This window comes from Phragmites australis, chromosome 15, assembly GCF_958298935.1.
Source record: "Phragmites australis chromosome 15, lpPhrAust1.1, whole genome shotgun sequence".
In the NCBI taxonomy this organism is placed as follows: domain Eukaryota; kingdom Viridiplantae; phylum Streptophyta; class Magnoliopsida; order Poales; family Poaceae; genus Phragmites; species Phragmites australis.
Genome location: NC_084935.1, coordinates 12,895,651 through 12,960,691, shown reverse-complemented (window position 1 = coordinate 12,960,691; position 65,041 = coordinate 12,895,651). Strand labels below are relative to the sequence as shown.

Genomic DNA, 65,041 nt, shown 5'->3' with positions numbered 1-65,041 from the left:
TAGAGTTCCTGGAGTGTCTAAACCAGCTGCCCGTACTGAGCCCCCACCTATTCCGACCAACCTCCGAGCTCTCGTCGAGCCCTCAATCAATCCTCCCAACGATCCCGCCGATCGGCGTATTTTGGAGGCGGTGGCCAAATGTGAGCTAGGGCTTGTGGTCGAGCGAGCGAGTAGGCCAAGTGACCGTCAAGGTGTGTTATTCCGACCACTTGAGCCACGTGCTGGTCCCAGGTTACCCATGCAAGGCTTGACCGGCGGACTCCTATGTGGCTTATGACTTGTTTCTTGACCAGCCTGCCAGGAGGAGCTACTCGCGGTGTGGAGGGATCTAGAGAGGGTGACCCGGGAATGTGTCCTGCAGAGAGAGGAATTTTGCGACCGCCTTCACCGTTGTCAGAAGGATCTGTCGGCAGCGTAGAAAGACCTAGAGCAGCTGAGCAAGGAGAGCGACAAGCAGCGAGTGAGATTCTACGACCATCTTAGCCGGACCTTTACCCCCTTCGATTCCTTGCTTCAGTCTACCGGTGTTCAGGTTCGTCCCACACATGGGAACACCGTAACCAGTCATATTGAGTGGTTTCTAGCAGCCTCCGAGGAGGCAGGTGGCCTCGAGCAAAGGATTCATGAGGCCACCAGCGACCACCTGTTTGAGGTCAGGTTCTCTGACGCCTGCCTTGCCCTCGCCTGTGTCCGCGCCAGCTTCCCCGACCTGGACCTCTTGCCGATAGTCGGTGCTGGTTTTGAAGGCACTTGGATGATCACAAAGGAGCTCGGTGCCTATGCCAACTCATTTTTGTATGCTGTTCGTTCCTGTATTTGGACCGTCCAGTTTGACCCACTTAGGGGTATTTTTGGGTCCTAGGAGCATTGTCTAGAGGTTGTCTAGAGCCAGTCACTGGGTCTCATTCTAGTGGTCACTTTGTAATGAAGGATGCTTGTCTTTATGTTGATTTTTTCTGTGCTTGGGCGGCGAGTAGCCTCGGAGTGCTCGTAATGCCTAGGGAGGATCGTGTTGACCCGCTCGCTGGCTAGGTCCCAACACTAAGGATGACCATTAGCCCGGTAAGCCTTTCGGTGGTGATCAGTGGCCGACCCGAGTTAGGGCTTATGGCATTGTGGTTGTTAAGCCTCAAGCACCATCCCCCTAGCAGCGTGCGAGCGGTCAATTTTGAATCTCATCCAATCAACATGAGCGAGTGGGCTAAACAGACCTGGCTGCAAGAAAACAAAACACATATCCTAATTGTTCTAGCCCCTGACTGTCTAGTCGGCGGAAGAAACTGCTGACCAGGCGGTCAAGTTCTTGAAACGTAAATGCTTACAATTTGGTGGGAGGTCATGTTTGTCCGTGAAGTCCTGCACACAAAAAGCTTCGTTTCTTGGATTTGAAAACACTTACAAGTAATGTCCATGCTTATCCGGAAGGACCTGCAAAATAAAAAAATAGGCTCATCGTCAAGCAGCCTTATACACAGGATTGGCGTTTTGCAGGTTGTGTAATTTGCGACCGACCACCCTGGCTAACCTGACCCTGTCAGGCTGGGAAACTGTAAGTCACTTTGGAGCACCCCTCCCTGCCTGGGAGGAGCCTATTACGACCTGTCCAGCTTTGGACTGAACCCAGGTCAAGGTCGCCCATGACCAGTGCTCTTCCGGCGCCTAGTGGTCGCGGCGGCGCTTGACGTCTTGCTGGGACCGGGCTACTCCAGCCTTTGCGGAACCCTTAGCCCGAGTTTTTATCTTTGTCCTCACCCAGCCACTTGGTCAGGCCCGGATGGCTAGCCATCGAGGCGACCAGTGTGCGATTCCCAACTGGCGAATCGAGTTTTGTTGTCCGATTTTATGAGACTTGGACTGCCAAGTTGCACTACCAGTGCTCGCATGGACCTTAATCGCTGCTATGGTAGTGATCTCCCTAATGGGCTCGGGTTCTGTCCACTTTGTGGACTTGTTGACTGCCACACGTAGGAATTTAAAATTGCCTTGGGCTTTAGGGAATGGTCCCACGATGTCAAACCCCCAGACAACAAATGGCCGAGAGAGTGGTATGGTTTGCAGTGCCTGGGCTGGTAGGTTAGTATTTCGGCCGTGGTACTGGCACGACGCGCACCGTTTCACCTGCTCGCAAGCATCCTAGAGGGCGGTATGAGGTTCGGCCTCCACGTATGCCTCCGAGGATGTTAGGGAACGTTGTGCTCCCCCCATCCTTAGCGATGTATTTCAGTAAAGAGTCGTTGCTCCTTTGGTGGTAGAGGCGTCCCTCTACCAAGAAGGATTCTCACGGTCTGCCTGCGTGACCCTTTCTGCTGACACATCATCGTCAGGATCTGCTTGATTCTGAAGGTAGTCCAAGATCTGATCCATCCAGGTCGTACCCGAACTGAGCAAGGCGACCACATGATGGCCTCCCGAGGTCTACAGCACCGAGGGAAGCGTTTCCTCCAAAGGTTTTGCCTCCAGTGTTTCGTTTCCTAGCGGTGCATCCCTTCCACGTTAGCCTGAGACCACGGTGGGTGGTTGTGTGAATCTTTTTCCCAAAGACTCCGACCGGGGCGGGTTTGCAAGAAGAGGCTAGACGGACCAGCCCATCGGCCAAGGAAGAAGTCCTTGCGAGGGACGTGCATGACTTCCTGGTCGATGGTGCGTCGCTCTAGATTTGTTACTTCGGAGTGGTATGTCGCCATCATTTGGTCCGAGTATTGGAAAACCCTTTGGCCTTAGGATCACACCCAGTAGCGAGTCCCTCATCGCTAGTAGGTGTTACTCCCTCCGTGCGGGTGTTGCTCGCGTTCCAGGTAAGAGGCCCTCATACTCCGTAATACTATTACTAATTGGAAAAATATAATTGAACCATGTAGATGATGATGCAGGGTCCTGTGCTCGTTCGTGGTTGGTGGAAGCGTGTCTCGCTTAGGGACCAGTACTGCACCTATGGTGCCTTAAAATCCTACAAGGTAGGACAAAGATTCCCTCTTCCTAACAATCGGTGGTCAGTACCGGGGGAGGAGAGGGTTACCTTTATGAGGTTTTGGTCCCCAGCGGGTAGTGGTTGTTACCCATGTCAGAAGTGCAAAGTGTGGACCCCTCTGTCCGTCCTCGGGTTGAACCTTCTAGAAGAAAACAACACCCCCGTTTGGTTTCTGGGTACTCTTTTACCTGCATACCTGGCCGATGGTTTCGGTTTGCGCCACAGGGCTAGGTGTTGACCGTCCCGACGCGGTGAGCGCTCCTCCAGGTGGGGCTGCCGTTGATGAGACTGGTTCCCCCGGGACTTGCGGTCCGTGAGCCCCCGTCGGCGCCGGGAACATGGATGCCTTTGCTGCTCAACCCCGAGGCCTTCGGATCCTGGTCCAATGTGCTAACTCTTGAACATATCGGTATGATAAGTATCTCATTTTCAGTATCACTTACTTGAGGAATATCATGTCTATTTGACTCATCTATTGTAAAATTATTATGATCTAGTTTGCCAAATAGACCCTTATAGTATTTTGTGATATACCTCTGGAGGTTGGCTTCACCGATTATAGTGCTATCATCTTGTTCCAATTTATATAATTTATGTTTTCTACGTTTTCCATTGGCTACTAAATGGAAATATTTAGTATTATTATATCCCTCCTCTCAATGACACGCTCATGATTATTTGCTACAGATTCTTCAAGATTCGGATCTTCTTGCATGGCGTCTCCATCATGTGTATTATCAGATGGATATGTCTTATTATCACCAGGGTTCTTTGGCTTTTTAGCACCCTTATCTTCCATGTCCAAATCCTCCGCCTATGGATGGTCTTCATCATCGATATTATTGTCATAGTGGTCTTCTTATTTTCCATCTTGCAGTATCTTATCCACCTTAAAGAAAATCTCATAACCTCCGTGGAATCCAAAATACCTTTAGCATGCAAACAAGATGAGAACCACTCCGGTTAAAAATGACAAGAGAAGAAACAGAGCAAGGAAAAAAAAGGTTGCAGGGGGGGGGGGGGGGGGCAGTACGGTGCAAACGAGATTGAAGTTGGTTCTGCTTTCGTGTTCATTTTTGCTTTTTAGGACGCGGGAGAAGGAGGCGAACTCAAATTTCAAAATCCGCTGTCACAATAGAAATAAACAGAAATTACGTTTATCTTTCTCCAAAAATTACCCCGTGGTTTCTCGGTGCCGCTTATATAAGCAAAGTCAGTGGCGGTGGTGAATTAGTCGCTTCTTCCCCTCTTCTCTTGGCTTCTTCTCTGCTATTGTGGCGGCGTAACAAAGCACGTGCGTGCGTGCGTGTTTGCTCAGGGGCGTGAGCAGCTGCGGCCATGGCGAGCCATCACCGTGGCGGAGGGCGCCGCAGCGGCCGCCAGGCCAACCCGCGGGTCGATCAGGCGCGCAACGGCGGCGGCCGCGGGCGGGGCCAGGAGACGAACCCGAGCGTCGCTCGGGTGGGGAACCCCGGCGGGCACCACTACGACGGCCGCGGCGGCGGCGAGGTCTACTTCGTCGACGGCCAGAGCCATCCTGCCGATCTGCGCCAAGCTGGGACGCCCCTCGCGGATCGCTACGCGGTAGAGGCCGCCGCGCTGCGGGAGGAGTTCTAGGCGATTGGCGTCCACGTCCGCCGCGCCGAGCGCCCCAGGCCATGTTCCCTAAGCTCCCCGTGTACGGCGCCGCGGGGACGCCGTGCGTCGTCAGGGCCAACCACTTCTTCGTTCGCCTCGTCGATGAGGGCATGCACCACTACGACGTAAGTGTTAAGTCCATCTCTATCGTCCACTCCCCATTGTTGGTGTTAATCTGATCTGACCGTGCGCCATTGCCGTATTGCCGTGCTCATGTGGTGGTTGTTTTCAGGTGACCATCTGGCCCTGAAGGGCGCGTACAGGGAGGTTGTAATACTGAATTTTTTGAGAGAGAAAAAAAGAGAGTTTTGACCAAAAGTTGACTTTTTTTATCCGTTGCTCGTATGGATGATCGGAGACCGTGGTTGCGTTCATCCCGTCGAGACGAACCCATTTTGCTATTCATATGTCCGTTCCGGGCACTTTGTGACCCGTAGCAAGTCCAATAAATTTAGACCTTTGTTTTTTTTAAAATAAAAAAAAGAATAAGTACCGGATGGATCGGCCCTCAACCCGATCCATTCAGACTCTTCTTGTGTACGCCTCGCGTTTTCTCTCTCTCTCTCTCCGTCGTGCACCGTGCTGCGCCGCCGGCCGTCGTCGTCGGCCGAACCACCTTCCCGCCGCCTCTGCGCCGCGCCTACGCTACCGGCTCGCCTTCGCCACCGCCTACGCGCCGCTGCCACTCGCTGTCGTGCGCCGCTCCGCTGCTGCGTGAGCTGAGCCGCCACCGTCGCGCCGTCGTGCGCGCCATCGCGCCTGCTATGCGTCAGCCGCCGTGAGGAGCAAGAAGCCGGCTGAAGAAGGAAGCCAGGAAGAAGAAAAACAAGAGAAGAGGAAAGAAAAGGAGAAGAAAAAAGAAAGAGAAAGGAAAAAAAAAAGGAAAGAGAAGAAAGAGAAAAAAAAAGAAGAAAAAGGGAAAAGTTGGAAATTTCGTAATTTTGTCGGATTCGTCGTCAATCCTTCGAAGGTGATTCTTCAGTAATTCTTAGACGTTTATGGTTAGATCAAATCAATCAATTCCTGTCGTATCATTTCATGTGATCAATAGTCCGATTCGTTTCGATAATCATTATTGATTCGAAGATACAACGAGTCAAAACATTCATTTATTTCATCGGAGCAAAGTCTAATTAGTGAAAACTTTGATTCGACTCTGAGTTGGAATAGTGTATCATTTCATGTGATACAATTTTCTGTTCGGTTTTCCGAAATATAGGCGTATATGCGACGTTTTCAGACGTAGGATTGACGTTTCATATTTTATGTGTTTTAAATATGTTTAAGTGCTAATAATATACCTGTACAAGTGGTACTACTTCCGGACGTTCTTGATCGAAATTTCTTCGTCGCTTTTGGTAAAAGGCAAGTAACGTGGGGGTGTGATTCAGTGCTATGTTTATATTCATGTCTTACTTCTTTTGTAAATAAAATTGAAGTATATGGTTTTTTCTAATTCATTCAAATCATGGATGATGTTGTATTTGATTATTTAAATCTATGTTTTTCTTATTGATTTGGATTGTACCTCGGTCATCATGAATCAGTTTGGTGTTGTTTTTATCACGAGTCATCAAGAAGAAATTAAGAATTGACGTCAATTCACATGCATACATATGCATTTATGCACTTCATATGGTGATAAGGCCAATCATTGCCATCGTGCGTGATTCGTACCGGTAAATGGAGTTGCATGAGATGTTGGCATCGTCCAGCTCTCAAATGGAGTTGCATCATGGCATTCATATATATTTTTATGATATCTGGAGAATACAGAATTCTGGGAGTTAAATGCCATATTTTGTGGGAGATCAGGTTGGAGTCTGTTGTTACTTTCTCGACAAATACTTCTGAAAAGATATTCTCTTTAAAACCATGTGTTTTTTTTTATGTTGTGAGAAGAATGTTTTATTCCCTAATACTTTTGAACTGAGTGAGATGTGTTTATATTCATAGCTGTTACTTGCTGAGTTCGTCTCACCCCTGTTAAATCTTTTACAGGTATATTTAGAATATTGACGTGCATTTTGGGAATAGATCTTGGTAGTTGCATGCACTACCTCATCACGATATCGATAACTCAACCGATGTTTAGAAATTGTGTTTTGGTGGTCTGTCATTTGTTTTATATATATTGTGGTAAGACGCTGGTAGCGTCGTGAAAATTGCTATATATGTTGGTTATATCATATATTATCTGTATGTGATCTTTTTTTGTCAGTTATACCGTTTTTATAGAGAAAATGCTGTTAAAACTTCTTATTTTTAAATAATTATGTTTAGTTGTAAAGTAGGTGTTACAGAGGTCATGTCGAAGCTGGTGTCCGAGCACTAGCACACCGACCTCGAAGGCCGCCTCCCCGCGGACGACGGCTGGAACTCGCTGTTCACCGCGGGCGAGCTGCCGTTCGACACCAAGGAATTAGAGGTCACCCTCTCAGGCGACGAAAGGGAAAGGTAAACTCGACTTCTCTTGTTCCGTGGCCGCGTGGCGATCGCTGTAGAGATGAGATGCTCAACGAATTGCGCAGGAAGGAGAGGATGTACAAGGTGGTGATCAAGCACGTCATGGCGATCAGCCTGCTGCAGCTGAGGATGCTCTTGGCAGGCTACCCCACGGACATCTCGGCGTAGGCGCTGCTGGTCCTAGAACTCATGCATCGCGGCGTCGTTTTCAACAAACGCAATGATATGGAGTAATTGACGGCAATTTCACTGTGTCCGATTATCTCATTGTGTTCATGATTTTGGATGAGAAATTTTTTTTCATCTGGACTATACCCAGATACCTCGCGGTTGGTCGATCGTTCGTCCCCCAGAAATTAGGGTGCACAAAGGATCGTAAGCTCAGTATTGAGGGATGGAAGGGGCTCTATCAGAGCATCAGTCTGATGCAGAACGGTTTTTCTATGGTTGTAGGTCAGATATAACTTCACTTCTGAATTTGTATTATTTGATTCAGTTATCTTCAGTACGGTCAGGGATGCAGATAGGATGCGTGCAAGGCAGAAATGACCAGGATGGGAAATGTGGATACGATGTAGTACTTGGGTAATTTTATTTCATATGGTTGGTGGAAATCATATGTAATTTGAATCCAGTGGAAGCTGTGATTTCCAGTGATTGCTTGAAAGAAAAACTTGCGATTACACTTTGACGTGGTTAGTAATATTCCAGTTCAGATCTTGTGTCTTTGCCAGATGTTTGATATGCTGCACGTTTTCCTTGAACCCCTGCTACTGACTGATTTCGTTCGGAAGATTCTGAACATAGATATCTTGGATAGGAACTTGACTAAACCTGAGTATGTCAAGGTATACTTTTTTTCTCCTGCCTGGATACAAATTTTTTTTTTTCGAGAACACGCCTGGGCGTGTTATTTCATTAAGAGGAGAAACGGCAGAGTTACAGGAAAACAGCACGCGCTGCTCACTGTCCGGCACGGCAAGAGCCGAGAAACGGAACAACTAGCAAGGAAAATGCTTAAACAGCCGGTACATACAAAGCCTAGAAAACGAACACAAACACAAGTTAGCAGAAGACAACATTAGAGTAGCAAGGCGACCAGAGATGGCTGCTGGGTGAAGCACAGCAACCCTTCGTTGCCGGCTGACACCCAGTTTCTTCCTTCATCACATATCAGGGAGCTCAACTGGCCTGGCAGCATCGAAGACTGATTGAAAACACGCTGATTTCTCTCCTTCCATAAGCTCCACGAGGCCAAGATGAACATAGAGTCGAATACCTGACGCATGTTCTTGTTTATCCGTTTGCGCGAGATCAGCCACCAATCGACCAAGGCGGAGTCAACTGATGGAACAAGATGTTGAAGATGAACCATTCTCAGCAATTTGAACCAAACTTCCTGACTGAAAACGCAACCCAACAGCAGGTGATGAATTGTTTCAGAAACCTGACTGCAGAGGGAGCACGGTCCTCCGTTCCTAAGGCTATGACGTTGGAGGCGATCATTTGTCCAACACCGATCGAAGAAAGCTAGCCACAGAAAAAACTTGCACTTAGTAGGAGCCTTGGACTTCCATAGTTGCTTTGCCCCCGGCAATTCTGTCTGACCAAGAAAAAACGCCCTGTAAGCAGAGGACGACGAGTACTGGTGATTAGGAGACCAGCACCAGATGAAACTGTCAGGGTCTTCAGTTAACTGAACCGATTCCAACAAATCCCAGACTGTTAGGAACTCAATCAGAACTGTGACTGAGAGGGCCCCAACAATGTCACGAACCCATCGATGATTACACAGAGCATCAGCTACCGTTCGCGACCTCACATTGCGCTTCGAGACCGCATTGAACAGATTTGGCGCCAAATGCTTAATTGCCCTTCCTTCGATCCATTTGTCGGACCAAAACAGCGCCTTGCGGCCATTTCCAATGACAACAGAGACTGAAGCTTCAAACGTAGCAGTAACGATGTAGTCACCTTTCATCGGTAGAGAAACCCAAGTACGCGAATCATCGACACGGCGAAGCCACTCCCACCGCAGCCGAAGCGTGTAGCCAAGCAGTGTAAGATCATGAAGTCCCAAACCCCCCATGGAAAGAGGCTGGCACACTCTTGGCCAAGCAACAAGGCATCGTCCACCGGAGACTGAATCGGAACCATTCCAGAGGAAGGCACAGCGGAGCTTATCAGTGGCTTGAATTGCCCAGGGCGGCAAGCAAATTGCGATCGATATGTAAACAGGGATAGCCGTTAAAGTGACTTTGGTGAGAACAGTCTGGCCAGCCCTGGACATCAAGCCGGCTTTCCAAGTTGGGAGGCGTGCGTCAACCAACGGTTGTATGTGGCATTTACGAAGCTTCCTCAAAGCCAATGGCACCCCCAGGTATTTCACCGGGAAGTCAGCGACGCGACAGGGGAAGAAGGACTGCACCAAATCTAGATCCATTTTAGAGCATCGTATTGGAGACACCTGGCATTTGTTAAGGTTTGAATGGAGGCCGGATGCAGCAGCAAACAAGTCCAATATAGCTCTGATCAAGACAAGATCTTGCTCAACTGGTGAGAGAAAAACGACCAAGTCCGCCTGGATACAAATTACAAAATGCACTGTGCAAAGTGGAACTTGAGATGTATGCTGTTGTTTTCTGAATTTGCAGCTAAAAAGGCCCTCACGGGTGTGAGGATTCAAGCCACATACCGAGGGGGTGCACGCCGAAAGTACAGAATTGCCGGGTTGTCACTGAAGCCTACTAATGCTTTGAAGTAGGATTGCTCTCCTTTTTCTTGATGTTCAACAACATATCCTAGCGATCATATTCTCTCATCAGCCCTTTTTCTAATAAAACTTTACTTGGATCCTTAAATATCTGTTTCAAATCATCCTCCGGAGGTACAAAGACTGTCATGGATCACTTCAGAGAAAGATACAGCGTGGAACTAAAGTACAAGTTCCTCCCATGCCTCGAAGTTGGCAGTGAGCAGAAGCCAACCTACCTTCCTATAGAGGTTGGTGATTATGAACTTCAACTTCGACATGATGTCTTATGCTTCTATACTCTTTACCTTTCCATATATTCTGCTCATATTTCTGAATTTACATTTGGATTTCAGGTTTGCAAGATAGTTCCCAGACAGCGTTACCATAAGAAGCTGGAAGGCAGTCAGGTTTCTCCTCTAATAAAGTCAACCTACTATAGGTCCCATCTGAAGGCGAGCAATCCAATCATCAGGTTCATGATCTTATTGCATTTGGTGCAATCTTGTGTCAGATGTAATCTGTGATCAAACACATTTGAAGTTTTCTCTAACCCAACTTCCACTACTCTTAGGTTGTTGAGCGCAACCAGTACAACAGCACCAAACACGCAAATGAATTTGACATAGAAGATAACTACAATCTTGCCACAGTTGAGGCTAGAGTTCTGCCACCTCCAACTGTAATCCTACTTCCATGAGATCTTCTGTAGCATTTTTCCTAAAGCGTTTTGTGAATGTCTTGTGTGCTATCTTTTTTGTTGCTGTAGCTTAAGCACCGTGATTCTGGATCTCAGAAAACGTGGTTTCCAACGAATGGGTACTGGAACATGAAAGGCAAGGTATGTCATGAGCTGCTGAACCACAGCTACAGTGAAGGACCGGTTTAAGAGTCTTCTGCAATAGCGCTATTTACTTTATGTTATGTTCTATATTGAAGTAATACTTCAAGAAAAGATTGGTTTTAACTTTCCAAAGTTTACATCATTATTTGGGGACCTTTATTGATATTGATATATTTATCATCTCCACAGGCTGGAGGAAGGAACTCAGTATTTGATGATATAGGAGCAAGTTTACCAATTGTTTCGAACAAGCCAACTATTATATTTGGAGCTGATGTTACTCGTTCGGCTGATCGAGATGATACTGCCCCTTCCATTGCTTCTGTAAGATTTTACTTTTTGTTTGGAAAATGGACAATATGTTCTCTAGTTTCATCTCATTACACTAACAGATGCTGCCTGACGTTCCATTTAGGTTGTTGCGTCCCTAGACTGGCATGAGGTGGCCAAGTATAATGGTGTTGTTCGTGCACAAGGTCACCGTGAAGAGCTCATCAGTGGCCTTGAAGACATTGTCAAGTAAGATCTTCACTCTATGCATCTATTTGAAATATGCCTGCCGCCCCAGTAGGATGCCTTTTGATTTATGAAACTTTTGCAGGGAGCTCCTCTGCGCATTCGTAAGAGAGTCTAGCAAGGAGCCTCAGCAGCTGATATTCTACAGGTTCATATCTTTCAGTTGTTCTCAGATGTGCTCTTCTGATCATCATGTCACGACAATTGACAGTTGACAGTTTTCTCTCTAATTGTTTTCCTCCTATTTCGTTGTTAGGGATGGCGTAAGTGAGGGCCAGTTCAAACAAGTTTTGGAAAAAGAAATCCCAGAGATAGAAAGGGTACAATTAATTCGAGGGCAAATATATATTTATTCGATTAGAACATTCAGTAACAACCGTTCCGTCTTCAGGCTTGGAAAGCGCTGTACAATGATGTCAAGCCACAAATCACCTTCATTGTGGCGCAGAAGAGGCATCAGACAAGGCTGTTCCCTAACAACAACAAATATAAGCGCCACGTTGCTAATAAGGGAAATGTTGAGGCTAGTTATGTCACACCCGTGTTCTTCATAGAAAGTTTTTTTTGTAACTTATCTCTCTCTTTCCCATTCCTGTGACCCGACGCCGCCCTCTGCGTCGCGCCGTGCCGTGCCACCCGTCTTGTCGCCACACATCGCAGCCATCCTGGTGCCTCGCGCCGCCTCACGCCCAACGCTGCTCCCTCGAGCCCCGCGCCTCACCTCGCGTCCCGCACCGTCACTGAGCCTATACCGTTGTCACCTATAAAATGAACAATACCCTCTTCTTTCTCCTTCCTCCACACTGCATCATCTCCCTCTCCTCCACTGCCTCCCTCACTCCTCTGAGCACCGTCGCCGCCGCCACCGTTAGTGAGCTCCATCGCCACCCCTCTCCTCTCTTTTCACCCGAAGCCCCTAAATCCTCCAAATCCGAGCCACGTACCTTAGCCACTTAGTGAATCGTGTTCACTGTAGGGTAGATCCGGCCATCCTCGCTCTGTTCCACTGGTCACCGGAACCCGTCACTGTCACATCTCAATTCCTAATCATGTCATTACGCATAATTAAGCATCATAAGCATCATATTTATTTGTTAAGCATTTGGATTGCTTGATTAAATCAATTGATGGTTTGTTTATTTATATGTATTTTAAAATTACCCGATGATAGATTTGTCATTAGTTAAAACCTCCGCCTATGAGTGTAAATGAATCCTTTTAGAAATGTTTCATCTCGTTTTGAAATCGGGTCACAAATTTCTAGAATTTTTGAGACACTAGAGCTCTAATCTTTGGGTTATTAAATTGGGGAGATAAAGATTTGTTTTTCAGTTGAACTTTTATTCTCTCTTACGCACGGGCCCCATTTTGGCTAGCCCCACACCCTCTCCCTCACTTGGGCGGAAACTCTACCCCTCCACCTCAGCTCCCTCACTCTCCTCTACTCTCCCCCATGCCCAAACAGCAGCAGGAGCTACTGCTCCCTCCCTCCCCCACACAAACTCTCTCACTCTCCACCCAAATCCCACCCCAAGCCCTTGGATTTGAGGTATGTATGTATTATCACTGAAATCCCCTCCTCTCTAGCTCTCCATCCCTCTAATTCTTGCCCACATACACGAAGGTTTGCTAATCAAAAATTCGTCACCCCATATGTTCTAAAATTTCAGCAGCCCTTTGGTCTTCCTTTCTCCAAGCTTTCCTTTGATTCTTCTCCAAATTGATGACCACAAACCTTGGCTAAACATCTTGGGTAAGTCTCCTGGATTTTCTTGCTGAAAATGCATGTTTTGGAATAATGGATTTCGAATTTGGAGCTGCAGTCGAAGAATGGTGACGCAACCATGTATTCTTGAGACATTAAAGTTAGAAGAAATGTTTGGATGGAGTTGAGCTAACGATTCGAGTTTGTATAGAGAGTAAATTAGATTTAGAACCAATGCTTTAGTGCCTTTACATGTTTAGGTGGCTTAGATTTCGACATGCAAGTCGAATCGGCCGAAGAATCGTCAAAAAACTCGCGTTCTGCTTTTAGAACCAGGACTATCCGGGTAAATCCGGAGGTTCCGGGTGATTTTAACCAAAAAATACCCGAGGACCCCATTCTAGAGGGTCACCTAGAGACTCCGAGTTCAACCCAAAACTCCGGATTTTACTGTTCATTAGGACTCTTCTTTTTGTCCTGATAGCTTGTATATTTTATAGTTAATTCATACAAACTCCAAAAATCATGAAATCAATTGCTTTAAGGAGCCAGACCACATTCATGTTGAATTATACATCCATTGTCATCACAAATTCCTTTTCGTTATCTTCCCTGTGAAGATCTTGTCGTCACTAATCTTGGAATTGACGGTAGGATGAGGACCCGCGGCAGTTCGGGTGATCTTCCTGAGGGGTCCAACGAGAACAATCCTATGCTGCCTCCGCCACCCAGAATGGAAGATGTGCTCATGCAAATCGAGCAGAACTGTCAAGCGCATACCACTCTTCTCGAGCGCTTGTGCGCAACATGGCTTCTCAAGGAGGAGGAGGAGCCAGGTGCCGTGATGACTACTCGGATTTTCTCCGTACTAATCCTCCCACCTTCACGCGCATCGAGGATCCTCTCGACGCGGACCATTGGCTACGCACCATCGAGCAAAAACTTGCTCTCCTACGGTGCGAAGACTACAAGAAGGCCCTCTTTGCTGCACATCAACTCCATGGCGCGGCTGGCGCATGGTGGACTAACTACCTCGCCATGCATGTCACCAATCATTGTGTCTCATGGGCGGAGTTCTATCAAGCCTTCCGCGATTTTCATATCCCTAAGGGGATAATGGGTATCAAGCGGCGAGAATTTCTGGATCTTAAGCAAGGAGGCAAGTCGGTCATGGAATATGTGCAAGCGTTCAACCACTTGGCACAATATGCGCTGGAAGAAATAGGTACCGATGCTCAGAAGCAAGATCGCTTTGTCAATGGTCTCTCCACCAAGATGCAAGACCGTTTAACCGCTCATGAGTTTGTTGACTTCAATAAGATGGTGAGCACCTCTCTTACTGTCGAGCACAAGTTGAAGAACCATCAGGAGGAGAAGAAGCGTAAGAGGGTCCTGTCATCCTCTGTGGGCGGGAGCTATCAACGTCAGCAAATGGGGATTCAACTCCCTCCGTCTTCCATGTCGACACCGTCTGCTCCACGTCCAATGTGGGTGGTGCAACGTTCATACTCCTCATCACCAGGTCAGACTCCAAGGCCTGCGGGGTCGCAAGGAAGTGTGACTGGTGACCCCGGTGGCCCATGCTACAATTGTGGGCGTGTCGGGCACTTCGCGCGGGAGTGTCGTTTCCCAAAGATGGGAGTCATGGTGAATGCTCCAAGCCGCCACTGCAAGCACAACCCTCTCACCAGGCATCCAAGGCTACGCAAGTTCCCAAGCATGGCCGAGTGAACCCACATCACCGCCGAAGGGGCTCAGGCGGACGATAGCATGCTCGTTGGTACGATACTTGTGAATTCCTACCCTACAGTTGCACATTTTGATTTTGGAGCATCTCATTCTTTCATTAAGGAGGGTTACATCTTGCGGCACAATATGGTCACCAAGACTCTACCTTCTTCATATAATATTGATGCACCCGGCACCCAGTTGCAAACCAATAGAGTCGTTCCTTTGGCCGAGATCCTCATTGAAGAAGTTTGATTTTCTGCGAACTTAATCATTCTTGATACTAGGGGAGTGGATGCCATCTTAGGAATGAATTGGTTAACCAAATATGGCGCTCTCATTGATTGTGCTTGGAGGATCATCTCCCTCAAAAATTTGACCGGTGTCCAGATCCCCCTCCACTTGGGAGAGGGTGGTCCCCATCTCTTTGCTTTGGAGTGTGCCGCAACCATGAACCTTTGGAATATCCCAGTGGTGTGCGAGTACTCGGATGTTTTTCCTGAAGAATTACCGGGGATGCCACCCAATCAGGATGTTGAATTTGCCATTAAACTCGCACCCAGAACGGCCTCGGTGTCTAAAAGACCCTATCATATGCCTCTGAATGAGTTAATGGGATTGAAGAAACAGTTAAAGGAATTACTTGAGAAGGGTTTCATTCGTCCGAGCTCCTCACCTTGGGGATGCCCGGCTATCTTCGTCGAGAAGAAGGATAACACTTTGAGGATGTGTGTTGATTATCATCCTCTAAATGCGGTCACCATCAAAAATAAATATTTGCTTCCCCGCATTGACATCTTGTTCAATCAATTGACCAGTGCTCGTTTCTTCTCCAAGATTGATCTAAGATTGGGTTATCACCAAATAAAGATTCGATCGGAGGATATTTCTAAAACAGCTTTCTCCACTCGTTATGGACTCTATGATTATACGGTCATATCCTTCAGCCTAACCAATACACCGGCTTACTACATGTATCTAATGAACACAGTGTTCATGGAGGAGCTGGATTCTTTCATTGTAATCTTCATCGACGATATCCTCATCTATTCCAAGACCGAAGAAGAACATGCCCAATATCTCCGAGTCATTCTTGAAAGGCTCTGTGAACATCGTCTCTATGCCAAGCTCAGCAAATGCGAATTTTGGCTTAAGAAAGTTGCTTTCCTTGGTCATGTCCTTTCCAAAAATGGTGTCGCTGTTGACCCAAGCAAGGTTCAAGATGTGCCCAATTGGGGGCAACCGCAGAATGTCACCGACATCCAGAGTTTTCTTGGACTTGTGGGATACTACCGCCGGTTCATTGAGAACTTCTCCAAAATTGCCAAGCCTATGACCGAACTCTTGCAGAAGGGAGTAAAGTTTGCTTGGTCCGATGCTTGTGAGCAAGCCTTCCAGATTTTGAAGAATCTTCTCACAACTGCTCCTATCCTTTCTCAACCAAATGTGGACAAGAGTTTTGACGTTTGAAGATGTCATCGTTCGAGGCATTATATGGGAGAAAATGCATAACTCCTCTTATGTGGTTTGAAATCGAAGAACGTTCTCTCTATGGACCAACCCTGATAAAGGAAGCCAAAGAGCATGTAGCTAGAGTAAGAGAAAATCTAAATGCAGCTCAAAGTAGACAAAAGAGCTATGCCGACACTCGAAGAACAAACCTTGATTTTGAAGTGGGAAATCATGTATATGTAAAGGTGGTATCACCGATAAGAGCCACAAGAAGATTTTGGATTCGAGGTAAACTAGCATCTCGATACATTGGACCTTACAAGATACTAAACAGGATAGGTGTAGTGGCATGTCGTCTCGAACTCCCAGGAGAAATGTCAGACATTCACAATATCTTCCATGTATCACAGTTGAAAAAGTGCCTAAGGATTCCTGAAGAACATATACCATTAGAAGTGATGGACCTTCAACTGGATCTATGGTACCAAGAGAGGCCAGTAGAAATATTGGGAACAACAGAATGGCAAACTAGAAGTCAGTAATCAGATTCTGCCAGGTGTAATGTTGCAACCACACTGAGGCTGAAGTTACCTGGGAGCATGAAGATGATCTTAGGAAGGAGTTCCTCTATCTCTTCGAAGAAGACCCTCAAATCTCAAGGACGAGATTTTCCTAAGTGGGGTAGGTTTGTCACACCCGTGTTCTCCTAGAGAAAAAAATCTTGAGAACTCATATCTCTCTCTTTCTCATCCCCGTGACCCGACGCCGCCCTCTGCTCTGTGCCGCGCCATGCCACCTGTCCTGTCGTCTCGCGTTGTAGCCATCCTCGTGCCCCGCATCGCCTCGCGCTCAACACTACTCCCTTGAGCCCCGCGCCTCACCTCATGGCCCGCACCGCCGTCGTGCCCATGCCGTCGCCACCTATAAAATGAACACTACCCTCTTCTTCCTCCTTCTCCGAGCACCACCGCCGCCACCACACGAGGCTGGAGCGCCACCACACGAGGCTGGGGCGCCACCACCGTCGATGAGCTCCACCGCCACTCCTCTCCTCCCTTCTCACCCGAAGCTCCCAAATCCTCCAAATTCGAGCCACGTACCTTAGCCACTCCGTGAATCGCCTCCACCATGGTGTAGATCCGACCATCCTCGCTCCATTCTGCTGGTCACTAGAGCCCGATGCCGCCCTCCGTTGTCGACGCTCCGCCTTTCACCGCCCCTATTGCCTCTCTCCCTCTATCTCTCCCTCTCGCTATCTCTGCTCGATCTTCCTGAGCCGGCCGCCTCTCCCTCTCCCTTATCCTCTCTCCCCCGCTGACAGGTGGGCCCGCCCTTTAGCCAAGCCGAGCCACTGAGCCGCCCGACCAAGCCAAACCCAGCCCCGAGCCGAGCCGTCCTGAGCCGAGCTGAGGAATATTTTGAGAATATTCCTTTTCCTTTTCTGAATTTTTTCTCTTAACAAAACTTCTAAAGCTCGTTTCTCCTCTGTCCTAACTCCATTTTCGACGATCCTTCCACAGATATTCATCTAAATTCGAGATCTACCCAATCATGTAAATTTCATAATGTTTGTAATTTAATTAGTTTTCAATATAATCATTTGATTGATTGCTTGTATGTGCGCTTTTGTCGTTTGTTGTGTTTGTTAGATGAAGGCGCGTTCGAGGAAGACCCAGAGGATCTGGAGTTTGACAAAGGAGCGGACGAGAACTTCAACAAAGGCAAGTCCTACACCGTTGATCATGTTTATCCTATGTTTTCAAACACAACCCGTAGAGCCATTATTTTAAATTACAGGGATATGCATGCTTAAGTTAATAACTGTGATTTTAAAAAAATATGCTAATATAGTTATGACCTAGCTTGTTTATGTCAAGCCCTGATATTGTCACCTTTATTCCGTTGAAACCCGAGAAGGTCCTCAACATCAACTATAATGATTGTTTAGATGAATGCTTATTTACTAGCATGCTTAGGATATAGATTTGCTCAAATGAAAGAACTGGGATAACTACATATGTTAATCATGCTTTTTCAAAAAGTTTGAAGTGTTGTGTACTTGGTGTGTGTAAGATGTGTTCATAGAAACTCTAGTGTGTTTTTGACGAGGGTGAGTAAGGTACCCAAAAAGGTGGGAATTACCTTAAAGCAAGGTTTGCCTTTGTGGTGTTCTTGCTGGGAGACACTTGCCTCGGTCATATATAGATCGGTTCACTATGACATCCTACCTAGTATTCAATCGTACAACCACATGACCTAAATAGGCAGGACTTGACCCAACTTCTTCAACTTAGTTCGGTACCCACTTGGAGGCCGGTAGTGGCAACGGGGTCTAGAAGAAGACTTGGGCAGTGCGTAACCTAAGGTCCAGCTGGTGACGTTGTTAAGGCTATGGGATTGCTAAGTGGTCCTTCCCATGAATATTCTAAGGCACATGGTATCTTAGTGCCCTGTGAGTGGATATTGTAGCTATGTTGTAAGGACGTTGCGTCTCGTTATGATAATTCCACCAGTTGCTAAGGTTAGAGTCTGTGCATATCTTGTGGATAAAGTGTATAACCTTTATAGAGTGTTAAACCTATCCAGATAGCCATGTCCTCGGTCAAGGACATGCTATGGTTCGGTCACAATGATTAGCTTTCTGGCATGAGTACCTCCTTGGCGTGTGAGTGGGCAGTGTGCCCGTGCTTTCAAAAAGTGTTGGCTGTGTACCTGGAGTATCCCGAACTATATGTCCACCGGCAAAAGAAGTGTGAGAACTGACAGGATGGAAGTATCTTCCCCGGGACCAACAACCCCATAAACTCAACTTATGTGTTCACTCAAAAATGTTTTAAGACAACTTTTGCAAATTGAACCTTGCATCGAAAACTAGCTTTCTGCAAAACCTAAAGACTCTACAGCCTTATCCTTGATCTACCTTTATGCATCTAATGTCTTCCCTCGAGGCAGGGCTTGCTGAGTATCTTATGTACTCACTCTTGCTATATGTGAATTCAGATAATCCAGAGGCCAACTTTGTCAAAGGTGAAGATGAAGAATGGAAAAGATGGGTTTCATCCACACTCAAGCTACCTGTAGGGCTTGGGTCGCTTTTGTGTTATTCCATTGTGCTGTGAGGCTTTGTTTAATTATGCCTACGAGTTTTTATTGTAATGAATGTTGTATTGTACCATAATATCGTACTTTAATTGATGTACTTTTGTTGGAAATATGTGCGAACCAGTTACCGATCCAGAGACTGATATGAGTTGCATAAGGTGACTCGAAGGAGGAGTCTGACAGGTTAGAACTTAGAACCACGAGCTTATTTGCAACCACTGTTTATGGTATCTTTTTTTACAGTATAATTGGTCACATCTTTATGAAAAAATTATAGGCACAGTGGTTGATAGGGAGATCTGCCACCCAGAAGAATTTGATTTCTTCCTTTGCAGCCATGCTGGGATCGAAGTAAGATGTCTACAAAATCATTGGCAATTTGAACTGTGTTCTTGCCAATTGTATCCTAAAGATTGGATGCCTATGCAAATGCAGGGGACAAGCCGTCCTGTGCATTACCTTGTGCTGCGAGATGACAACAAGTTCACAGCAGATGACCTGCAGTCTCTCACGAATAACGTGTGCTACACGTAAGCATGCTCGTACTCGCCGTCTTCTTCTTTGCATCGTTCAGTTGTATGTCAATTTGACCTTTTGTTTTTTCTCTTGTCAGTTGTGCAAGCTGTACTCGCCCAGTGTCGATCGGTATGTCAGTCTTCTCGCTATTCACAGAGAATTTAGGTTAAACGAACTTGGATTTTTTATTTCCTGCTTAAGCATGGCATCTATTGCATAGAACATCCAGACTCGAGTTGCTTATATCATAAATCTGGAGAATTCTAGTCAGAACCAGTAATTTCAATCGATGCATGGATGGAGAAGCACAAGGATACTTTGAATATGTATTAGGCAATAGCTACAAGATAGAGTTACTTCTTACTACTTGTCAGCTCTGGATGTAACCCATACATCTTAACGTGATGATGTACTACTGTTTGAAATGGCAGCTGCTCCTGTACACTACGCCCACAAGCTCGCACACCGTGCTCGCTTCTACGTCACCCAAGGTTCAGACATGGAGACGGCGGCGACCTCTGTCGGTGCAGCTGCTCCTGCTGGTGGTTCGAAGCCACTTCCGGCGATAAAAGCTGAGCTGAAGAGGTCCATGTTCTACCGCTAGTCCTTCACCTCCTGAACGGACTATGCTTTACTGAAAGAATTGGATGTCCTCTGAGTGAGGTCTGGAGAATGATGCCACCAAAAATTGTTGATGCTGTGTGTTTTCCTGTCGGTAGACCTGAAATGGATGTTATTGTTTGATCTGTAAGGAGGATATGCAACGGTTTACTGTTTCCAGTAATCAGAATATATGATCGTGGTTTGTGTATGGACAAACATGAAAGTCTATGTTTATGTCATGTGGGGCCTGCAATACCGCCGAAGAGCTAGGGCGCCGGCAGCATAAAAGGAAGGTTTCAGGTTAAGGGATTAGTAAGAGATAGAAGTCGTTTAGGCAAGAGAGAGTTATTTACAGAAGGTAATATTTGGTTAGTATTTTAGGAAAGGATTAGGAGTTGGTTTGGATTGCGGCATGGACTCTCCATGCTGAGTTTGTAATGCTCTATTTATACCGAGCGCATAGTTGAACTAGCAGAAATTACCTAATCTCCTCCTCCTCTGTCTATTTCTCCTACCCCAGTCTATTCGGTGCCCTCCCCCATTGTACCATAGCTATCTTCGTCACAGCTCCCGGCAGAGGCCTTAGGCCTAAGCCTCCTGTCTTCCACGACCACGCGCTGCGATCCGGAACGGGTCATGACAACTTGGTATCAGAGACTTTGGTCTTGGGTACTGAGATGGATGCACGCATCGCCGATAAGCTCGTTGCCATCATGGAGCAACTCGCCCAGCTCACGGCGAACTCCACCAACACGGACTGTGCCATCACGTCATTTCAAGAACAACTCACCAGCATGCACGACCGTGTTGTGACCCTAGAGTAGCGTCCCTCCGATGGCCTATTACCGCTGCCAGGCGGCAACCACGGCGCTGGTCATACGCCACACCGTGCACTGACAGCACACAACTCCACCCCCCCCGTTACCACCATCTCGAGTTCCCCACGTATGACGGTAAGGAAGATCCCTTGGGGTGGTTGCAGCGCTGCGAGCAGTTCTTCCGGGGACAACAGATGGTGGAGTCCGAGAAGGTTTGGCTCGCCTCGTACCACCTCACTGATGTCGCTCAATAGTGGTACTTCCAATTGGAGTGGGACAAGGGTGAGCCGAACTGGTGCAACTTCAAGGAGTTCGTCAACCTACACTTTGGGTCATCCATCAGGCACAACCTGTTCGACGAGCTCAAGGAGCTACAACAAATGTGGACCATGGAGGATTACCGGTGCAACTTCCTAGCGATCCTTTGCCGCATCAAACACCTCTAACCCCACCAGTAGGTGCAACTCTTCACACCAGGGCTAGTCGAGCTATTTTGCACAGACATCAAGCTTCAGAACCTGGCTAGCCTACAGATGGCGATGGTGTTGGCCTGGGCATACAAACGCAGTGCCTTGGCGGCACTCAACTACTTCCTTACCGTGCGACGCCCCACAAGACAGCCTCTGCGGCACCCCCGGCGGCCCCAGCCTCTTCACCAGCTTCATCAGGCACGCCGGCAGTAGGGATGCCATCTGGATCGGTGGGGGCACCACACGCTCCACGGCCACCGTCGCCTAACCCTAGAGGACATGGCAACCCGTAGGGAGGTGGGCCTATGCTTCAACTGTGACGAGTGTTACACACCCAGCCATAAGTGTCGGCGCCTGTTCATCCTCCTCACACCTAGCAGTGGTGATGATGACGATGTTGATCATGGCGACATCGACAAACCCGAAATATCCCTTTGTGCATTGACCAGCATCCAACCTCGATCATGCCGCACGCTATAGATCCAGGTCCATCTGGCCAGCGTGCCGCTTATAGCCCTGCTCGACACAGGATCAGCACATAACCTTGTCAACGCGGCCACAACGCAGCGCACCGACATCACTACATTAGGACAGAGATGTAGTAACACACATATGTGCTACTATATATCAATAAATGTGTTAATGAGGTTTCTAGCAACATATTTGACATGTTTCCTTGTTGCCTATGTTACTATGGCAGGATCTATTGTCGCAGATAATAGTTGTTCCTATATGTAAGAAATGGTGAGCTAAGCTATAGTAACATGTATAATATATGTTACTATAGGCAATAGTAACATATTTTTCATAACTATAGTAACATTGCTTGTAAAATCTTTTATTAGTTGTAGTCACACATCTAGTAACACCTTTTAGAAATATTGCAACACATTTCTTGAAAATTGGCAGCACGAACTTGTAACACCTTTCTCTAACTATAGCAACACAATCAGTAACTGATACGGATGGTGTCCCGATCTTCACGACGTAGGATCATGAACAAGATAACTAGTTTCAAAGAAGCTAGATAACTAGCTGCAAGCAGCGGAATAACAGTGCAACCTGGCAAATAAAACTCGAAGCCAACCACCGTCTTTAACCGGTAACCTTAATCGAGGATTCGCCCAACCACACTCTCAAAGAACCAACCAAAACAACCTGGAATCAACGGACCAGGAGCACCAATTGGGAACCGATGATGCGACCGCTTCTGTAATCCCACGAGAAAACCACAAGAGTAAAGGGGTAGAGATCACTCTCTGAATTTGTTAGCACACAGCTGAACAAAGGGGTTTGTATTTCGATTATCAAAAGTCTACCTATAATAGTGATACAAGGGGGTATTTATACTAGGAACAACCCTCCTAGCTAGACGTGAAAGGTTGGTGGAGTTTCCTTGAAGATAAGCTAGCTGAAAGGTCTAAAGTTGAAGAGTCTCGTGTGGTCTGTTTAGCTTCTGGCAGTCTTTAGTAAATTGGCCATTACTCCTTATTGGGAAGCCAAAATGATGAACCGTTTGTTGGGTGTGAATGTAGACTTGATTATCTTTCCAATCATATGTATTATGCATGCCTAATCATCACAGGCTTGGTCACATGACTCGTGGAAGTTTAAGTAGTTGTCATAAGACTGAGAGTGTTGAAGGTTGTGGAGGCGGTCGAGGCCCCCCTCTTTGTGGTCGACAAGGTGGTTGACGAGATCGACCACTTCCTCTTCGTGGTCATTGTTTCTTCTTCATGGTCGAGTATCTCGCTACAATTCTCGAAACTGGTCGAGGATCACGCAGCGTTGCTCAGAGTTGGTCGAAGAGCACGCGGCGCTACTCAAAACTGGTCGAGGAGTATGCGGCGTTACTCGGAGCTGGTCAAGGATAATGTGGTGCTGCTCGTAGGCCTTTGTATCCAGAGCAAATTCCTTCTCTTCAGGTGTAAACCTTAGCAAAACAAATATACAACATTTAGGTAGTATAAATTTCTCATCATTATTGAAGTTTAACTCAGTAAGAAGCGAGTTCACCTCTTGTTGTATCTTTTTGGCACGGCTTCGTGTAATCAGCCCTTCGACTAGGGGTGAAGCATCTTGGTTTACATGACTGGTTGGGATATCCGCATCATCCTTCCCCTCTTGAGAAGGAGTCATCCTCGACTCTGACTCATCTTCATCGATGAAGGGTGACAAATCAGCGACATTGAATGTTGTGCTTACATCATATTCTTCAGGAAGCGTAATCTTGTAAGCATTGTCATTGACTTTGGTCAAGACTTTGAATGGTCCATCTGCTCGAGGCATCAACTTGGATTTACGCTTGTCTGGAAAGCGTTCCTTCCGTAGATGTACCCAAACCAGATCACCTGGCTCAAAAGTAAGCTTCTTGCGATGCTTGTTGGCCTTCGCAGCATAGATTTTATTTTCTTCTTAATTTCTTCCTTAGTCTTTTCATGTATCTTCTTGACATATGCAGCACGTTTTGAGGCTTCCATGTTACTCCTTTCATGTGGTAAGCATTCTTCCCACTCTTTCAAGTTCTTATTGATCACTGTTCGCAGTAGCATTGAAAGTGTTCTATTCACCACCTCAGTTTGCCCATCTGTTTGTGGGTGACATGTTGTGGAAAACAGTAACTTTGTTCCAAGTTTTGCCCATAATGTCTTCCAAAAGTAGCTCAAAATTTTTGTGTCACGATCTGAAACAATTGTCTTTGGCATCCCATGTAATCTCACAATTTCCCTGAAAAACAGATTTGCTATATAGGAAGCATCATCACTTTTATGACACGGTATAAAATGCGCCATCTTTGATAATCTATCAACAACAACAAAAACGGAATCCCTTCCCCTCTTAGTTCTAGGTAATTCCAACACAAAATCTATACTAATGTCCTCCCAAGGAACACTCGGAACATGAAGTGGAATATATAAACCATGGAGGTTCAGTTTTGACTTTGCTTTGTGGCATGTGACGCAGCGCTGCACAAATCTCTCAACATCTCTTCTCATCTTTGGCCAATAGAAATGGTTGGCCAGTAGCTCATAGGTCTTATCACATCCAAAGTAACCCATCAATCCACCTTCATGTGCTTCCTGCAACAACAAGAGTCTAACCGAAGAATTTGGAACACACAACTTGTTAGCTCGAAACAAGAACCTATCATGCAAGTGATATTTCTCCCATCCTTTCCTATTTTTACATTGCTCATATGGTTCTGAAATTTCAGAGTCTCTACCATACAAATCTTTCAAACTCTCTAGGCCAGGCACCTTCACCTCTATCTGATTCAACAAGACATTTTTACGAGACAAAGCATCAACCACAAGATTGTCCTTACCTTTCTTGTATCTCACAACATATGGGAAAGTTTCTATGAACTCAACCCACTTGGCATGTCTACGGTTTAGTTTAGCTTGGCCCTTCAAGTACTTTAAAGTCTCATGATCTGAATGAATAACAAATTCTTTTGGCCATAGGTAATGTTGCCAAGTTTCAAGTATTCGAACCAAAGCATACAACTCTTTATCATACATGGAATAATTCAGTTGTGCACCTCCTAATTTTTCACTGAAGTATGCTACAGGTTTTCCTTCTTGCATGAGCACACCTCCTATACCAATTCCACTAGCATCACATTCAACTTCAAAAGTTTTAGTGAAATCAGGCAAAATCAATAAAGGTGCTTTGGTCAAACATTTCTTTAGTTCTTGAAAAGCATTTCTTGTGATTCTCCCCATTCAAAAGCAACACCTTTCTTTGCCAATTCATTTAAGGGTGCAGCTAGAGTACTGAAATCTCTCATAAATCTCCTATAAAAACCAGCAAGGCTATGAAAACTTCTTACCTGGCTTATATTCACAGGCGTTGGCCAATCCTTGATTGCCTTCACCTTTGATTCATCCACTTCAATCCCCTTTCCTAAAACAACAAAGCCAAGAAACACAACCTGTTCTGTACAAAAGGTGCACTTCTCAAGGATAGCGAACAATCTTTCTTTTCTAAGCACATCCAAGACTTGCCGAAGATGATCAACATGCTCCTTAAAAGACTTGATGTAAATTAGGATATCATCAAAGTAAACTACAACAAATTTACCAATGAAAGATCTCAAGACATGGTTCATTAATCTCATGAAAGTACTAGGAGTATTAGTCAAACCGAAAGGCATAACTAATCATTCATACAGTCCAAACTTTATCTTGAAAGCAGTTTTCCATTCATTGCCAATTTTCATTCTTATTTGATGGTAACCACTTCTCAAATCAATTTTAGTGAATATTATGGAACCACTCAAATCATCTAGCATATCATCTAGCATAGGAATAGGGTGACGATAGCCAATAGTAATATTGTTGATGCATCTACAATCTACACACATCCTCCATGAACCATCTTTCTTTAGCACCAAGATCACAGGAACCACAAGGACTTAAACTTTCACGTACATAACCTTTATTTAAAATTTCTTTCACTTGCCTTTGAATCTCCTTTATTTCTTCAGGGTTGGTGTGGTATGGTGGTCGATTTGGTAGTGCAGCACCTGGAATGAGATCGATTTGATGTTCAATGCCACGTAAAGGAGGAAGTCCAGCTGAGGTTTCCTTTGGAATCACATCTTCATAGTCCTGCAAAAGATGAGATACAACACTAGGAAGAGATGCTATGCTGCTAGCTGAAAGCAATACATCTTTGTACACAAGCACAAAGAGTACTTGATCTGGGTGAGTCCTCACATTTCTTATTTCAGATTTGCTGGCTAACATGACTAGATTCTCCCCCTCTCTTTTCTTTTTGTCTCTCACATTTGGTTTGTGGCTCTCACTCACCGAATTGTGGGTGGCACGTGGATTATTCTTTTTTTCTCTTTCTTGCTCACTCTCCACTTCAACTTTCGAACTCTTTTGCAAATGTTTAGCCATGATTTGCTGAGGGGTCATGGGCTTAAACAACAAATCTTTGCTTTTCCACTTGAGAGTGTAGTGGTTGGTGCGTCCATAATGAAAGGATGAATGATCATATTGCAAGGCCTTCCCAACAGCAGATGGCACACTATCATGGGCACAACATCACACTCTACAGTATCAATATATTCACTAATCTTGAATGGAACTTTTACCCTATATGCAATCTTGATATCTCCCGAATCACTCAACCATTTCACATGATATGGGTGTGGATGCCGCAGCAGCTTCAAATCAAGCTTTTCGACCACCTCTTTACTTGGAAGATTATGGCAGCTCCCGCCATCAATGATTACCTTGACAACCTTGCCCTCAACCTTGGCTCTTGTTTGAAACAAATTATGACACTGTCCATTTTCAGCTTCCTTCATCGGCACACTCAATATTTGATCCACAACAAGAGCATCACCACTCTCATATTCACATGTTGTTGGATCCTCATTTTCAGGAACATCATCTTCTTCAACATCTTGCTCTTCTTCACTAGCCGATTCATACTCGCCATTCTCATTCACAAGTATGGTGTGGTTATTTGGACACTCTTTTATAACATGTCCATGTCCTCCACACTTGAAACATTGAATTCCACTACTCTTAGTTGTAGAACCCATGAAAGAAGTGGTGGATGTTGTAGGTTTACTGCTCGAACATGCAGCAGAGATTTCTTTTCCACTATGAGCATTGGAACGTACACCATCACTCGAGTGTGTAACGGTTCCTCGAGCTGCAAAAAACCGTGAGATATTCTTGCTTGTATTGGCTGCAACTCCAGTGCTATAAGGGCTTACTTTGCTTGACTTCGCATCTTGCTGCAATTTACGCTCGGCTTTGTTGGCTTGATGCACTAGTTCGACCAAATTTTGATATGGCTGAAATTCAATAATGCGTTGAATATTACGGTGTAAATCCAACATAAACCATGCCATAGATTGTTCTTCATGTGCATTTATATTAGCCCTGATAATGGCCTTCTCCATTTCCTTGTAATACTCTTCAACGGAGAGATTACCTTGCTTCAAATTCTGCAGCTTGTCAAAAAGATCACTCCGATAATGCCTCGGCACAAATCGACCTCTCATTTCTCTTTTCATTTCAGTTCATGAGACAATAGCAGGCTGTCCCACATCCTCTCGATCATGGATAACTTGCACCTAGCAGATTAGAGCATAATCATCAAACTCGAGAGAAGCCATTGCCAACTTCTTTTCTTCCGAATAGTTGTGCATGCGAAATATCTTATCAACTTTCAGCTCCTATGTGAGATAAGCTTCAGGATCAGATCCTCCATCAAATTTAGGCATGGTAAATTTCAGTTTACCAAACCTCTCTTCTTAGGGCTGATTACGTGCTCGATTGCCTTGACGTCGACGGCCATTATTTTGTAATGGTTCATACTCGACCTCTTCTTCTTCTTCATGATCATTATTCACTCGACCACGACCTCTTCCCCTACCATGCACATCATTGTTTCCATGTTCTGGACATGGTGGTCGATGACCTTGGAAAGCATCACGTTCTTGTTGTTGTCTTGCATGCCGGGCAGCAGCTTCTGCATCGGTTTTATCAACTTCCTCGAATTGATTACTCTCATCATCAAAGGCTCGTTGATGACCACGAACAAGATTCATGAGGGCTTGAATGTCTTGTGAGCTCCTCTCTAGTTTCTGCTCCAAGCTTTGCTTCAACTCATTGAATTGAGCAAGAGACACACATTCCTTCGAATTAATCGCCATCTTTCCTGCACGGTACAAGTGATGGTTAAGCGAATACACGACCAGATTTCCGTCTACAGAGGCTTGTTTGTGGAGCTTGGTGGGGAGTTGATGCACAAGGAGCAATCTGAATTCTAGTTATTGTAAAGCAATGTAACAATCCAAACTAGATTCAAATCCTACTGTTCGTCACAATATATGAATGAAATATATGGATCAACTCACGCACAAAGAAAATTCAGATTTGATACAAACAAGGAGTATGCTCGGAATGCAAGTGTTGCAATCAAACCCAAGCAAAATTTTGCATCAAAGAAAAGATAGCAAACTGGTCGAGCACTTGAGGGAAAGTTTTCACTCTGCACCTTTGATAAAAAGGATTACAACTGTTTGCACAACTCGATTCGATGTTTTTACGCACTTGTACGAACTGATCTTTCTCACTTCTTTTGCTAATTTTCCTTTTTTTTAGCAACTTTCTTTTTTTTTTTACACTTCAGTACTACAAGACCAGATATATGACTAGCACAAATTAGAAGATAAAACACAACCAGCAGCTAGAACTTGATGGGATCCAAGTTTTCGCAAAGGATGAACTTGGTCCCTAACTTTTTACTTATAGATATGAAACAACACTAAAATATAGAACAACACAAAAGATACACGAGGGATGGATGATCAACAACTAAAACAAAGACTCTAATGGATAGAAACTTAACTAAACTCACCAAAATAACAGATGCAAAAAACAAAAGGTTATTATTTTTTTGTTGGCTTTTTAGTGGATAGGACGAACACAAAATATATATAGACAGGGATAAACGATCCTACCGTGGTAACGAAGGCTCTGATATCAGATGATACAGATGGTGTCCCGATCTTCACGACGTAGGATCACGAACAAAATAACTAGCTTTAAAGAAGTCGGATAACTAGCTGCAAGCAGCAGGATAACAATGCAACTTGGTAAATAAAACTCGAAGCCAACCACCGTCTTTAACCGATAACCTGAATCGAGGATTCGCCCAACCACACTCTCAAAGAACCAACCAACATAACCTGGAACCAATTGGGAGCCGATGACGTGGCCGCTTCTGTAATCCCGCGAGGAAACCATAAGACCAAAGGGGTAGAGATTACTCTCTGAATTTGTTAGCACACAGCTTAACAAAGGGGTTTGTATTTCGATTATCAAAAGGCTGCCTATAATAGTGATATAAGAGGGTATTTATACTAGGAACAACTCTCCTAGTTAGGTGTGAAATGTTGGTGGAGTTTCCTTGAAGATAAGCTAGCTGAAAGGTCTAAAGTTGAAGAGTCTTACGTGGCCTATTCAACTTCTGGCAGTCTTTAGTAAATTGGCCATTACTCCTTATTGGGAAGACAAAATGATGAACCGTTTGTTGGGTGTGAATGTAGACTTGATTATCTTTCCAACCATGTGTATTATGCATGCTGAATCATCACAGGCTTGGTCACATGACTCATGAAGTTGAAGTAGTTGTCACAAGACTGAGAGTGTTGAAGGTTGTGGAGGCAGTCAAGGCCCCTCTTTGTGGTCGACGAGATCGACCACTTCCTCTTCGTGGTCGTTGTTTCTTCTTCGTGGTCGAGTATCTCGCTGGACTGCTCGAAACTGGTCGAGGATCACGCGACGCTGCTCAGAGCTGGTTGAAGAGCACGCAGCGCTACTCGAAACTGGTCGAGGAGTATGCGACGCTACTCGGAGCTGGTCGAGGATTACGTTGCGCTGCTTGTAGGCCTTTGTATCTAGAGCAATGTCCTTCTCCTCAGGTGTAAACCTTAGCAAAACAAATATACAACATTTAGTTAGTATAAAATTCTCATCATTATTAAAGTTTAACTCAGTAAGAAGCGAGTTCACCTCTTGTTGTATCTTTTTGGCACAGCTTCGTGTAATCGACCCTTGGAGTAGGGGTGAACCATCTTAGTTTACATGACTTGTTGAGATGTCCGCATCAGGAACATCCTTTTATAATTATAGCAACATGACAATGTGATGATTGATTATACTATTGTTTCATCAATGATAGAGAAAATGTAAGAATGACATGTTGCACGATAACACAAACCACCATGATTATCATAACATTCAAACCATGAACATATAGAAAATAATAAAAATAGCATGTTACATGATAACACACATCACCATGATTATGATCATAACATCCATCAAAAGAATAATAAATATGACTGTTGTTAGCATAATTCCATGTACAACATCCATAACAAATTGATTATATAGAAAACAAGCATAGAAAACTACAAATTTTCTAGTCCAATGGTCTAAACTACATGTAATGCTATCTAATAGTCATGTAATTATTTGATTTCTAATTTGACCGCATGGCGAGCATCCAGATGTATGGATTTATCCCTTCACCTTTTCAACCTGTACAGAAAAAGGTTAACCATTAAGATTGCAATAACAAAATATAATATGTGTGCTTCGACAAAATTGATGAAAATTGACACACCAAAATTTTAGGCCAAGCAATCAGTCTTCCTATAGTACATGTTTCACTGATTGTCTTTTAGTGCTTTATTGGCCTTACTAACTCCTCCTTTTCCACAATCGGATGTTTGACAATCACCATTACAAATTGGGGACCTATCTTAACACCATCAACTCTTTGTTGCGGTATCTCATTCTGAAAACTAGCATATGCCACACATTCTCTGTTTGGATATGTTGAAGTCTTCAGAACTACTATGATACCAATCTATATGTGAGAATTAATACAGTCAATAAATGAAAAATATGACTGAGTCATACAAACAAAAATTCATTAGGAACATTGTTATATGATTTTTTGTTACCTCCATCTCCATTGAAAGAGTACGCATCTTCTTTGAGGGGCGTAGAGTCCTCTTTTGAGTGTCTTACCTTTGTGTGCATGCCATAGTCTATTACGAGGGAAACAAAGAGGAAATAGTTGAAGTAGCAGCCAATAGGTACCCTCTAAACCAGGAATGGTGCAAGCACAAGAAAATTATTCTAGTTCTAAACAAGCCAAAAAATGTTTTTCAATTGACATGGCAAGTGTTTTTCAATACTTTTTTTGGCATGTTAATGCTTCTTGATAAAGTCATGTTAACACTGATATAAAACATTTCCTAACTAAGTAGTAGATTCTAAACACATAAGAGTTATCTCTTGTCTAAAATCATGAGCAGAATGTGGCTGCAGTGATGGTCCTTCTTGATAAGGCAATTCATTATCAATCTCATCATCATGATTCTGGTTCCATAAAACAACCATGTAAACAAACAAATAAATTTCAATGTATCCTTAAAACATGAGTAATTAATGTATTTGTGGGGTATAATTTGCTGCACATATGGTTTATTTTGAGCTTATCCTATTCTCTACCTTATCACCTAGGTACAGCGTCCCCCCTGATCTTCTACTTCTCATGACATTGTGGAATGAGAGTGTTAACGGATTTAGATAAACTAAATATGGTGAAACCCTAAAGGTCTAGCTACATGTACCAAATGCCACTGAATTCATGTTTTGCAGTTGATGTAAAATCATAGTAGTTCAGAGTTTAGACATTACTAATATGAAACATAATATGACAGATACCGTAGAAATGGAGCTAGTGTAGTATAAAATTACCGCAATTGTATCTCTTTGTTCAATCAATGAGCCTACTGGGTCTCATGCGGTTTATACTTTCTACTTCACTCGACTGTTTTAGATTTTGGATGTACTTTATTTATTATATAGTTGGTCCATCATTTATAAGTTTGATTCAGATAGATTGTAGGATGCATGTGTCAAGTAATCACTTGGTGGCAACTTTTTGAATTGTTAGGGTTTTCTGGAAGTTCTGGGGTAATGGGATATTTGAACTTTTGCTGCTTACAATGGATATCTATTCTGAGACAACAGCCTGGGGGCCTACATGGTGGGTCTAATGAGGAAGATTACAGGACCGTTCAGAATTATCTCTTCTACAGGGACCAAACATGTTGGAATTTGACTAGTAATGGGGCTATGATGGGGCTGTCAGGAGCAAAGTGCTACTGCTGAAATCGCTGCAGTTTGGGAATTATGGGGATTGGGGAGTGAAAATGAATCTGTATGGGAAGGAGTATTTTACAATCATTGGGTTAACATTTTCTCTTACTATTATGCATTTGAATTGAACCAAGGCCTTGGCCAGAGAGGGAAAAAACATAATTGCACTTGTTATCTTTTGTATAAAATTCAGTCTTCGGTTATGCGTCTGATATAATCACCACAGTACATCCATGTATAATCATGTCCATGTTCATGGTGGGTTTCAATTGCATCCGCATACATGCGATGAAAGAGTGAAAACGGAAACTTAAAAACATATTGTTCTCGGTTGGCTGTAATACATATGGTGTTTGTTTACATATTACTCCACTGATGTGTATCCCCATTGCAAACATAGTGTTTTTTTGGTGTCATTTCTCGACCTGCACATTTCCCCTGCAGTTATGATATCTATACTAATTAATGTCATACTATATGATTTTCCACTATCAATCACTAGTAACTGCTTACCATATGTTCTGGTGTAGCTATCTGTGTTCCTAAGTCAAAAAGTAAGACTGGGAAGAGTTCCATTGGTTCTTGTACTAACTTCTGAACTCTGTTTTGGGCTTACCTGTCCCCAAATTGCAGCATCCTATCTTCTAGATGCCCAAAGTGGAATGAGTGTCTTCCCTAGAGTTCCTGCCCATGATGTGAAAGGGTAAGCTTCATTAGCTACTCCTTGACCAACATATTAGTTTTTTATTTTATTTTGGCAGACTACGAATACCTTTTATAATATTTCTTTGGTCGTGCTCTTTGAAATAGAGTTCACTTTCATAATTCCTGCTGCAGAAGTCAGGAAGTCAAAGAAGCACTGAGGGCACAGATGGAAGTGCAACGGAGACTGCATGAACAAGTGGAGGTAACTCTGACTGGTTTTTCTATTATGCTCTTGAGTTTAGCTTCCTGAATGGTGTAAGGCAAGAAAGTGCCACCTATAGTATTTTCTGCAACAGTTTTGCTTTTGACAGAGTCATTGATTTAAGACATGAAGTTTGGACTGGAATTTACTGATATATGCTTTATGTCAATGATTGGAATCCTGAGCATTGCTTTCTACTTATCGGTTCATTCACTGTAAAAACAAGTGAGCTGCATTTAGGTTTTAGCTGAGAAGACCATCTCCCTAATAGAATGATACCATTGAAATGGTCGACGTAATGGTTGCTTACTAAATTTAAAACTGCATGCTCAAAAAACAAATGATGAGTTTAGGGGCTGATCTTTAGCGAAACATTGTCAACAACAGGAACTTTGGGATATATCTGTCTTTGAAGCTTCTCTTAACCATATGTGGGATGCATCTGTCTGTAACAGTTGCAACAACTGTGCTTGTGGAACTTCCAAAAACATTTCTAGTGTCAACTTGAACAGCTCCATACAAGACTTGCACATTTACGGTTTCTCATTAATATGCGAATGCATTGCAATATACAATACTTGACTGGTTTTTCCCATGGTCAGGTCCAGAAGCATGTGCACATCAGAATGGAAGCGCTTCAGAAGTACATCGACACTACTCTAGAGAACGCATGCAAGTTGGTCACTGAGCAGTTCGCCTCAACTGGCTTCAGCATCTCTGGCCCAGATCTCCCAGAGCTATCCCCTTGGTGGTGTCATGTGTGGCCCCACAGACACGTGGAGCTCCTCCGTCTTCAACCAGCTCTCTGTCAGCTCGATCGACTCGCACAGTCCAGGAGGCAAACCTTCTCCCTTGGGTATCGAAGGCTCACCATTGCTACTCCAAAAGTTGCCTGAGCTCAAACGGAGGTCCTCTTGAGTTGTGTCATCGACAAAGTCTGACCGTAGTACTTGGTTCCTTGTCTACGGCAGTAATGTCGAATATTGCAGTGAAAGGAAATGGTCAACCAATCTTGCAGTAGCTGACTTGTTCTCTTGCTAGTGCCTACCAAGTAGCAGGGTTCGCTCCATCTTTTGATCAATCAAAACTAACCTATGTTTATATGAACTGATGTGCAAGATCAAATGCCTTTCTTGATATGATACTTTTTGTCATGGGATTGTAGTTCTAGCATGCATGCACAATGATTTATGTACCTATGCTCAATCTGTGTCGGCTCCCCACTATGGTAAATTCGATATACGGAGACCTATAATTCATTGTTTCACCGGTTACCTTCTAGGCTTGCATTATTGAACTGTAGACCATCTGTTATATATTTTAAATTACTCAAATAATCACCAAAATGCAATAGTACCACTGGTGGCTCCTCTCTGTATCAGCTAGTACACAGGTATTGAGTTCAAGTGCTCCCTTTAGGCCACTAAAATAATTAATTAGTGTGAAGCGTATTAGGTTAAAAAAATATTTCTACATGTTTTAAAACTATACTGTAGTTTAAACAATAACTTTTAACATTTTTGCAACAACATATATTATGTATTCCTACTGTACGTCCATGTGTAACACTTTCACACTTAAAATAGTATGTGTTGCTGCACATATTTGTCTTCCTACAGTACGTCTTTATGTAACACATTAGCACCTGATGGAATATGTGTTACTGGCAAACTTTGTAACACACATGATGTGTTACTGTAGTATTTCGCAATAACATATTTTTTAATGTGCTACAAGAATATGTTACAAAAGTCGTGTCTTGTAGTAGTGCATCGCACTGCAACAACGCCAAGGACCCTAGGTAATAGTTGCCAATGGTGAGTGCATTTTGAGCTCAGGGGTTGGCCATGACTTGGCCTAGCAAGTGGGCGATGAGGAATTTGCCATCGATTGCTACGTCATCCCCTTAGAGGAGTTTGATTTGGTGCTCGGTGTCTAGTGGCTTGCGACGTTGGGCCCCATACTTTGGGACTTCACTAACAGGACAGTCTCCTTCCAATGTGGCACTCACAAGGTGACCTGGGAGGGCCCTAGTGTGTGCACTCCGGCAACTAGGGCGCTCCCCTGCTCCCTTAACTTGATGGAGGAACCGTTGGAAAAATTCGCTCCTATCTTCGCCACGCCAACAGAGCTACCACTACAGTGTTCCCGTAGCCACCACATACATTTGCTACCAGGGATGATGCCGATGGCAGTTCGGCCATATCGCTACCCACAACTTCTCAAGGATGAGCTTGAATGGCAATGCGGCGAGATGGCACAATAGGGCCTCATCCGACCCAGCCACTCTCCATTCTCCTCACCCGTACTGCTGGTCAAGAAACGGGACAACACCTGGCGCTTTTGCATCAACTACCGTAGCCTCAATGATAAGAAGATCAAGGATAAGTTCCCCATCTGGTGGTGGACAAACTTCTTGACGAACTCCGCGGTGCCAAGTTATTCTCCAAGTTTGAACTCCATTAAGGGTACCACCAGGTGCTCATGGATCCACCTGATATTGAGAAGATGGCATTTCAGACACACGAGGGCCTCTTTGAGTTCGTGGTCATGCCATTCGGGTTGACGAATGCACTAGCTACTTTCCAAGCTCTTATGAACGATGCGCTTTGCCTGTTTTTATGCCGTTTTGTCCTTGTGTTTTTTGACGACATTATGATCTACAATGGCTCCTGGTTTGAACATCTATGGCACGTGCATGTAGTGTTGCGCCTCCTGCTCCAACACCAGCTGTTCCTCAAGTGGTCTAAGTGCCTATTTGATGAGACCTCCATCAGCTACCTCGGTCACATCATCTTTGAGCACGGCGTCGCGATGGACACCTAGAAGATCAAGACCATCACGGACTGGCCTGTTCCATGTATTGTATGTTCCCTACAGGGATTCTTAGGGCTTGCGGGCTACTACCGCAAGTTCATTCATGGTTTTGGCATGATCGTAGAGCCACTCACGAAGTGCTCAAGAAGGAAGTGTTTCGTTGGACTGAGGAGGCGACTGCGTCCTTCATCGTGCTCCAGGCTTCCTTGTCTTTGGCACCAGTCCTCCAGCTTCCTGATTTCAACAATGAGTTCGTCATCGAGTGTGACACTTTTAGGACGAGCATCAGCGGGGTGTTCCATCAAGGTGGTGGTTTGGTGGCCTTCTTCAGCCATGCCATTGAACCTCGCCACTCTAAGTTAGCAGCATACGAGCAGGAGCTCATCGGATTGGTCCAATCCATTCGGCACTGGAGGCCATTTGTTTGGGGCCAACCTTTCATCATCCGCACCGACCACTACAACCTCAAATTCCTGCTCGATCAGCACCTCTTGACGACCCCATAGCACCATTGGGTGAGCAAACTCCTTGGCTTCGATTTTCACATGGAGTATAAACCAGGCAAGTAGAATGTGGTGACCGAGGCCCTCTCCTGCCACGACACTGACACGAACATGCTCATGGCCTTGTCTACTCCGAGCTTTGCCCTCTTCAACGAGTTTTGGCAGAAGACTGAGGGGTCCACTGATTTGGCCACCATCAAGGCTCAGATTTTGGGTGGTCAGCTGGTTGCCCCATGGAGCATAAAGGAGGGGCTAGTCCTATATGATCGGAAGGTCTACATCCATCCGTCCTCGCCTCTCCTCTCGGCCGTCGTGGAGGCTGCCCTCTCGGCCAGCCATGAGGGGATAAAGAAGACCCTAGCTCGGCTTAAACATGACTTTTATACTCCGCACATGAGGTGGACCATTTAGGACTTCATCCGTAGCTATCAAGTTTGCCAGCGAAACAAAGTGGAGTAGCTTCAGCTGGTAGGCCTCTTGGAGCCCTTGGAGGTTCCCTCAAGTATTTGGGAGGACATCTCGATGGATTTCATTGAAGGACTACCCCGAGTCAACCAAAAATAGTTCATCCTCACCATCACCGATAGCTTCTCCAAACACCCACTTTGTGCCATTGGTGCATCCATACACTATCGGCATAGTGGCCCGAGTGTTCTTTGATGAGGTATTGTGGCTCCATGGGTTTCCAAGCTCCATCGTCAGTGATCGTCACCTGATCCTTACGAGCAACTTTTGGCAAGAACTCTTTCGCCTCACTGGTGTCAAGCTCAACTTGAGTTTGGTGTTTCATCCCCAATCCGATTGGCAGACGGAAGCTATGAACAAGATCATTGCCATGTATCTTTGTTGTCTCACTGGTGACTGGCCATGCCAATCGCTCTGCTGGCTATCCTGGGTTGAGTATTGCTACAACACTTCATTCCAGTCATCGTTAAAGGAGTCACCCTTCAAAGTCGTCTATGGCCATGACCCACCCTCCCTGCAGTAGTACGATGGCACTGACCGGTTTACTGTAGTTGACCAATTGCTCGCTGATCATGACTTGCTACTCCATGATGTGCGCGAATGTCTCCTACAGGCTCAACAATACTACAAGCAGTAATATGACCTTCACAACTGGCCGATGGTTTTTCAAGAGGGCCAATGGGTTTGGCTCTACCTCTAACACCATCAAGTGTCATCTATCACCCTCAAGGCTCACTGGAAGCTCGCTCCGCACTTCTATGAGCCTTATAAAGTTTTGGTTCGGATTGGAGACGTTGCTTATTGGTTACAATTACTGCCACGCGCACGGATTCATGACATTTTTCACATCAGCCTCCTCAAGTCACTCTTTGGTGCAACACCTAGCAGCCCTCCGCCATTGCTAGACATGCAACATGGGCGTGTCTGCCCATCTCCCTGGGCGGTCGTGCGCGCAAGGCTAGAATGCAGCATTAAGGAGCTCCTCGTGCAATGGCATGGTCTGCCGGACACTGAGACTTCGTGGGTCCCCATTAACGATTTCAAACACTAGTATCCAACATTTCAGCTCAAGGACAAGCTGATCTCCGAGGGGGGGGGGAGATGTCATGTGGGGCCTGCAATACCACCAAAGAGCTAGGGCGCTGGCAGCATAAAAGGAAGGTTTTAGGTTAAGGGAGCTTTTAGTAAGAGATAGAAGTCGTTTAGGCAAGAGTTTGAGTTATTTGCATCCCATGGGCCAGGATAAGACATAAGAAGGCAACCAAACACACCCACATAGTTTTTTGCAACTGAGAGTTAAATGAAAAGAAAAAAATCAATGATTACCTGTTACCTCTGTTTCACAGATAAAATAAAGGTTGGCCTAGGAAATTTGTGAGATTCAGTTCATATTTGGATTGAAGATAGAACTGCCCTGTCCTAAATTGAATCTAAAGGGTTTGGAACTTTGGGTCCCGGTCACCTGGGTAGAAACAGGGCCCTGCTAGGGTCTTCCTGGGCAGAGCCAAACATCCCAGAGCCCACCGCCCCTTCTTCACCTCCCGTCACCATCGTCGCCTCATCCCTGCCCCACCCTAACCATTGCAACTGCTCACCTCTGCCACTGACCCTGCCCACAGCCCTCCTGCCGCCTGTGGCGCTGACATCGCTGCCTCACTGCCCTGCCAAACTGCTGTCCACTGCCAGTCTGGCCTAGACATCCCTTAAGTCCGTTGGACACCCAATAACCGACAACCCCCCACCCTAACCCCCGAACTCTAACCGAGTGGCAACGGCGACATAGCGATGGGCGTCAAAGCGAGGTAGAAGACATCATACATGTGGGGCCTATTGTCAGAGATCGAAGTAAGGGTTGGGCGGAGAGTGGTTTCCTCATGGGTAATTGTCACCATACCATTAATGAATTTGGACTTTGCCAAAATATCACTGAGTGTGGTCTCCTCTTGCACTGGGCTGACGGGAAGGTTTCTGGTGGAAACAGGTCTTGGGGCCGGGTCGTGCTTGCCTAACAAGGTAACATGTCTAAACCAAGTTTTTTTTTATTCTTATATTTTTTGGATTAAAAATTTAAATAAATAGATTCTCCGTGGAAAAAATTACAAAACTAGGCGCCTGCAGCCCCCTGAGAGGGCTGCAACCCTCTGACAGGGCGGTTAAGCCAGCTAACCGCCCCCTGGGAGGGTGGGAGGCCTAACAGCCCCCTCAGAGGGCGGCAAGGGGGCTAACTGCTCTCTGAGGGGGCGGGTAGGCCCTGGGAGGGCGGTTAGCCCCCTTGCCGCCCTCTGAGGGGGCAGTAATGGCCTTTTTTTTCCCGAAAATTGCCAAATTTTGTGTATTTCATCATAAAATAAAATAGGGCTTTAAGAAAATTTGGAATTAAAATTTGGAGTAGGCTATGTAATAGTCAGAGAATAAAAAATTAGTAATTAGCACTTGTAGCATATTACGTGGGTATGCGGTGTGAACGACGATAAACATAGTATTAAACATAGGGTGAAAACATTATATAAGACTGTAACCACAATGACACGGCGAGGAAACGAAGGTGGCATGTACGGTTCGCACTAAGACCTACTTATTAGTGCGCCTCTTCTAATCATAACATGCCTTAGAGAGTGGAAGTATGTCGGGTTACATTAGATACTCTCTACTGAGTGCATCTAGGATATTTTCTCTTTTGGAGGGCATCGGGACCTGCCACCTTAGCACGGCGGGCTCTCTCCCACTTCCTTGCCCTCTCAGCTTCCCGAGCCTAAGCCACGGTATGGTCGTACGCCGCCTTTCTCATGCGCTCTTCTTCCTCCCGCTTGAGGCGAAGTTCCTCTTGTTGTTGCTTGTACTCATGACGTGCGTACGCTTCCCTTCTCCACCTCATGTTCATGTCGACCCACTGCTTCTGTTCCTCATTTTGCTTAGTGTCGAGCCATTGAATAAAATCACAGAGCGGTGGAGGGGACTGAACAAATAGAACAAGATGAGCGATTAGTAAAACAGGGTGCGAAATCGGCAGAGATGTGGCTAATATATGTTGTTATACCGGTGGATACTCATATGTTCAATGTTGAGGCTTGTCATATTCGTAGTTGGCACACATGAAGAAGCGCAACCCATAGGTGTATGAGATATCCTATGACTCGCGGAGCCTGCAAAGGTCACCACAGAAGCACATCGGTGGTTCGATACCTTGAGGGATGAAAATCCCCCAATGTTTCTTTGGTAGGCTTGGTGGAGCTGAGGAAGACATTGCACTTGAGAGATCTAAGAAATGAGTGGTGCATCAATGTATAGAGGTTCGGCTATTTATGGTGGGGGAAAGCAGGAGCATTGAATTCCCTCTTGAAGAAAGGTGTGAGTGGAAGGGCTCAGAGGGTGGCTGGAGCATTGGATTCCATCTTAAAGACTGGGAAAGTTGTGGCATTGATGATGGATAGAGATTCCATGTGTATTGGTACCTGTGTAGTCATTTATTTTATGGTAAAAGCTGTCCGGTGTTGTCAATTCTTGTCTAAAGCCTGCGCAAGGAGACATGTGTTGTCATGTCATGGTTAAAGTTGAGTAGTGATAAAGTTACACTCCCGACAGAGTAAGGGAGGTGTCACATCTTGCATAAGTAGCTTTGTAAGATATACATTGGTGACGACGATATAATGTAACGTGTTGTCACGGCGGATTAAGAAATGCAACTAGGATGCCATCGTTTTGGAATATGAAATGCAGTTACGACATGCTAAGTGGACCATAAAGAGTAAACGTGTCTGAATACGTAGGAGTACATCGTGAATCGAATATACATATGTAAGTTACAACAAATCTAAAATTCTATTGCTGCCTCCCCCGTTGCCATCGCTCGTGCCCCCCATCGTGGTCCCAATGCCGCTGATTGACCCTCACGTGGCCCCTGGAGTAGGCGAAGGGGTCAGGTGGACCAACCTGTCTCGTAGTCAGGTGTGCCCATCTAGGCATATGATGGACGAAAATTTTAATTATGCATATGTACCTGTGGACGTGCACAGGGACGGTACGAATGTGGACGAGAGGGAATGCCTAGTGACGGCCAAACTGCCGCATGATGTGTCCTTGTCCAGCTCACCATACCATTCCTCGAGGTACGGGGAGTGGTCCACCACTGGTCTGCCTATGGCGAAACGCCTGTAGGACCACAGCTGCAGAAGAAGTGGACACCCGGTAAAAGTGGCTAGTGGCTCTTTCTTTGTGCACGCGTCGTAGAGCGCCCGATACGTCATAGCAAGGACAGCAGATGCCCAGCTGAACTGCGGTACCTCCTCGACATTAGCATCCGCTATCAACCTGGCGTAGAGCACAAGCGTCCTAGCAACTAGGTGACCTTGGCCGCTGGTGAACATAACCCACCCGAACAGCCAAAGCAAATAGGCCTCCAAATGCCTGGATACCGAGTTTGCGTTGGCCTTTGGGTGTATGTACACCGGCTGCAAATATGACAGGTGTGATTAATGATCATAAGTAGATACTCGAATAGTAAATGATACGTTGTATTGTACCAAATCTGAAACTGTAGGATCCACTTCTTCGTTGGCCCTCGTGCATCGGACAAGAACTCAGGCACGTAGGGGGATGCATCCGCCTTCCGCTCAACCGGGCCAAAGCGTTGATGCATGTCGTTGATCCAGTCAGTATACATATCGATGACCCCAACCGCAACTCCAGCGCAAGGTAGGCCTAAGAGGTAGGCTACGTCCTGCAAGGTCGGGGTCATCTCGCTGCACGGGAGATGGAACGTATGTGTCTCCGGCCTCCATCGGTCGACCAGGGCTGCTATCAGTGACCGGTCAAAATAGAAACGACGTGCCACTGTCTCGGGGTTCTTCGTCGATCGAGCCTCAACCAAACGGCAAAGCGGTAGGAGTCCCACAGCTACCAACCTAAAAGTATTGCAGTACATCAATAATATGTAATTACATTAGTGATATGGCAATTTCGTATGAAATTATCAAAGTACTTGTGCTTCCATCGCTCGTCAATCGTAAGCAGCTCTCCAGGGCCCTATGGTCGAAACACTCCTAGCTCCGTTTGGTGCTCGACGGACAAGAAGCTGTGGTGCCTCTTGCCCACTGCAGAGTCCAGAAGCTCGGGGGTCACAGGGTCCGTCATATCTGCATTTGAAAGACATGTACATTAATGCATTGCTAGATGTAGACAGGAACAATATACATTGAATGCAAATTCACTATACCACTATATGCAACATGAACACATTGCGACATTTACTCTTTGGCTAGGTGCGTTCTTCATCTTTTCCAAATCAGGCACATAGATTCTTGCAGGCCATGGATTACTTGTAAAAGTGTCAACAATTTCGTAACCGTACAGCTCATGATTCCAGGTGTTTAGTATTTGATCTTTCATAAAGTACTTTGAAACATATTACCTAGGAAGCATATGGTGCTCCGCACACGCAGCTATGACGTGTGTACAAGGTTTGTGGAGTAATTGTGGCTTCTGGCAACTACAAATGCATGTCCCACTCCTTAGCACACACTCTTGAACATGCCACTCATGTCTTCCCCCCTCCGACCCTTATCCCAGCATAGGACACTGAACCTGTGCTCTGCAGTCTCCTCTTGATTTGCACGATGCATGTGGGCCTTCTTAGTGGCCTTCTCCATATACTCACATAGCATCCGTCCGTAAAGCATACGATTGTCCTCCATTATATTTTTAGCAGTTGCATACCGATCAATAAAATACTTACAAGTCCCATGCAAAATGCCTTCTACAATTCCAACAAGTGGTAGGGACCTCATTCCTCGTATGACCCAGTTATAAACCTCTGCAAGATTTGTAGTCATTACTCCATACCTTGCACCACCACTGTTGTACAATAGAGCCCATTTTTCATTTGGTCATTACGTATCCACTGTGAGAAGCTCCTAATAGCTGAACCTGACCTCCTTACTATCTGCGGAGTATCTGTTGGAAGAGGTCCAGGAGCTATCGGTTCATCACCATTTGGTGCAGCCTCCACTATTTGTTTTAGAGTTAGCTCATCAAGTCTTGCCCATAGGGCATTGAACTTCCGTTGCTGGTTTTGACTGCACAACTTTTTGAAAAGCTTCGTCAACTCTTTATTTTTAAACTGTCTGTAGAAATTTGCACCCATATGGCGCATGCACCACCTGCTTTTGAGGTCGGGCCACTGTGCTGCTACACCCCGTTGAACACTACCATGTTGTATATCCAGCAAAGCCTGCAACAACCCTGCATGTCTATCATGAATTAGACACACATCTGGTCGGTAAAAAATAATAGCATGTTTGATCCGCTCAAGGAACCAATACCAGCTGTCCTCGTTCTCACTCTCCACGAAAGCAAACCCTAGTGGCAGGACTTGGTTGTTACCGTCGACCCCAATTGCAGACAATATCTGTCCTTTGTACTTACCAGTTAGGAATGTTCCATCTGGGCATATGATGGGTCAACAATACCAAAATGCTTTGATAGTTGCAGCGAATGCAAAGAAATCACGCTGCAATACTCTTTTCCCGCTATACTCCACATCAGTCGAGGGGTAATGCTTGATATCATAGTAGCTGCCTGGGTTCCTTCCACAAATTGTGGCTAATTGACGAGATAGATTGTGATATGAATCTTCATATGTTCCGAACCTCATCTCAATAGCCTTTTATTTCGCCCTCTATGCCTTCGTATAGTTTATTGTGTACTGGAACCTTTGCTCAATAGCACGGATTTTTGATCGTGGCTTATACCTTAGGTTATCCACAATCTCCCTATACATAACATTTGCAATAAAGGCAGATGATAGGTTCCAATGGGAGAACTCTATTTCCTCAATGTGACAATTATGTTCCTTAACTATTGAGCACTGCCAGTAGTCTACCCATTTCCCTCTGAATGTGTGCACCCGCCAAGGACACTGAGGCACCAAACACTTCACATCGTACTCCCTTTTACTGGATTTAACAACCTTGAACTACCTCTGAAGAGACAACGACCAGAATTTAACTGCATCAATAACTGCCTCCTTTGTAGGGTACATAGCACCCTGGACACCTCGTTCTCATGGTACTATCACGGTATCCGATCAGCCTCGCTAACCACCAGTTTTGAAAACTCATGATCCCTCCACTCTGCAGGCACTGGAGCATTACCCTCCTCGTCAGATGAATCCCCATCGGCAAGGCCTTCCTCCAACTCTTGATCCTCCAACTCCATCTCTTCAATGATGCTAGGGATGTGCTCCCCTTCATCGGCTACACCCATCAGTTGCAGCTCTGAAATATCTCCAACATCTTCCCTGGACTCGACATTAACCTGCTCCGATTCATCTTCCACTGCCTCACTTGGTCCTGCTACTGCTTCCGCAGAGTTCACCTAAGTTTGATCTTTTAGGTACGCCTCAGCTAACAAAACCAGAGGCATGTCACGTTCACAAGATATATCTATATACTGCCTCCGAGTTGATGTGTATCGATGGGAACAAGTTCACCAAAGTATCCATGACTAGCACGATTGAGGACAGCTTTCAGCTTCAGCTCATGTTGCTGCGGATCCAGTTAGAAAAACCGCATGAGCCATTTGCACACACCCACAATGGTCCTCTCATTAGCTTTACTAAGACCCTTCATGGCATGATGAAATCCAGATAGATCTACACCGTTAGGACCATACCTAATTTCACCCTCACCATAATATATCTGAAAAATTAATTTAGCTGCCATCCCTGGAAACACCCGTAAACATAATCAATGTTAAGACCGACGAACTATATTTCTCATTATCGAAGAAAATTTACCGACACTGATTCATACATAACAATAGGTTTTCAATAATAGTCCTAGCCAAACTAACCTAGAAATATCACTCTATACAATCTATATTTACTAGCTATTCTACTGTGTGCAAATTAAACGCTACCATTTTCTAAACGCTACATCCTAAGTTCGCATATTATCATATAGTGCTACCTCCTATGTCGCATAGTATAACCCTACAATTATTATTCTATAAAATCTACATTTCCAAAACTAACATAGTAAAAATAATATTCTATATTTCACTGCTATTATACAATGTTCTAAGTAAATTTGACAATTTTCTATTAAACATAGAATTTTCTAAACCCTAGGTCATACATGTCTAAAACCTATGTCATATACTACTGCTGCACTAATTAACAACAATAAAAAGAAAAAAAGGACTTATCAGAAAGTGATATTCAAATCCACATATCAAATGCAGCAGGGCTTCGCCGGGCTCTCTTCCTCCCCTCTCCTCTCCTCTCTTCTCCCCCCTCTTCACAATTTTTTCTTTTTTCTGAATAAAATGTGATTTTGAGCTATTTTTAGCCCCTTTTATAGAGGAGACCGGAGGAGGTGGAGGCAGGGTGGCGCGAGCGGTTAGCCCCCTAACCACCCTTAAGAGGGCGGCAAGAACCCCTACCCGCCCTCTCAGGGGGCGGTAAGGCTTGGACACAGGTGGGCACCCTCTAGCCACCTTCTGAGGGGGCGGTTAGACCTCCCGCCCACCTAACTGCCCTCTGAGAGGGCTGCAGCCGCCTAGTTTTGTAATTTTTTTACGAAAAATCTATTTATTTAAATTTTTAATCCAAAAAATATATAAAAAAAAACTTGTCTAAACCCAGTCAAATAGCATAGCATAGCAGCACAAAACATTATAGACGCAGTGGCCCAGCCCATTGGCACGGCAGTCCTTCTGGAGTTCCCCATCCGAGGCTTCTGAATTCAGTACTCTTCCCAAGGCCTCCTGTATGCTACTACCTTTTCGTCTTTGCCTGCTATGATATAGTACATTTTGCCATATTTTCCCCTTTTATTTTGAATCTTGAAGCATGGAAATCAATACCATTCCAATTTATAAACTGTGTAAACTTTGAGAACTGCAGTTTTTTTTCTTCTGACATATGTATCCAAAAGCTACGTATTTAGCCGAGTGTATCAAAAACACTGTAGATTTAGCGGCACCTTCTATAAAAAAGCTACACATTCAAGCGAGTGTACCAGAAAACTACACTTTTGTAAGTATTGCGTCTCTGCAAGTATCTTAGATTATATATAACAAGAATTACTGTACGCTTATTCCCTAGGGAAAATGCATCAACCGTACCCATGGAGACATCCAACGCCTGTACGTACGTATATAGCTGGTCTGATGGTATTGGTGTTGCCCTTGACATGTTGCGCGCTGACCCTAAAATCTAGCTTGACATGCACGGGAGCTGGTTGAAATGGTGTCAAACGAGATACTCTACATCTGAAATCACAGTAGGGTGCAGAAATTTTTAGTAGGACAGAAGGACGTATGGCTCATTTATATTGAGATTCATATTAGAGTAGGTGAAAAAAATCATATTATAGCTGATAGAATCAACAGGTAGATAAGGATTAGATAAGAGTGATGAACGAATAAGATAAGCCATATGTAAGGTATGTGAAGTTGCATTTTCTGGGAGCAGGTAGCAGATCTCTTCTCTGGTGCTCTGCTTCTGCGATCGATGTCGTGATGATACTTCTTGGTTGGTCCTGCCAATTCCATGGCCATGGAGAGACCTAAGGAGCTAGCAGAAACGGCATGGACTACTGAGAGTGCGAAGTGTCATGCATGCTTGAGTTGTTGGTTGTGGAGACAAAAAGCCTCCATCAACGTGATGTTTTCAATCTTATTGTTGGGCTTTTTGCTTCTTCGGAGACAGTAAAAGGGGAGAGAGGCGAAAAAGAAAGAAACTGTCGTGATACATCATCTCCGATCCATTCCTGCTTTAATTTGGAGTCAATTATTCCTTCAGTTGTCTATCTTCTCCTCCTTTAATTTCTTTGTTTGATTTGGGTTTGTCTCTCTCCTAGACAAAGGAACCATGCATGTTCGATTTGCATTATTTGGGACAACTTGCTAGGATGATTTGCATGTATGACACTGTACACATTATATTGCTGGTGCATATATAGTACTACTACCCATTGCTTAAGTAATCAATGGAGCTATCTGTGTAACGTAGAAATTAATCTTGTACAACCTTCGTAGAATAGAGAATTTTTTATAGGAATCAAGCAAAATTCATGTCCTCCAATCCCTTGACCATTCATCTCAACCCGAAATTTGCAGTTTTGGGAACCACTCCTTTCATAGAAGCCAAGTTCTTAATTGGAGCACATCCTACATAAGGAAGCAAATTCAGCGCGTGCAGGATGAGGATGTCAAGATGGTATTCAAATTTGTTTTTAAAAAAACTGTGATGTGTAGTTTTCAGAGGCATAACGGGAATTGTCATTTTTTTGCATATATAGGTTCCTTAATCTTGTCTAAATTAATTTATTACACAGGGTTCTAGTACCATCATTATACATATGAGCACTAAGCGGATTTGATGAGAGAATGCTTCACGTCTCTAAGTGGTATGACATAATATAATCAGACGACTATCGATACATTATATATTCAGTGAAGGTACATGTACAACGATGTCATGCGCAAAAAAATTAACAAGGATGTCAAAATTGTTGGTTATTACGAGTTGTGCGTTATGGCAGCAGCCGAGCCGGGTGGCTCTGCAGGCTACCGTCGGGGGAATGATTCGGGTTCGAGCCCCGGAGCTGTCCTCTCGGAACGCTCGTACAGTCCCTGTACGACTGTGTGAGTGTGGGTCTCGATTCTTAAAAAAGATTACGAGTTGTGCATTTGAGCATTGTCACATTGTATAAATTACAGCGCCGGTAAATGGTCGTTCCAGGAGCATGGAAAAATGAGGTAGGCCAGTTAAGTTGGGGGTTATTTAATTAGTTTTTCCCTTCAAAATATTGGATTCATGCCAGATGAGGTATAAGGGCAAACCTAGCCTAAAACTTTAAGCGGGGTATGACTGGACATTTACAACTTCACAAAAATACTTTTAAATTCACTAAAAAATAAGAATTTAAACGGGACCTATACCCTCGCTGGGCCTCTCCTGGCTCCGCCCTTGGTCACCAAAGTATATATGCTGTGATCATTCCAAAATATATTTAACTGAAATGGCAAAAGGTACGATTATGACCTCATTGGTTTTTTGGCCTTTTTTACGACAAGCTTACACTAAAGGAAGTTTTTTCTTTTCCGGAACACCAAAGTATATATGCTTATGTACGCCTCACCTGCACCAGATCGAGTCTCATTGGTGTCCATGAATCTTACGAAAAAGCATATTCTCTTCCTCCAACAATTCTTTTCCGCAATTGTTAATAGTGACAAAAAGAACACTCACGCAATTTGTTCCTTATATATTTCTTCTCTGTAAAGACATTCCTTATATGTGCGTGGATGATTCCCATCGATTGGTTATAGCAAACATAAAGCCACAACGTCATTCCCATATCAGATTTGTATAGACGGTTCGAAAGTCTCATACGAGATGTTTTTTTCGAAACGTCTATAAAGAGTATGTACAAATCAGGTTTATACATATGGTTTCTAAACCGTTTGTACAAAAGATTTCTACAAATTTCTTGTGATCGGAGCCGTCTGTGAATTTGGTATAGTACATACGGCTCCTATTGAGAGCTATCTGCACTATGTGAATATCATATATAGTTGTAGGTCTAGAACCGTCTGTACATTCATTTATACAGTACTGAATTTATATATTAATGAATTTATTCACAATTGATCATACACAATCATTCAACAAAGTTATACACATATCATGCAAAGTCGTTATGAAACTCAATTAGTCATAAACATAAGTAAAATATCACTAATGTTGATTTTGATCACTAAGTCATAAACAAAAGCTCACAACATTTGCAGCCTTTACCGTCTCAGAGGCTTCACAGCGCACTTGACCTCCAGATTTTTCATTTTCATTCACAACAAAGCAAAACATTCTTCATTCTTGCATCAACCCCATGCCTAACAATATATAAACCAACAAATTAGCTTTAGCACACTAAATTAAAAGGAAGTAATGAGTTTATTTGCTTCATTTTCTATATCATTAACCATTAAGGTATAATAAATCTATAGAATGCAAGATGCAAATATTTTCAATATATTAAACTGACCAGTTTCTGTTGAGATTACAAACCTTAGCTCCTAAAGTTGTCGTGATCATAAAATTCGCCACTCTCCTTTATGATCTCCGCATTTATGAAATAGATGAAGCATTTTTTTAATATACATGAGATTGTTCTTCTTGAGAATATTTGTAGGAAATTTATATGTCTGTAGAAGAAAATTAAAAAAGTTAGGCACAATAATGAAAACACAACGATGAAAAATATATTTTAATATACTATAATTACACTAATCGACGGATATACTAGTGGACTAGAACCAACGATTTGCATCATATACTGAGCAATATAGTACTCACAGAGGTTGGTGCCCTACGGCTGTTTGTGATACTGCAGAAATTTGTGTACTATAAATTTAGTTCTATAGAATGCATATTATAATGGCAAATTGATGTGCGACAGAGGAATTATTACCGGAAACTTATGCTGGTGGGTTGCCAAGGGTTTTTCTCTCTCTACAAGCTTGCCCATCGAAACATACATCACGAAGCCCTTGCCAGCAAGTCTGTCATATCTGAATACCTCTCTTTGTCATAGATCCTGGGGTCAAAGTATAAGAAATGTTGATTATATATATAGATACAAACTATCATCCAATGGTCTCGGTAGATTTATAGTAGAAGAATAAGATCTTTCATTCCACATAGAGCAAGCATGGCCTCCGTGACGTATTTCTCGACCTCCCCCGGAGACCAAGTGATCATTAGCCTACATACGACCTATGGGGCGAGGAATCCAATTATCAGATTCTCTCTCTCTGGCTTCTTGAATCATATGTCTACATATAATAGGAATGTAGATGAATGAGCATATCAATGAGTTATTCAATTCATTAAGCATAGATCATGATTAATAACACTTACAGTGTCTAGCATCTCATTAGATCGATGTCTAGCATGTCACGACGGTAGAGGAGGAATAAATCCTCGAAGTTCACGGGGAAGGTTCCAGCTCGTTGCAAGAAATGTTGCCGCTGGCACTTGGCATTGAAACAAGGAGAAAGATATTTCTCCTCATGGAACCTCTTCATGTATAGGTTGTGCATAATTATACTTGCCCAGCCCAATTGTTCTAACGCTTTCTTACTTAATAACGGCTTGCCTGCCACATAGGTGTTTGAGAGAGGTTTTTCTACCTCCTTGCTCTTGTCCAACTGTTTGTTGGCCCTGCATTTTTCCGGGAGGTGCCGTTCTGGTGGACTGTTGGTCAAATTTGCTGGACAATTGTTGTTACTCATGTGGTGCAGAAGGAGATTTGACCTTTGACGTAGCACGCCGAAAAGGGAAGTCGCTGCCGTCACGTACTAGAGACGGCAACCATCGAGGCTGTGGAGGCGGTGGAGGGACAACTAGTGTTATGAACTTCTTCAATCACTGGATGAAGGAGTGGATGACCTCCTCAAGTTTCCTGACATCATCCTCTAGGGGAATAGGAAGTGAGAGAGACATGCAATTCCCATATACAATGTCCACTAATACCCTAGCGTAACTAGGTTATAGCAGGACTCCGTGAATTGTTTGTTCTCCGCCACATGGGAATGCCAAGCCCTGGCCAACCTCAATGATGTTATCGGAGCCAACAGTGGTGGGCAGTAAGAGCTTGCACATGGTGGTCGCCTCTATGTCGTCAACTGGATATCTCTCGCTAAGGACCTCTTTCGAAATGTCATCGAAGAGGCGGTCACCTTCAAATTTTCCAATAGGGAAGTCATGTTGATCAAGCATGGTATCTAGAGTGCTAAGTTGTGTAGATGCTCCGATGCCGAGTCAGTGGAGATTCAAGTGTTGTGTCTACATCCTACTGCCTGATAGCTCGTACTCACTCTTCAACCCGTTGTTCCATCCTTTTTTCGATCATATCCATATTTTCTTTCATCATTGCTTTGACCTTAGTGACAATCTCCATTCCCATCTATTCACGCTCGTCTGCTTCGCCCTTAGCTTTTTTCTCCTTTGGCTCCTATATGAATCGGCGTCGTCAGGGAACCCCAACTTTCATGGAACAGTAACACTTACGACACTCGTGTGACCCGGGTGCTCTTTGTTTCCCAGAGTCGAGGTTAGTATGTTTTTTCCTGAGATGGTTGGAATGATCCTTGATTGGATTCTTCTAAAAGTTGCAGGATCATTTGAGCCAATTGTTCAGTTTCTGGCTTTCTGAAGGTGACGGAACCATCAGACGAACATACGGCCCTTCATTGGAACAAGTTTCGTGCCTACCTCTCTGGGATCTAGGAAAATGGTGTGGAGCAATTCTCCCGAGCTACCTGCTCATCCTCCTTTTCCCAGTCCAACTCTTTGCGTGCGTAATCACTGGTGTCGAGCTTGCGGGGTTGCATGTTGTGTGCCTGACGCGCCTTGTTAGCCTGACTCTGCTTTTTAAATTCCTCAGAGTGGCACCTCGCCACAACATCTGTCCATTGATCCACCAAGTACACATGAACAATATTATTAGGGATAAGATCCTACTTCACATATGTATTATATAGCTCACTCTTGAAGGTCTTCCACCCCTTGCCCATCCTGGCTATTATCTGTCTTTCCACAGCCTCCAAGGAGCATCCTTTAGTGAAGTCAAATTGACCTTTAATTGTTTCCCATAGAAAGTTTTAGTCGCTGTGCGGCATGACCTTCCAATTTAGGTAAGTTATTCTGACCCTTCTCCTTTCAATTGAGGCGCATGCTCTATGGAATGTTGCTTGAGCTTACTAAGGTTTTGTTGGCACACCTTCCTCATTGACGTGAGTTATGGTGTAGTGACCCGTGGGCATTTGGTTTTTGCCTCGGCCACCTCTCTTTCGCTTCTGCGCCTGAGTTTGTTTTGTTTTCTTGTGAGAAGTGGCCTCATCTTGTTTGAAGAATTGCTGTTTAGAGAATTGACAAGCACATGTTAGTTATTATAATTTTCTTTAGTGTCCATCATGCAAAGCATAAGTAGTTATTGCACAATTGGAGCCATCATCTGTACTACCTGAAGTTACAAGTACAATATTGATAAAAAAATATCCATCTCATTGTAGCTTGATGCTGAATTGTTGTATGTAGTGCAACAAAATGAGCAATGACGCAATTCCACATATAAAGATAAAGTAGCAGGACAACATATATAGATTGAGCATGACCTTTTATGAAAATAATAGCATCTCATAAGCAAAATTATCATACATCATGTTTAGAACAGTAAATGAGCAGTAATTGAGCAGTAGGTTACTGGTACAAAAAGAATTACTCTAAGATAAATTACAACAGCTGGCCCCAGGAAAACAGTGGTCCTGCTCCCTAATAGTTCCATAAAAACACTTCATTGGCAAGGCATATTTCTAAGTTCTCATCTTGTTTAAGAACCTGAACATAACTCTCTAGAATTAAAGCATCATGGATATTGCTGCTGCATCAAACCTGAGTACACAGATTCAGAACTGAGAAAGCAAAATATTGCAGTGATAGGAACAAAGCCGACTAGCTATTGTAAAACTGGTACTGACAGAAACTAGAGAGCTATATGTAGTAGCTGCGGTATCAAGAATCAAAATTGGTCATCACACTCTAAACTAGCAGTAGCAACAATCCAGGGATCAAAAATTGGTAGCCCATGAGAATACCAACTTAACAAGATTTTTACAGTGCACAAACACGAATCAAGTAAACACTAGTTGATCTCCAGGGGCTACCAAAACCAACTGAAAAGCTATAGAGAATACATGCCTAAATTATTGTACTTAGAACATGCCCAATCTCAGATCATATATTCACCATCGAGTATCATAACACATGCAACAATACTGTTCAGATCAGAGGAGGGGGGGAACTCACAGAGTTACTGGAAGAGACATATTCAAGATGTCACAAGAAAATATACACAAACTAAGAACTAACTAGAGTGCTGCAATACAAAGATAAAGAGATAAAATCCCTCTAACTAGAGTGCAGGCAAAAGAGAAATTGATCACTCCATTACTGCACGTTGAATATTATGAAGATAGTCAAATTGAGATACTACCTACTTAGCATGATCATGGCTATACATGCAACCAGTGGAAAATCTTGAGACAAAATTGTTGGATTGGAAATTCTAATGCAAATATAAGGATAGGGAAGGAGGAAGGGAGAGCGGGGAGGGAGGCGTGTGTATTCGTCGTCGGGGAGGGAGGTCGCCAGGGTCTACAGGGAGGGAGGTCGCTAGAAAGGAGTGTGGTCGTTGGGGAGGAAGCGCGATTTTCAGGGAGGGACACTGTCGGGGAGGGAGTGCGGTCGTCGGGGAGGGAGGTCGCTGGGGTCATCGTCGAGGGAGGTCGTCGGAGAGGAGCGCGGTCGTCGAGGTTGTCGGTGTGTTGCACGAGAACTTGGTGGTGGATAGGGTTTAGGAAAGCACTTGGTGACGGCGTGGGTTGGACAAAAAGGTATTTATACTTGCCTAATTACATACGGGTCATAGTAAAATGCCATATGTAATAATAGTAGTACAGATGAGTCTTCTTATAGAACCGTCTATGCTTGTTTAATAGTAAAGATGGTCTCATACTTAGAACCGTCTGTAATATCATTAGTACAAATGGCTTGTTACTATGACCCATCCGTAATAAATAGTACAGATGATGTCATTTTACGAACCGTCTGAACTAGTAAATTTTCAAACAATTGGTTTTAATTTGCAAAATTCATATCTAATTCACACAAACTCCAAATGAGGCGAAACTTTTATGTAAATTTTTGGTTTAATGTGTACTATCACATGGTGTAGGTCTCATTTATGTAATTAATGTAACCTTGAACAATAGACATATTTATTAAACTGAACTAAAACTAGCCAAATTCATAAGTAATTCATACAAACTCCAAATTAATGAGATCAAATTTTTCGTATGAATCATTTTAACATGTTACATTGCAATATATAGGTACATCCTAATCGAGTAACATCATACAACTTTAACAGTCAGCCCTTCTTAATGATCAATGCGTAGATAGCAAGTGGTCCCGGTTGGAAGTTGTTCTTCGTTAAGGGCAATGCCATCTCCAAGAGGGTACTCATCAAATTGATTCTGCTCTTCTTCGTCCATGGCATTCTCAACTCCGACAATCCTTCTTTTTCCCTGAAGGACTAAGTGAAGCTTTGGATTTGCCGGGTCTTGCACATAAAAGACCTGGACAACTTGCTTAGCAAGTACAAATGGTTCATCTTTGTATGCGGCCCAACAGCACCGAAAGAGGGAGATCTTGAAACGTACATAGTCGAGTTCCTAAATCTCCTCTATGTACTCATAGTATGAACAAACTGTTGTTTTGTAGTGTGCTCTTAATATCCTGTGCTCTGGTATAAAAGGTGTACCTATGTCATATTCTTCAAATTTCACAACTATGTGACTTGGCCATTTTGCCAACCAGCTAATATTGTCTTCTGTTGAACAATTATTACTAAATCATACTGCCAATTAGTTGTTGAAGCTGCGGTTGTGCTATTTTGTGATCCAAACCTATGTACAGCCTGGATTCTCTCTACGTAGCACATCCTTATGCATATCGATATGTGGGGATACTTTAGTCATGTGTTGCTAGACCGTGAAATGGACTTTAGATAACGTGGAAAAGTCAACAATGATTGATTTCTTACCTATGGTCCCCTTCCCATCCAGTCTCCCCTCATGGCGAGACATGGGCATGCCTATTGGTTTGAGCTGCTCTATGTAATCGATGCAGAACTCGACTACCTCTTCGGTTGTGTAACCTTAGATGATGCTGCCTCTGGACAAGATCGATTCCATACATACGTCTTGAGAATTCCCATGTACTTCTCAAATAGGTACATCTGACGTAAGAATACTTGGCCACATATCTTTATCTCTCTCAAGAGGTGAATGATAACGTGTACCATGATATCGAAAAATGACAGAGGAAAGTACATCTCAAGATGACATATTGTCTTAACCACATCGACCTGTAAAACATCAAGTACTTCGGGATTGATGACCTTTTGAGAAATTGTGTTCAAGAAGTAATACAACTTGATGATTGTGTCTCGGAGATAGGTCGATTGATATTTCGGATTGCAACAGGAAGCACCTGTGATATCAACACATGGCAATCATGGGACTTCATGCCATCTAATTTCAAATCTTTCATCAAAACAAGTTTCGAGATGTTGACGGAGTAACCGAACGGAACTTTCACACCATGCAAGAACCGGCATAGTTCGGTTCTCTTAGCCTTTTTCAGATTATAGCAGGTAGGAGGAAGCCTCGTTCTACTTTTTTCAGAGGGCTCAGGTGCATACTAGATCTTGATCTTCATATCAACCAAGTCAAGCCTTGCATTGAGGCCGTCCTTCGTCTTGCCTGGAATATTAAATAATGACCAATCAAGCTTTCACACAAGTTCTTCTCTACATGCATGATGTCGATGCAACGGTGAACTTCAAGGTGCTACCAATACGGTAGCTCCCACAATATCGATCTCTTCTTCCACATGCCACCGGTATCCTTAGATTTTTTTTACCCCCTTTCCAAACAAAACATCGAGATCTTTAACCATATTGTGCACCTCTTGACCACTGTAGTGCCTTGAAAATAAATCTCTCTCCCTCATTCTATTGAATTGTTCCTTCATTGCGGTACGGGTGATACCTGTTAAGGAACCTACGGTGGCACATGAACATTGTTTTGCGTGATTGGGGTAGCCATATACTCACAGAACCATCTAAGCAATGAGGACACGCTGTGTCTACTTGTTTACACTAGCCCGAAAGGTTACGTAGTGCAGGAAAATTATTGATCATGCAGAAAGATAAGGCGTGTAGCTTGAAATTCTCTCTTTTGTTCGCATCCCATACTTGCAACCCTTCGTTCCACAGTATTTTTAGATCTTCCACCAATGGTCTTAGATATACATCAATATCGTTCACAGGTTATTTTGGGCCTTAGATAAGCAGTGACATCATAAAGTATTCCGCTTCATACATAGCCAAGGAGGTAGGTTGTAAATACTGAGAACAACTAGCCAAGTGTTGTGCTTGCTGCTCATGTTCCCAAAAGGATTCATTTCGTCTGTGCTCAAAGCAAACCTTATATTAGTCAGTTCTACACCAAAGTCATCAAAGATCACGTCGATGTTTCTCCACTGGGGAGAATCAGTAGGGTGTCTTAGCTTTCAATCTTGCTTGTGGCCCTCCGAATGCCAGTACAACAATTTGGCCTCTTTTCAATTCGCAAATAAACGCTTAAGATCCAGAATTATAGGCAGATATCACACCACCTTAGTAGGAATTCCTTTCTTCACCTCACCGTCGTCTAATTGACTCTTACGCTTGTATCGAGATGCTTTGAATACTGAACATGAATGCAAGTCTAATAGATCTTTACGGTAGAGGATACATTTATTTGGACATGCATGTATCCTTTCTACATCCATCCCCAATGGATAAAGAATCTGCTTTGCTTCGTATGTTCTTTTGGGTAGCTTGTTTCCTCCTAGAAGCATGCCTGATAAGAGTTCTAATAGCGCCATTAAACTCATGTCTTACCAACCATCGCTTGCTTTCAATTTAAGCAGTTCAAGCATGGATGACAAATTTATGTATTCTGGTTTGCATCCGGGGAACAACAATTTCTTTGAATCCTTAATCAAGCACATGAATTTATTAAAGTCTATCTGAGTACTCAAGTTCACGTCTGCATCACACAACATCTGATCCAGTCTATCATTATCGTCTGCACCACCAAAATCATCATCATCTATAGCAAACTTCTCATCACATTCTCTCATCACATTCTCTTCTTATGTAAACTTCGGGTTCTTCGATGATACCAACATCTTCATGTATCACATTATGCTCTTCACCATGTTTGGTCCAACACGTGTAGTCTGGTTTGAGGCCCCTAATAATCAGGTGCACTTGGATCTGTAGGGCTCCATTTTATCTAAGAAAGGATCTTTCGTTTCTACAATCATAACAAGGATAATATATAAATTCAACACCCTTCTCCAAACAATCCTCCTCGGTAGCTGCCAGAAAAGCCATCACACCATCAAGGTACCCTTAGTTCGTACGAGAGCCGTACATCCAGCCACGATCCATCTAAAATGTACAAAGTAAATTAATGTCAAACTAACCTAATAAAAAAGAGCAACCAAGTTTTTCATCAAAAAAATAGAGCTACCAAGCATGCATGCATGAACCATACAAATGACAATTCATTCAAAAAAATTAATGATTAAAATTACATTATATACATGTATACCTAAAAATAAGAGCTAACATTAATTCAAAACTTATCGTTAAATACTATATAGTTATTGATAATTTTATGTTTATATACCAAAAATCCAAAATTTAACTAGAACACTAGATTAAAGCTGGCCATTTACAGTAACACATAATTAAACATTGATCTATACTTTGAGCGTCATATATACCTTGAACAATTAATATATTCTAGATCATCATGAAAAAAAATTAAAATCTAGATGTAGATAGAGTTGATCTCTCAAGACAAAATTAGAACAAAAATCTACATCATCTAATGAATAGAATAATATTATGTCATCATGAAAAAAATCTAGATCTAGATCCAACTTGCTCTCCAAACCAAATCTAAATCAAATTAGAATATAATGCTTACCTTGGAGTAACAAATGCCAATAAATCTTCAAGTTTTCACCAAAATCTAACAATTTTTTTGTCAATCGTTGACCGCATTTTCCAAAAGTTGCGCACTGTTCTTCACAGTTCTACATTGTTCTACTTCGATCTGAAGGTAGAGGATGATGTACTATTTAACATTATAGACAGCTTCATGTTTGGAGCCATCTATACTAAAGTGTTCAACCTTCCCCTGCCATTTTCTCACATGACTCATAATTGTCACCGTCTGTACTAATGTTACGGATGGTTCCTGTTTGGCGCTGTTTGTGATATTTGTTTTATTGCAGATGACTCCAAATACTAGCGGTCTATATTAATGTTACAAACGGTTCCTATTTGGAGATGTCCGTGATATTTATTTTGCCACAAACAGCTCCAAAAATGGCCTGTCTGTATTAATATTACAGACGGTTCCAAATGGGAACCTTCTATACCAACCACTTTCGGACGTGTTTTGACATCTTTGTAGACAGTTCTTTTTTGAGCTATTTATGGTAATATTTACACAGACAGCTTTATATAACCGTCTAAATAGAGATATCCTACTAAATCATTTCTGTGGTAGTGGCTTGCCCTTCTGTAAAATTTAGCGGCGCCAAAGCAAAAATTGTGCCTCTCTTTAACCAATAGTAACTAATATATAAAAAAGAACTAACAAAGTTAGGCCTTCTATATTAACATATTGTAATGGTCTTCTGTCATGGTTGGTCCAAATAATCAGAAAATGGAGGTTGATCCAATCAATTGCGCAACTGAATTGATTTTGATAGATATTCTGACACTGTTAGACCCTAATTTTGCTTTGTTAGTTACATCATCACTACTATAGAAAAGATGATCATTGCCAGTTTAAAACTAGATTTACTACCAATTTTTGAACCGATAGTGATAATCTAGGATTATCACTATCGACTAAGGATAGAACCAGTATTAATATGCCGACTATCACTGCTAGTTCTTTACGTTTTAGGAAAGAACTAGCAGTGATAAGTGGAGTATCACTGTCGGTTCACATGAATTGGTAGTGATAATACCACGCCACAATATGCAGAATTTTCATTTCTAGCAGCCCCAAATAGCACACAACAACGTATAAGCATTTGATCGACGCATATATACATAGAAAATTCAAAGTCTCATTTAAGCATATATATACACATTAATTAACCAATTTTGAGATGAATGTGATTTGTGAGACGGTGCCTACTTCTAATATGGTACTGGCGCTCACTTCTGATATGAATGCGATTTCTAGGATGGTAGTGCTGCTGGCTTCTTTTTAGGTGGCGGAGGAGGAGTTAGACTTTTTATTAACAAGAAGTTGTAGTAATACACATTATCTCTGTTGGTTCATAAGATCTTAATGATTAATCGGTTGTTGGAGGTTATGAGCCGACAGTGATAGCTAGTCACGGATGACATTTTCTATAGTAGTGCACGCACCTATTTATTTTGGTAAGATATGTCACTTTTGGTGAAACAATGGTAATTTCCCACAAAATTTAATCTCAATATTGTTTCCAGTAATCTTAGCAAACCATCATATACTAAACTATCAACTTGAAACAAACATAAGTTCTTCAAACTAAATAACTTCTGGATGCCACATTGAGCTATCGTTGTCTTGTCCTGAACCATGCAATGGGCATTCCTGTAGCACTTGGTCTACGCTGTGTTTATAGGTGAAAACGGATCAGATATGAATAGAATTGGCCCACTTTTCACATTGCTATCCATATTTTAATATGAATATGAATACAAATCCGAATACCCTCAAATGCGAATACAAATCAGATTATTCGAATACGAATCCCCATCCGAATACGTACTAGTTTCAGTACTATACGAATATCCTATGGTTTTAATGATAAATTATGAAATAATAAATTATTTGACATGAGCATGATGGCAATTCAACATAAGAAATCTCATTTTTAGTGGATTTATCCTCTAACTTAAGGCAAAGAGACACTTTTAATACAATACCATGATTTTAGCTGAATTTTAACCATTGGATGGGAGATTAAAGGGCCAGATTTATCGCTACAATATACGTAGTATACTACCAAATAGTAAAATAATTGGTAGGATTAAAAGAATTAAGTAAGAGAACAAGATAAAAGAATAGAACTTTATGTTACTCTAATTTATATTCCACAGAAGTATTTTTACATATTCGAATATGGATATTATCCATATCCATATCCATTTCTAGGAAGATATATCCATATTCATATATGGGAAATGAATTCGGATATATCCATATTTGTATCTGTCTATCAATCGGATACGGATTTCTGTTACCATATTTACGTTTGACCGAATACGATTATCATATAATACGGATATCTACTATCCATTTTTCACCCCTAACCATGTCTTAGTCTCTACTGCTCTACACTCCACCACATAAATACATATTAGAGTAGTTTATTTACGAGTTTTCTTTAGTAAAGATGATATATATATATAAGTGCTATTGTACATCATATTTCTACACCTAGGCCCAACGCAGCCTCCCTAACCATCCCAACTCTAAGCCCCGCACCCATGCGCCCTGTCCCACTCGCCCCTGCACCCGCGCACCACGTGTCCCTACACCCGCTTTCCCCTGCACCCATGCGCCACGCGTCCCCGCGCCCACTTGCTCCGCACGTGCCATGTGTCCCTGCGCTCCTGCTCGCTCCTTCCCACATGCCACATGTCCAGTAGTTTAGTAGTCCAGTAGCAGCTCTGTATTGCTCAGTAGTGTTCAGTAATTTACTATGACTTAGATTCTTTAGTAATTTTGTTATGGATTTGATGCATCCAAGTAGAAGTGTGAATATTTACTATGGGTTAGATGCTTTTTACTATAGGTTGGATGCTTTACTATGGGTTGGATGCTTTTTACTATGGGTCGGATGCTTTAAGTAGTTGTCAGTAGTTATGTCAGTAGCTGTTCAATAGATTCAAGTCATAGAAAATTATTCAGTACTATCAGTAGTCGTTAGGAGTTTAGATTCAGTAGTTCTAAGTCATAGGAAAATTGTTCGGTAGTGTGTTAGTTGTTGTCAGTGGTTTCCAGCAATATCAGTAGTTTTGTTCATTAGTGTCAGTAGTTTTGGTCAATAGTTTATTCAGTAGTATCAGTAGTTGTCAGTAGTTACCAGTAGTATCAGTAGTTTATTCAGTAGGTGTCGAGGATTAGTTCCTGGCAATGATTCCTGGGTGTACCGGTCGATGGGAGCGTGAATGGCGTTTACGGTGTGATGAACTCAAGAATAACAGGGTTATCCAGGTTTAGGCCTCCCGAAGAATAATAGCCCTACATCTTGTGTATTTTGTTATGATTATTTTTGAACTGGTTACAGATGAGTTCGTCCTCAAATCCAAGACCGTTCTTCTCTGCCCTCTACAAACTGGGTCCTCTTCTCTTTACATACAAGAGAAGGAGAACTTACAAGTGAGCCCCTTTTAGTAGATCCATACCTAGTTAGATATTCTTTTCTTAGGCCATCACCATGCGGAGCGTGCGCACTGCATCTTGCACCAATGGTACTACAGGGCCCATCCCATCCTCTTATACGCCACCACTTTTATTTTACCTCGGTAGCCCTACCTATCCCCTCGCCATGGGCCGCAAGCTTATCTACCAAGCCATTCCATCCCAGCCTTCCATGAGCCCGCCTACAAACTCGTCCACTTTCCTAGTCGTTCTGCAGACCCTGTCCCATCTGTCGCGCGGTGCCAAGTTGGTCCGCAGAACCCCACTACGTAGCATTTAATGCTACGGGATGAGGCACTGCCCATCTTCGCCGGCCACAACTTTGTTCGCTAAAGGAGGTGCCGCGGGAAGGAAAACACTTGAGTACAAATCGATAAATGCGATTAAATAGGTTAGGTATGGACGTCCTGCGGCCAGCAAGGGCTAGTCGCGTGATCACAATATATCACAAGGAGGTTATCCATTCAAGCCTCGCACTGGTTGAGCGAGCCTTGACCCGGTCACACGATGGGCTAGGGTTCAGGAAATATCCCCCGCCAGTCGTCATATCTCATGGGGTCCATTAGCCAGGACGTCCCCTTACTCAATACTCTGACAGTAAGTTAGTAGTTTGTGTTCAGTAGTGTGTTCAGTGGTATCACTAGTTCAAAGTCATATTAAATTTTGTTCAGTAGTTTGTGTTAGTAATTGTCAGTAGTTTGTATCAGTAGTATCAGTAGTTGTTAGTAGTAGCCAGTAGTACCAATAGTTTATTCAGTAATATTAGTAGTTTTTTCAGTAGTTGTTTCAGTAGTTGTGTGTGAGGGTGAGGGTGCGTGGGGCACAGTGGCGGGCGCGGTCTACGGGGGCACATGGTGCACATGGGGCAAGTGGGCAAGTGGGGGCACTTGGCGCACGCCAGAAAGCAGGCACGAGCGTGCGTGGAAAAGTAGGCACGGGAGTGCGAGCTAGGAGCTAGGCCAGTGGGCTGCTTTGGGTGGGGTGGGCTGGACAGGGGTGGGGTGTATGTAGAATAGCACTACCGTATATATATAATATGCCTAGACGCAACGTAATTAACCTGTGTGCACACCCACAGTTACAATCCTAAAAGCAGTATAGTTGTGGTCCACAAGATAAATCAGTTACAACAAATATATATAGTCGTAACTCGGTACCTTCTCTAGTTATAATTATGTACCTTTTGTCATATGATCGTAACTTGTTCACCTTTGCGCACACCTCCAGTTATGATCCTAAAAGTAGTATAGTTGCAATTCATAAGATAAGTCATTTACTACAAATATATATGATCATAACTTGGTACCTAATCTAGTCATAATTATATACTTTTTGTCATGTGATCGTAACTCAACTATCTGTGCCGTTGTAACTGACTATTTTCTTAGTCGTAACTTAGGGATGGTGTAAAGGTGACTGCAATTGCGTCGATGCGCATTATATACTCGCCATGTGTGTGTATGTATATATGTATGTATGTATGTATGTATGTGTGTATATATATGTGTGTATATATATATATATATATATATATATATGTATATAGCTGTGTGTGTGTATGCATGAACATGCCAAAGGATGCATTCTTGTATTATTTCTTTCTTTTCTAAGGTGATTGATGTGAAAGAATGACCTGTAGGAATTGAAAGAATAGAATATAATTCTTCCCAAGAAGTGATTGATGCAATGCATAGCAGATGCTTCTTTAAGAACAAGATAGACAATTATAAAGGGAACCAATTCCCTCCCTTGATTGGTCCAAATTTACAATTGGCCAGGCAGCTAGCTAGCAAATAAGTGTTTGTACAAAATTCTACAGATGATTAACTCTCATGTAGTAAAAGCACAAATTCATGTGTAAACTAACAAAGCATGATAAGCAAATCTTCAGTAAAGAAATATACACACTACTGCAAAAACCTCGTGTAGAGACACTTTTGTAAAGACACTATATGATTTATCCTTACGAATATGATATATGATCTTGAAAAGACATTTCTTATGGCACTTTAAAAGATGTCTCAAGTATAGAGACACTGCATGAGACATTTTAAACTATAGAGGTATCTTTTTAAGATATTTTCTAAAATGTCGATACAAAATTAAGTAGAGACTTTTTTGAGCTATTCTTAATATGACTTTATGTCGTAGAGACATAATTTGAGGCACTCCTTTTAATATTCAAGAGACACTATTTTTACGTTTGAGGCAAGTAGCGAACTACTCATAACAATTATACCATACATTTAAGCAAGAAATGATGTGAAGTTGAGTTGACTAGCTAATAGAGATTATGCATATACTTGTGATTGCATGAGGTCTTGAGTTCGAAGATTGTTCACTGCAAAAGTATCACATTTTTACAATATATTTCTAATATATAGAGACAGTATTGTGTCTCTACTAGATGTCTTATGGAACATATTGACATTTATCAAATTGTCTCTTCGTTCAAAGGGAGATTACATGTTGTGGCACCTCTATAATAGTTTAGATAATATGTCTACGATTATGTAGAGATAACATAGAATGTCTCTAGAAGACAGAAATAGTGTTTCTACCCACCACATGTTTTGTAGTGACAGGGCCTTTTGATTTGATATGAGATACACATGGTAAGGCCAATCCACCTAGTCATCAAACCCAGCTAACCCTAACAGACTACTACAAACCTTCTTTGTTCCTTTTAACCAGTGGCAGATCTACAGGGAGGGCTTTGGGTGCTGGAACTCCATTGAAGATTAGGGTAGAAGAGGAGGAAGAAGAAGAAAAGGAGAAAGAGGGGGTGGAGAAGAGAAATGAGAGAGCTGCTACCCATTGGGTCTACGTCTAGCACTGCTTTTAACCTATCTATATATACTTAGCATAGACCTCTTTGTCTTTGCAGCTCAGTTGTTTTCTTCTTACAAAAGTTAGGTCCATTAAACAACTGACCCGACCTTGGTGCCAGAGCTCTGCACTACGTACGGCAGTTGGCTAGTTTAGTTAATAGCTAGTTAGTGCACTCTAACTCATGTGTTATTAACCTTATCAGCACAAAACTCACCTTGATATATACTTGAACAGACCCAATTAGCTAGCTGGATAGACATATCCATTATGTTGATTAGTGGGGGTTGACTTTGTTAATTACTACTTAGCTAGCTACATAATTAACCTACATGACATGCCGATCGATAAACTAGATCGATAACTGTTGACAGAAGTCAACTATATATAGCTGGTAGATCGTGCTAATGACACATCCAACTGACCCCTCAATCAGTGTGAGAAACTAAAAAAATGTTAGCTTTTAATTTTAATGACAATGATAGCTAGTTTTAGTGCCGTACATGGTTGCAATTAGCTAGCTAGCTAGGAATTCGACGCCATGCACGCTTCATATATTATCGTTAGACGAAAGTGGGATACTAATGGGATGACTTTTCAGTGACATTAATTGCATAATATTACATAGCTGTTCGTTCTTAATTTGTTTTTCATACCACAAAAGTAGGATTATGTTGGGCATGAGGGCTTTGTTATATATATACCGTGGTGGACACACAAATCTAGTGGGTAGTTCTTCCTCATCCTCCAACCCTTTCCCGCCCCACCCCCCCTATAATCCAACCTCGTATATATATGGAGGAAACTAAAATAATGGAGAAAAGGCAGTGTGAAGAAGGGCCCCAATTTTTTTTTTAGCTAAAATAAGGCAAATGGTAGAGTGATGAGATTGCTACCCTTCTCACAACATTCCTTTTTGATTGTGGAATGTGTCTTTCGTATACCTAATTAAAGTTGTTTGTACAATTCTATTCTTTTGGAATAGAGTTTTTATGGTCAAGTGTCATTACCACGTATACAGGTTCTTAGTTAAAAACAGCTGCC

General features: G+C 43.3%; 2 pseudogenes; both read left to right on the top strand.

Annotated features, from left to right (window-relative positions):
• The first annotated feature begins 4,306 nt into the window (after positions 1-4,306).
• Positions 4,307-20,291, top strand: LOC133892138 (protein argonaute 18-like; annotated as a pseudogene).
• Positions 20,292-31,236: 10,945 nt separating this feature from the next.
• On the top strand, positions 31,237-34,115 carry LOC133892137 (protein PHR1-LIKE 3-like; annotated as a pseudogene).
• Positions 34,116-65,041: the final 30,926 nt, after the last annotated feature.